Raw genomic sequence first — 72,089 nt, 5'->3', positions numbered from 1 at the left:
CTGGAGTTCCCAACCTTGAACATATTCACATCAGCAAGTGTGAAGAAATAGAAGAGATATTTGCAGATGAAGGAACAAGTTCCCTCACCCTCCCTAAATTAAAAGTTCTATTGTTACATGAGCTGCCAAGACTGAGGAAGGTGGGAATACTATCAGGAGGTCCCAACCTTGAAGGTATTAATATAAGCAAGTGTGAAGAAATGGAAGAGATATTCGGAGACGAAGGAACAAGTTCCCTCACTCTTCCTAAATTAATATCCATAATGTTACGTGAACTGCCAAGACTGAGGAAGGTGGGGATACTACTGTCAGGAGTTCTTAACATTCTGTGACAAATTGTGGAGAAATACAAGATGTGTTCGATGATGAAGGAAGACATTGCCTCACCCTCACCACTTCTCTTTCATACTCATGATGGTTGTGTTGTGTGTTGTTCAATCCATTGGGCTAGGATCTGCGATCAGGTGCATTTATCTTAACTTATTGTGTGTGTTGCTATTGTTACATTGCACATTGTTTCTATTTTCGTAATTCAATCTAGTTATCGATCTTATCTTCATTGATTGTGTCTATTACTTTATTGTTCTGAATTCTTGTTGGTTCTGTGGTGTTTTGGGAAATTTAGCTTGCTTAATTTAGCTGTCAAGCTGAATTGCACATAGTGGACACATGTTACACTATGAATCGCTTGAGCAGGAGAAATAATTTGTTATTGGAACAATTGGGCTCAAGAAGAAATAAGGGAATCGGGCTCACTAAGATTGTAGCTTGATTAAAATAAATTAGGCCCGATATTGTGTTTTGACAACTTTAGCCCAAAAGAGTATTAATTAATTTGGGCTCGGCTCTATCACTTTTATTTGATAGCCCCAAATGTCTTTAGAAATCATTCTTTTAAGTATTTTCTTTATGCATTATTCCTTGGAATAAGATTCCTTTTGCAATATTCACATTTAGTACTTTGAGATGTTGTTCTAAGTACCAAACATAAATTTCTAAACCTCTTGATCGATCAACCATATACTTGTTCTTCGATTCAAATGCAACACTCACAATGGTTGTGTAATCGAGATTTTTTTTTTAAATATGAAAAGGACCTGGGCTCTTAGGCGAATAACGGTTCCATTACTTGATGAAAGAACTAAAGGAAAAGAAAATAAATCGGCTAGGCATTCCAAGTCCTTGCGAGAACAATTAAAAAGATAGAAAAAGTCGAGGTCTTACAATCGTACGCCTTTTCCATATTTAGAATGTGGTCTAATTTTGGTGGACGGCCAAAATGACAAAACTTGTCTATTTTTTTTGTGGACGGAGAAATAATATTTATACTATTTGTTATTTTAACGTGTTGGTAAGAAATGTGCAAAATAGAGTTAGAAAATTCCAAAAAATGGTCGAAATTGAAATCCACCAATTGCATTCTTCGACTTACGAGATCCAAAGGGAATGTCGCTACACCCAAACAAGTCTATCAAGTTAGTGCATTCTTGACCTTCTCACCTTCCTCTCTCATCTCTTTGACAACAAGACTCTATTAATGGTGCTTTATTATCTGTAGCTTACTTGATAAGCTAGTGTATATTATCTGTAGCTTACTTGATAAGCTAGTGTATATTATCTGTAATAGTTAAATAGGATTTGCAATATTTATAAAATAGGAGGAAAATTAATTATATATACAGTCATCTCCTTATTTCCCTTCAGATAGGATATAATAGTCATTTTATCCAACTGCACCTTTTAGTAGTATAGATTTGATATGCTTGGATTTTGCATGGTTTTAATGGGTAATCTTACATGATTTTGATCATATTTAGTCTATCATTGGGCACGATTATGAATACTTCTTTATTATATTGGTATTTGACCATTTTCGTGAAGAATATGTAGAAAAAGGGTCCAAAAACAGGTCTAAAAGGTGAAAATGAGAAGTCCAAGTTGAAAATGGGCAAAAAGCCGTATAGAGTCGTCGACTCGCCTGACATATCCAAAAAAAGTCAGCGAATGGGCAAAAAGCCGTACAGAGTCAGCGACTAGCCTTACATAGCAAAACCCCGAAAAAAGTCGGCGAGCCTCCGACTTCACAAAGGTAACCAACCCAAATAATCGTCGGGATTGACGACGAAATCCACATACACAACCAACGACTCGCCGCATATGTTGATGGCTAGATTATGCCAAGGTTAGATATGTTCCAAGTGTGAATGTTGACATATATTAAAAGCTTAAATACTTAGGGCCTGTTCAGTTTATTAGATATGCCAAGAAATAAGCTCATTTATGAGGTTAATCCAATGTTCACTTTCATTCACTCAATTGTGTGTGGCCCTAGAGATGGCTTGGGCCCGCACTATTCAGTACAGAAACAGCGAAAAAAAAATCTTGGTGAAGAGCTGGTTTTTGAAATCTGTCTAGGCCCACCAATCTAGAAATGTAATGAAGATTACAATTTTGCCCCCGAATTTTTCAAATTCCCCCTCTTTTTCATTTGCTTCTGCATTTTTTAGGCGAGGTTAATTTGATCAGTTTGTAATCTGTATTTGTTAAATAAATTATTCAATTCACCAAATCTGGAGTTATTTCATGATAAGTGAACCCCATATAATATTCTTCATATGGTGGGCCATGATGCCTCATTTCTAGTGTTGGTACAAATCTGAATATCGGCTAAAAGGGAAACTGAACAGGCCCTATATTTTCAAAATTGGAGGCTAGACTATTTTCAAGAGAATTTCCGAAACTGATGACAGCCAGACTACTAGATATTTTTCAAGAAGATTCTACAAATGGGCAGCTAATATACAAAGGCATCAAATCTCATTAAAGGGAGTTTCACTACTCTCCCAACAACAAATAAGAAAAATTCGTCTCCAATCAGAAACTAATTTCAAGGCTAATTCAAGTAGCAAAAGGGGTACATGTCGATAATTTGAGGTATCTCTTCATCCTACACTTTGTTTATAATTTCGAAAATATCATAACAATAAAATTTCGCATGAGATTGATGATGGTGATAATCATGTTTTGATTACTGCTTTGGAATCTAAAATATCATAACAATAAAATTTCGCGAGAACCGAAAAACATTGCTTTTATGATATTGTGATTAGACATGTTTAGGAAAAAATTAAAATAGAACTTGCATTATGATTAGAAATAACTGCATCTTTTATGTCGAGTAATAAAGGTTATATATTTTATTTGTTCAATTTAAATACAAATATGTAACCTAGGGCTAATTTATACTACTATGTTATGATTCTATAAGAATTTATTATAGTGATTTGATAACTATCGGAAATTATATGAGAGTTATCATGAGTTTAAATAATTAATGAATTAATTTTAAGATCCGATCGTAGAATGGAATCTATATTTGATTTAATATACGGGGTGATTATATAGAAATGTATTGAATAGAAAAATAAATTAATTAATAAATTTGAAGAGATAATAAAATCGGAAAGAAAATAAATATAAAATGAATATATATATATATATATATATATATATATATATAGTAGTGATCTAGGGCAAGTGCTCATTAAGCACATAACTAGAGAACAAATCACAGCTACAGGATCAAGAAAATCAAGGGCTAGTATTAATACATGTGATTTTTGAATTTAAAGGAAAAATTAGTTCCATCTATCACAAATTTACTTCACAATAACAAGGCAGGGTATAATGGTCATTGCACAGAAAAAATTAGATTACCACCACTGTCAAAAAAATGGATAGCAGTAGCAGTAACACACTATGACGGAGATCTACACCGTCCCTTGCGACTCTCACCACGTCGGCACCACTGTCACCGCTACCGCTCCCACCGCCGCAACTCCTCTCTCGTGGTGGGGCTAGGCGTCCTGTGGTGGGTCCCCGCCCGCGCCGCCACGCTCCAGCTCTGCGTGCTGCCCAACTGCCTCATCTTCCAGCTGTACCACGCCCCCCGCCGTGCTCTGCCACTTCCTCGTCGACCCCGACGTGATCCTGGTGGGGCTGTGGAACCACAGCGACGCGGCGATGCTGATGCGCTCGAGGTGGGGGAGCTTGTGGATGTGCGAGAGCCGGCGCACGAGCTGAGGGGGTGCCGGCTGGGGGCGTCGATGGGGGAGCTGGCGGATGAGGTTTTGGGGATTTACGGGATGGGGAAGGATAATGCTGTGGGAAGGAGCGACTGGGAGGATGAGGATCTCACGTGGGAGCAGGTCGAGTATGCGTGCCATGATGTGTTTCTTTCTTATTTGATCACTATAATCATGGATTAAGTAACAAATGTTTGTTGCAAGGAGCACCTGATTACCAAAATCACCATCGATACCATACTTCCAGTAGCTACTTTAGGATTTATGAGATTGCAATTCAGTCAAATGAATCAAAAGACTTGTACAAATAATGCTAAAAGTTATGTGTTTTGTAAACAACAGTGAAGTAAAATAATGCTAATAGTGATGTGTTTTGTAAACAACAGTGAAGTAAAATAATGGTAAGAGTGATGTGTTTTGTAAACAACAGTGAAGTAAAATAATGCTAAGAGTGATGTGTTTTGTAAACAAGAGTGAAGTAAAATTAGAATAAAAGTGATGTGCTTTGTAAACAAGAGTGAAGTAAAATCACAATAAGAGTGATGTGTTTTGTAAACAAGAGTGAAGTAAAATCACAATAAGAGTGATGTGTTTTGTAAACAAGAGTGAAGTAAAATCAGAACAAGAGTGATGTGTTTTGTAAACAAGAGTGAAGTAAAATCAGAATAAGAGTGATGTGTTTTGTAAACAAGAGTGAAGTAAAATCAGAATAAGAGTGATGTGTTTTGTTAACAAGAGTGAAGTAAAATCATGCTAAGAGTGATGTGTTTTGTAAACAAGAGTGAAGTAAAATCATGCTAAGAGTGATGTGTTTTGTAAACAAGAGTGAAGTAAAATCATGCTAAGAGTGATGTGTTTTGTTAACATGAGTGAAGTAAAATCATGCTTATATACTGATGTGTTTTCTTAATATTTATCAATAGCCATAAGGTTATGGCTATCTATACATAATCCAATGAACCTTTGAAAGTGCACAGTGCTAATCATCTAAATTATCAAACAGATTGATCCGTTACTTAAAAATGATTTGGTTCAATATCATCAAATCCCCAAATTACATCATCGTCTGTAATCACAAACATATTATCTTCTTCAACTACATACGTAAATTCCCAATCGCAATGATTAAGTTGAATTGCTTGCATACGAATATTTTGAAACTGTAACACTCCATTTTTTCCCTTTCACAATCTATAATTTCCATGCTCAATATTTCTCTACTTCAATGGAATTAAGTAAGTTGTTCAGAGTTAGTAGTTCGCTATGCCATCATTGTTAACCTTCACAACCAAATTGTAACCAACAATAATGACTAACTATAATGATAACCAAACACATCCATATTACTACTTGCGATTGTATTTCTTCGACTGGAGATACCCCGATGAGACCGACGATGATCTCTGCCGCGGGCGTTTTCGGCGCCGCTGCTTCGCTGCTACTAGGATTCGGCCTGTCGTGGTGGTATTTCTCTGGATCGGGGAAGAGGCGAAAGGGAGGCTACGGAATCGGAGGGAGAGACGACGCCAGTGGGCATTTCCTGGCATGGATTTCCCTTGTCCCCACCTTCATCAGCTTCGACGGCTTCGTCTCCCACTTCATCTTCCGCCGCGAGCTCCAGAGCATGTTCTTTTCACCATCGGCCTCCTCATCTCCCAACTCGTAAACGAATTCATAAAGACCTCCGTCCAGCAGGCCCGCAGAATCTTCACCTAAACCCTAAACCTCATCAAGCAACAAGGCGGCGACTCCCTCGGCAAATTTGGAAGGAGATTTGGAATGAAATTTGAAAATCTGGAAGGAAATGAAACCGCTTATGTGATTTTAAATTTCATAATGTAATTACCAAATATACCCTTGGCCTATTTTGTATTATTAAAATAAATAATATTTGTTCCATTAAGATGTGTGGCTGAGATTTGTTCTCTAGTTATACACTTAAGATTAGTTATATCTTGATCAGTAACCTATATATATATATATATTGTTTAAAACAAAATAAATCATTTATAAAGGGATGGAAATAAGTCACTTATAATGTACTGTTAGTTACTTAAAATTTAATTAGTCAATATAAGTATAAGTCAATTTTGGTATACTATTGTGACTTTCACTCATGATCAATTTACATCTTTTGAATCAATCTATCTCATTTATACGATCATATTTACATCTTGTGATTCTCTATTTTTAGATCTTACAAATCTATTCAACCTCAACTCAGCCTTTACGTCTCTCAGGTAACAATTATCATACTAATTTACATCTCTGCTTTTATTTGTTTGTTTAGAATTTTACATCTTGCAAATATTACCGCAAGGCTTCGGAAAATGAAAAGTTTTAGTTTTGTGTAAATGTATTAGAGTCAACTCTAATATCTTGCTTGTAGATTGCTAGAGCGCTACCACTTTTACCTATAGCATGGCACTATGTTTACATATTCAACATAGATTGGATTTCTACAGTAAATAATACACCGTAAATCAAAACAAGAAAACGAAGAACTCTCGAAGAATTGTATTGATGATGATGTAAACGAACTATTGGATTCAAATTCACATTAATCGCTAACAACACTTGGAACTAACGAGCTGAAAGAAGCACTTTTATAACTGGAAAACTGATCTAACGCTAGTTAGATCGTACGACTCAGATTAAAACATCTAAACTAAAACGCCATCAGACGGCTCTTGAATCACTTCGCATCTTTGATTAACTGAATTTGTTGATTTACTCCCAATGATCTGATTCTGTGAGCAAACCAACAAATCTCCACCTTGCGTGCTTAATTGGCATCAAGCTCCGTCTTGCACAACCAATCACCCTCATACATTTCTCAAACTTTTCCCTCGGCAATGCCTTGTGAGCATGTTAGCTAGACTCTCAGCCGTCGTATCAACTTGAATGCTTTCACTGCCCCTTTTCCATCTCTTCTCTCACCAAAATGGAGCCCCGACGTCTATATGTTACTCCTCTCATGGTAAACTTGGTGTTTGGCAAGACAAATGGCACCGGTATTATCACAACCAATTGCACAAGGTGTTATTGCCTACTATCATGCTTCAAACCATATAAACTTTTTATCAGTAAGCAGACCCAGCTCTCATCTGCAGGTCTTATGGAACCACCAAGTTGATGCATGTCTATTGTTTCCTCCAATTCAGAAGTATGCCATACAACAAGTGGAAAAAAAACTCAGTGATGTCTACTCCTTGTTCTTGAGTAAAGCCACTAGTCTAGCTCTTTGAATCTGATTTTTCTTAAAAATCTATTTGCAGCTCACAACCCTTGATCCCTCCACCTTATCCACCTGAATCCAAGTTCCATTTTTCGGAAGTGAGTAGTCATATTCTTCAATTTTAGCTGTCTATCACTTTCTTTGCATTGCATCGCCTCTTTGTAATATGATGGTTATGAAAATTCCACCTGCTCAGTCACACATAATGCAAAATATAATAAATCAGCATCAACATATCTACCTGGTGGCTTAATGTCTCTCCTCCTGACTCTGTCTTGGGCTTATTGACTCAGATCATCACCGTGTGTTTCATTATTTACACTTTATGCACATCAGATTCATCATTTAATTTTTTGAGTTTCTAACATGCTCCACCTCAAGATCTGTTAAGAATCGAACACGAAAAATAAATCAACAACAGCGATGAATGTAAAGCATGCCAGAGAATTACGTGGTTCGATCAATGTGATCTACATCCACGGACAACAAAATGAAACCTTTATTCACCTTCCAAACAAGATCATACAACAACACTCGATCTAGCTCTCTATCTCTCTCTCACAATGAATGGAAGAGATAACCGCAAGATGCTAATCAAGAACAAAAATGAGCTAAATGAGGTATAGGTCCACTTAGTTGTCAACACCCCTTACACGTTCACTTCTTCATCAGATTTCCTAACTCCAAACAATATTTGAACTTGGCAGTTGGCAAAGCTTTAGTCAACATATCATCACATCTTCTCCACTTTGATTTCTCCCTTATCAACTTCATCTCTGATAAAATGCATTCGTATATCAATGTCCTTGCTTCTTTCATGAAACACTTGGTGCTTTGCAAGACATAAAGCACCACTGCTATCACAGTTTATTTCCACACTCCTCTGCATGATTCCAAAATCTGCTATAATCCCCTTTAGCCATTTGCTTTCCTTCACTGCCTCTATAAGTGAGATATATTCTGCCACGTAGTTGATAGGGCTACTACATATTGCAGACTTGATTTCCAAGAAACAGCAGAACCAAATAGTGTGAAAATCTATCCTGACTGGGATTTTCTTTTATCAATGTTGGTAGCGTAATCTGAATCACAATATCCTACTAGAGGATCAGTTCCTGCATCTTGAACTTTCCCATACATGATCCCAACATTTTAAGATTCCTTTGCATATCTCAACACTCACTTTACTGCCTACCAGTGACTCCTGCCCGGATCACTCATATACCTGCTTATGACGCTCATTGCTTGAGCTAGGTCTGGCCTAGTACACACCACGGTGTACATCAGGCTTCCCACTATGTTTGAGTATGGGATCTGATCCATCTCTTTCCTCTCATAGTCAGTTTTTGGACTTTGACTTGCTGAGAGTTTTAACTGCTGGCTCAGTGGTGTTGAAGTTCCTTTTGAGTTACTCATTTGATATTTTTTCAGCATTCTTCCAATGTAGTCACTCTATGAGCCATAGCTTCCTTTCCTTTCTATCCCTTATGATGTCAATACCCAAAATCCTCTTTGCATAGCCCAAATCTTTCATTTCAAACACTGAACTGAGCTGCCTCTTAATACACTGAATTTCTTCAATTTTGGGTCCAGCTATTAGCATGTCATCTACATACAGTACCAGCCATGCCACAACTACTTCATCCTTGTACTTGATGTACACACAACCATCAAACTTGGACTTTCTAAATACCAACTTGTGCATTTCTTCATCAAAGGTTAGATACCACTGTCTGCTGGATTGCTTAAAACCGTACAGACTCCTTTTGCGGAGACACACTTTGTCTTCATCACTTGGGGCAATAAATCCTTCAGGTTGAAGCATGTATATTGTTTCCTCTAATCCACCGGGTAGAAAAGTTGTCTTTACATCCATTTGATGTAATTCCCAGTCCATTTGAGCTGTTAGAGCCATAAGTATTTTGATAGAACTATGCTTTACCACGGGATAAAACACTTCATTAAAATCTACTCCTTCCTTCTGTGAGTATACCTTTGCAACTAACATTGCTTTGTATCTCAGCTTCTCAGTTCAGTAACCTCCTCCTTTTCTCTTGAATATCCATTTGCAACCTATAGGTTTCTACAAACTTGATCTCTTTACTAGAATCCAAGTCCCATTTTTTAGTAATGACTTTATCTCATCTATCATTGCTTTCTTCCATTTCTCTTTCTCGTTGCTCTTCATGGCTTATCCAGATTCTCTTGCTGTGCTGATGTGCGGGCACGGTTCTGCAGTGTCATTTTGATGTGGATTATTTATTATCATTAAAAAGAATGAATTAAATAAAATATTTATCATTTTCTATTTCTCCCTTAAGAAGAAACCGCCGAACTGCTAATTCTACCGTTCTTCCAATTCATCTATATTCGCGTGCTCTACAATCAATAGGGAAGACATACCCTATAACAATATGACTACACTATGTGCTTTCACGTGCATTTCTTCCCTCTTAAGAATCCCTTTATCGCCCAGATCCACTTTTTTTTTCCTCCATATGGCAGAGCCGCCGCCAATCCTTGTTGGATTAACATGGCACGCATCTTCAGGCCCCGCCAATTCTCTACTTTGAATCTGAATGCCATAGCTATCGTGAATTCGATTCCCTAACTTTAATTAGTTTCCCACAGACGGCGTCCATTGTAAATAATACACCAGAAAACAAGTAAACGAAGAACTCTCGTAGAATTGTATTGATGATGATGTAGACCAACTGTTGGAGGATCCGAATTCAAATTAATCACGAAGGACAGTAAAATTAAATCAACTAACAACACCGAATTTAAAACTAGCAAGCTGAAAGAGAAGACTGATCTAACAGCTAGTTAGATCCTACGGCTCAGATTAAAACATCTACACTAAAAAGCCATCGGACGGCTCCTGAAGATCCTCGCATCTTTGATCAACCGACTTGATCTGACTTTTCTTTCTTTCTCTAAGGCTATCCACAATGGCGCCTAGCGCACCGCCTAGCCGAGCGCCAGTGCTAGGCGGTCGCTAGGCGAACCATTGCAGCTTCCGAAAACCGCCGAGCGGTTTTTCGGAATTAAAAATCGCCTAGCACTAGGCGGTCGACGGGCGCTGGGCGATCCGCTCGGCGCCATTGCAGCGTCGGGATCGCCCAGCGGTTTTTTTGTTTTTTTTTTTAATTTTCGAGACACTATATATACGCGATTTGCACTTCATTTTCATTCGCACCACTTGTATTAATGTAATATCCGAAAAAAATAAATAAATAAGATTTTACTCTTTTAATTAAGGTTTGAATTTTGTGAATATCTTGTTTAAGATATGGTTTGGTAGTCTTAATTGATTTATATTATTTATGTATGTGAATATTTAGATTTTTATGGTTAATTGAAAAACAAAATAAAATCCTAATTAACAAATTATATCTCTCTCTCTCCCTCTCTCTCTCGGTTTCTCTCCCTCTCCCCACTACTTTCTCAACCTCTCCCCACTCCCACATAACCGATGCACTCCCTTTCTTTCCAATCTCTCCCTCACATCGGTTCCTCTCTTTCTCTCTCGCGATCGTTCTCAACATCACGGTAAGGTCTCCCTCTTTCTCCCCCTCGGTTCTCACCTTTTTCCTTTCACTCCCTCTCATCGATTTCTTGGTTCATCAAGGTGTTACTCTCTCTCGTTGTGAATCGGAGTCGGAAGAGGAAGTAAAGCGTTTGAACTACGTTTGAACTATCCGGGAAAGGTAACCCAAGACCCTAACTCATGATAATTTCGAAAACACATGCATTTAGGACGTTTTGAATGTTTTAGATGCTGAATAGGCTTTGTGATTATGTGTTTGTGTGGGGTATGTCTTCGGTGGTGACTGACAGTGGGTTCCGACCCCTTTTTGACTGAGCAAACGATCTCCGTTTGGTACGAAATTTTAACTGTGTAAACTTGGATGTGTCTTCTGTGTGGTGTGTAAATTTCAGCTTCATTGGACGTCGGATGATTTTATAATGATTTTTGTAAGTAAACTGTGCAGTTCTGCGAGATGTACGTTTCTGGGTGATGTGTTTTTGTGCAATGGGTGTGAATCTGGGTGTTTTGATATTATGATGTATGTGGGTGTGTTTGGCCAAGGGATGGCTCGGAGGAATCAGTGTTTGGTTCGAGTGTTTTGTGTGTGTTGGCCGAGAGTTTTAGGGTTTGGCCTAGGGTGGTGTTGTGGAGAGTTGTGGAGGGTTGATCTCTTGTTTTCGGGTGTGTTTTGGGATGTAGAATGTGTGTTGTGAATGTCGTATAAGGTTTGAGAATCGTTGGTTGGGGGAAAACTGGTGTGCACTTGATCGGGCCAGCGGCCGAGACGCCGAGCCAGATGCCGAGCCAGATGCCGAGACAGGTGCCGAGCCAGTGCCGAGAGAGGTGCCGAGACGGGCGCCGAGCCAGATGCCGAGCCAGATGCCGAGACAGGTGCCGAGCCAGTGCCGAGAGAGGTGCCGAGACGGGCGCCGAGCCAGATGCCGAGCCAGATGCCGAGACAGGTGCCGAGCCAGTGCCGAGAGAGGTGCCGAGAGAGGTGCCGAGACGGGTGCCGAGCCAGGGCCGAGCCAGAAGCCGAGACATGTGCCGAGCCAGGCGGCCGAGACGGTCGGCCGAGGTGCCGAGCCAGGCGGCCGAGACGGCCGAGCCAGGCGGCCGAGACGGTCGGCCGAGGTGCCGAGCCAGGCGGCCGAGACGGTCGGCCGAGGGTGCCGAGCCAGGCGGCCGAGACGGTCGGCCGAGGTGCCGAGCCAGGCGGCCGAGACGGTCGGCCGAGGTGCCGAGCCAGGCGGCCGAGACGGTCGGCCGAGGTGCCGAGCCAGGCCGAGACACCGAGCCTTTTCCGAACCTTTTCCGAGCCAAGTGAGCCGTTTGCACAAGGAGGGTATACCGGGAGTACGAGTGTTTCGGTTGTGTGTCGTGTGCGCGTCGTGGGTGCGTGGTATGCGTGTCGGGTGCGTGCGTGGTGTGTTTCGGACGTGTGTTTTTGTGTGATTGACTTATAAGATGTTGTTAAGTGTGTGTATGTGTAACGTGCTAGATATTGAAGTCATCCACGTAGAAAACATGCATTGTTGACTAAGTCTCGTCTTCCCTGAGTCTAATCATGATATTTATTTATCTTTCAAAAGGGTGATCTTTTACGAGGAAATTGTGGTTGAAGAAGGGAACTATTTAAAAGCTAAGCAATTGAGGTGGGCTTTTCTACCCTACTATTTTGTGGGTTATCTTTAATACGGACGCTGTTCCGGAAATGTTTATGGAGATGAACTGTTTGTCTTGCCAACTGTTTTGTTTTGAAACCTATCTGAAGTGGTTTACCACATATGTTTAATCGAATTCGGGTCTGTTGGGCTGCGAACCCTCAGGCTAGTGTACACGAGATCGGGAGCCATCTGAGAGCAAGTTGGCCGGTCTAGTTGACCTGGGGTGTGGCCACGCCCCTTGTCACCCGTTGGATCAGATAGTGTATGATGGTGGGAATAAGGGTGGCAATATCTGAAAATGACTGCGCAATCGAATTTATGAAATATGTTTTAGTGTACTTGGGTTATTTTCTTACACTTAAAACCCCAAGGTTACACTGATATGGCATGACAAACTATGACTTTGGCGTGTGTCCACTGAGTGCAATAAGTACTCAGCCCTGCATGTTGTTTTCTTAATGTGCAGGTTGAGCGACGATGGGGATGACGGATGTTGAGCAATTAAAGTCAAAATCGTGTTTTTACTTTGCCTTTTGGATGGTGTCGTGTCGTCATACCCGGCATTATCTATCTCTTGGTCTGTTCCGCTACTTTGTAATCCGATACAATGTTTTCATTTAAACTCTGTTTACTTTAACTTTAGAAATGTCGCTACAGTACATTGTTTTGAAGTGAACTTCCTCTAATTAAACGTTTCCGGGTCAAGTATTCTTGTTCTCCCCTTTCTTCCCCGCTTCTTTATTCCTCCCCTAGTCGCGGTCCACCGTACTTCCTATCCTTAGGAAATGCGGGCGTGACAGAGTGGTATCAGAGCCTAGGTTTTCTTTATGCTCTGGATCCAGGAGTCTTTTTCTGTTTTGAGTAAGTTTTCAAAAGTGTCATTGGCTCAACATCCGACTCATCGCACTCAACCTGAAATGAGGTAATGAAAATTTTGAATTTTTGGAAAGTTTAAGTAAATTTTGATGCATGTGGAAGGGTACAAAGTGATGTGAAAAGTTGGAAATTATGAGAGTTATGAACTGTTTTTGTGTGTTGAATTTATATGAAAGCATGTGGCTGATGTGTGATGCTATGATGACGTGAATGTTGATGTGAGCTGTTACGTGTGAATGTGTTGGCCTTTTGCATGATTGAACTTAGACGTGAGAGGTTTCACTAGTGCTTCTTGGACCTATAGTAGATAAGGACTTATGGCCTTTGAACACCAGCGGGCTTGAACAGCGATACGTCTGCATACACATATCTCTCTCTTCTTCGGTTATGCACCCTGTTTTTTTTTTATATACGAGGCGATTGTTTCTGTTTTTCTATAGATGGCGCGTATGTTCCGAACCCCGCGACGGAGTGATCGTGATAGACTTAGGGCACAGAGGGTGCTCAGGGAGTATAGAGTGTACCGGAAGAAGGATCACATACCGTTGATTGAGTTCGTAGCGCACTTCGATACCCTCTGGAGGGCAGCTCAGGAGTTCGGAGTGACAGAGCTTGACGGCATTGAGAAGCTAATAGAATTGCTCCCTGACAGCTGGAAGGAGTGGGCTGAAAGAACGGCGAGGAGGTACACGTGGCATGAGCCCGTTACCGATGACATGGTGGGCGACATGGCTGGCTTTCGGAAGGCCGTGTATTGTGCACTGGTAGAATCTTGAGAGGAGCAGCCCCCACAGGATGTGCAAGAGAGGATCGTGTATCAGGACAAGTACGTGAGTATGTACGAGGATGAGCAAGGGTTTGAAGATGACTATGAGGAGGAACCCGAGGAGGCTCCGCAAGGGAACTCCGAGGAGGACGATGACGAAGACCCGGAGGAAGGGCCTATGGATGAGGATGATCGAGTCGTAGTCTAGAAATAGAATAGTTGATGTCTTGTTAGTTTTGTTTTTAGTACGATCTGCTCTTGGGAAACAACGTTTGACCTCCTTTCTTTTAATGAGAATTTGATTTTGATATATATCCTATGTGTTGCATCTTACTACTTGAAGATTATGAGAAAATTTTGAGAAAGTGGTAATTTTGAATGAGAATTGTAGTAACACTTTTTGGATTTTGAATCAGAATGCCGCCAAGACGTGAACGCCGTCCACAACAATGACCCAACGCTGAGGCACCACCTCCACCACCACCTCCACCACCACCTCCACCCCCGCCTCAGCAAGAAAGATTCATAGTTACATTCTCCAGGCAGAATCCCCCTAAATTCGATGGACAGGGAGATCCCTCAAAAGCCGAAGAGTGGATACGCGGCCTCGAGCGTATTTTCAGGGTCATGGAGTGCACAGATAGGGAGCGCATTGCTTGCGCCACCTTTCAACTATCAGGTGCTGCCGATTACTGGTGGGAGACTCGGCAAAGAACTATGAATCCTGCACGCTTGGAAGCGTTAACATGGGAGGAATTTAAAATGGAGATTGATAACAAGTATGTCCCAAAGACGTACAGACGGGCCAAGGTGGTAGAATTCCACACGCTGAGCCAAGGCCGAATGACTGTAACTGAGTACGACCGAGCCCTCGCGCAGATGGCACGATATGCGCCCGAGTTGATGGACACCGACGAGAAATGGGCGGTGAAGTTCCAGGCCGGGCTCAAGGATGAGATAAAGGCCGCATTGGCTTGTCGAGGAGAACTCTCCTACTCGGAGATCTTGACTTGTGCACTGGACGTGGAAGATGCACTCCCTAAACCAAAAGTGGTGGCGACAACAAACGCGACACCCCTACAAGCTCAGTCAGGTCATCAAGAGAAGAGGAGGTGGGATGGTGATCACACTCAGTATGGTGGCAAGAGGCCACAACACATGAAGAACCCACCCTACAATGGCGGGAGACAGAATACCTATCACCCGAGGGCAAGCTTTCCGCCGAGGAACCCTCAATGTGGAAGATGCTTCAAGTACCACACCGGAGAGTGTCGAGACCCTAGATGCTTCAGCTGTGGTGGAAGTGGCCATTACTTCCGAAGTTGCCCAAATAAGAACATGGGAACGGGGACGAGACAGAACCAGTTAGGCTTCCGTCCACCATCCCAGGCACTACCTGCACCTCAACCGCAACAACGCCGCCAAGGACTGCCGTCGCAAGCAAGAGCCTACGCCTTGAAGGGGAAACAGCCGGCAAACGGGAAAGAAACCTTTGGGCAAGGAAACTTGGCAGGTATGGGCACACTTCTCAACACGCCTATAGTTGTCTTGTTTGATACGGGTGCATCGCATTCCTTTATATCAACTTCTTGTGTGGATACATTAGGATTACCTACTGTTAAGACCGAACCCACTATGAGTGTGACCTCACCTGTAGGCGGGACTATAGATATATCCCGATCTTGTGCGTGTGTGAACTTTGGAATAGGTGAACTCAGTTTGTTGGCTCATAATTTACAAGTAATGACGATGGGTAGCGTAGACATAATCTTGGGTATGGATTGGTTAGCAGAGAACCACGTTACCCTTCATTGTAGAGAAAGGGAAATTTCGTTTGAAACCCCAGGAAAAGAGCCGACGAGGTTTTACGGAATCTCAATGAACCGACGCAAGTCCATTGTCTCCGCGCTGCAAGCCACTACAATGATGAGGAAGGGATGTCCAGCGTACCTTGTTTATTTGAATGGGGAGGAGAAGAAAGACAGGAAGATAGAAGATGTGGCGATAGTGAGTGAATATCCTGATGTCTTCCCCGATGCATTGCCGGGACCCCCACCCGACAGGCAAGTAGAATTCACGATCGATCTGGAGCCCGGATCGGCACCAATATCCAAGGCACCTTATAGGATGGCGCCAAAAGAGTTGGAGGAGCTTAAGGTGCAACTACAAGAGCTACTGGAATTGGGATTCATTAGACCTAGCGTGTCGCCATGGGGAGCACCAGTGTTGTTTGTGAAGAAGAAGGATGGAACGATGAGGATGTGCATCGACTATCGAGAGCTAAACAAACTGACGCTGAAGAACAAGTATCCACTACCAAGGATAGACGACTTGTTTGACCAACTTCGAGGGGCAGGAGTCTTCTCTAAGATGGATTTGAGGTCTGGGTACCATCAGCTGAGAGTTCGGCGAGAAGATGTACCCAAGACGGCTTTTCGAACAAGATATGGTCACTATGAGTTCGTTGTGATGCCTTTTGGACTGACGAACGCCCCGGCAGTGTTCATGGACCTTATGAACCGCGTGTTCCATCCATTTTTGGATCGGTTTGTCCTAGTTTTCATCGACGATGTGCTCATTTACTCAAAGAACGTGGAGGAGCACAAAGAGCACTTGAGAACCGTCCTAGCAACTCTAAGGGACGAGAAACTATATGCCAAGTTCAGTAAATGCGAGTTTTGGCTCAAGGAAGTGAACTTTCTTGGACATATAGTAACCTCAGATGGAATTCGTGTAGATCCGGCCAAGGTGGAAGCGGTGCAGGAATGGAAGTCGCCTTCTACACAAAATGAAATTCGAAGCTTCTTAGGACTGGCGGGCTATTATCGAAGATTCATTGAGGGATTCTCGAAGATAGCCAGGCCAATGACACAACAACTGAAAAAGGGAGTCAAGATGATTTGGACACCAGAATGTGAGGCGAGCTTTCAGTTGTTGAAGGAGAAATTGACCACCGCACCAATTCTAGCTGTACCGGAGTCAGGGACTGACTATGCGGTGTATACGGATGCGTCGAAGGTGGGACTTGGATGTGTGCTTATGTAGAAGGGGAAAGTGATTGCATATGCATCGAGACAATTGAAGTCCCATGAGCTGAATTATCCGACACATGACTTAGAACTGGCAGCCGTGGTACATGCATTGAAGATCTGGAGACATCATCTCTATGGAGTCCGTTGTGAGATATACACGGACCATAAGAGTCTAAAGTACTTCTTTGAGCAAAAGGAGTTGAACATGCGCCAGCGTAGGTGGCTCGAGTTGGTGAAGGACTACGATTGTGGTATAAATTACCATCCGGGAAAAGCAAACGTAGTGGCCGATGCTCTTAGTAGGAAGTCTCAATCTCAGCTGGCCACTTTTCTTACTATCGAGGAGAGTTTGATCCAGGAGTTCAGTAAGATGCGGTTGGAAGTAGTGAGAATGCCCGAGACTGTGGAAGGAATAGTAGCCACGTTGGTGATGGAACCCGATCTAAGAGCCAGGATTGTGGAAGCTCAACGGCGAGATACGTTACTAGAAAAGATTCGCTCAGAAGTGAGGACGGGTGAACTCGGAAATTTTCGTGAGGCAGCGGATAAGGGTCTCACATACAAGGGAAGGTTGTGTGTGCCTAAGGATGAAGGCCTGAGAATGGAAATCATGAGAGAAGCACATGAAACCCCATACGCTGCTCACCCAAGAAGTACCAAGATGTATCAAGACATGAAGAGGCAATTTTGGTGGAACGGTATGAAAAAGCATGTTGCAGCTTTTGTGGAGAGATGCCTAGCATGTCAACAAGTAAAGGCGCTACACCAACGGCCCTATGGGAGATTGCATCCCCTCGAGATTCCGGAATGGAAGTGGGAACATATTGCAATGGACTTTGTGACAGGACTGCCAAAATCCCAGCGAGGAAACACTGTGATTTGGGTGATTATAGATCGCCTCACCAAATCTGCTCATTTTGTACCGGTTCGTGCTACCTATGGATCCAACCAGTTGGCTAAGATATATGTGCGGGAGGTTATACGTCTGCATGGAGTACCAGCGACAATTACATCCGATCGCGATGCCAAATTTACTTCTAGGTTTTGGACGAGCCTGCAGCGCGAGTTGGGGACTAAATTGAATTTTAGTACTGCCTTCCACCCACAAACCGATGGGCAGTCAGAGAGAACGATTCAAGCCTTAGAGGATATGCTGCGAGCCGTGGTGCTAGATCGAGGTTGGGGTTGGGAAGAAGTGTTGCCTTTGGTTGAGTTCGCTTACAATAATAGTTACCAGGCGACGATCAAGATGGCTCCATATGAGGCATTGTATGGAAAGAAGTGTAGATCGCCACTTTATTGGGATGAAGTGGGTGAGAGAAGAATTCTCGGACCAGACTCTGTAGAAGAGATGATAGAGATTGTCCGACAAATCCGTGGGAGGATCAAGGAGGCACAGGATCGACAGAAATCATATGCGGATGTTCGAAGGACCGATTTACAATTCGAGGTCGGAGAAAAGGTCTTTCTGAAAGTTTCCCCTTCTAAGGGAATAACTCGTTTTGGTGTGAAAGGAAAGCTGAGACCCCGATTTATCGGTCCGTACGAGATTTTGGATAGAGTCGGCGCGGTAGCATACAGATTGGCCCTACCACCAAACTTTGGAAATGTGCACAACGTCTTCCATGTGTCACAATTGAGGAAGTACGTGTTTGACCCCACACACATAGTTCACCAAGAAGAGATGATGGTCCTAAATCCCGATCTAAGTTATGAGGAGAAGCCCGAGGCCATTTTGGATCGAAGGGTGCAAGAATTGAGGCATAAGTCAATCGTTTCGGTGAAAGTACGATGGATGAATCATGGAGTCGAGGAAGCAACGTGGGAATTAGAGGATAAGATGAAAGATAAGTACCCAGGTTTGTTTGAGTGATCTAGGAAAATTTCGGGACGAAATTTCCTTTAAGGTGGGAGGAATGTAATATCCGAAAAAAATAAATAAATAAGATTTTACTCTTTTAATTAAGGTTTGAATTTTGTGAATATCTTGTTTAAGATATGGTTTGGTAGTCTTAATTGATTTATATTATTTATGTATGTGAATATTTAGATTTTTATGGTTAATTGAAAAACAAAATAAAATCCTAATTAACAAATTATATCTCTCTCTCTCTCCCTCTCTCTCTCGGTTTCTCTCCCTCTCCCCACTACTTTCTCAACCTCTCCCCACTCCCACATAACCGATGCACTCCCTTTCTTTCCAATCTCTCCCTCACATCAGTTCCTCTCTTTCTCTCTCGCGATCGTTCTCAACATCACGGTAAGGTCTCCCTCTTTCTCCCCCTCGGTTCTCACCTTTTTCCTTTCACTCCCTCTCATCGATTTCTTGGTTCATCAAGGTGTTACTCTCTCTCGTTGTGAATCGGAGTCGGAAGAGGAAGTAAAGCGTTTGAACTACGTTTGAACTATCCGGGAAAGGTAACCCAAGACCCTAACTCATGATAATTTCGAAAACACATGCATTTAGGACGTTTTGAATGTTTTAGATGCTGAATAGGCTTTGTGATTATGTGTTTGTGTGGGGTATGTCTTCGGTGGTGACTGACAGTGGGTTCTGACCCCTTTTTGACTGAGCAAACGATCTCCGTTTGGTACGAAATTTTAACTGTGTAAACTTGGGTGTGTCTTCTGTGTGGTGTGTAAATTTCAGCTTCATTGGACGTCGGATGATTTTATAATGATTTTTGTAAGTAAACTGCGCAGTTCTGCGAGATGTACGTTTCTGGGTGATGTGTTTTTGTGCAATGGGTGTGAATCTGGGTGTTTTGATATTATGATGTATGTGGGTGTGTTTGGCCAAGGGATGGCTCGGAGGAATCAGTGTTTGGTTCGAGTGTTTTGTGTGTGTTGGCCGAGAGTTTTAGGGTTTGGCCTAGGGTGGTGTTGTGGAGAGTTGTGGAGGGTTGATCTCTTGTTTTCGGGTGTGTTTTGGGATGTAGAATGTGTGTTGTGAATGTCGTATAAGGTTTGAGAATCGTTGGTTGGGGGAAAACTGGTGTGCACTTGATCGGGCCAGCGGCCGAGACGCCGAGCCAGATGCCGAGCCAGATGCCGAGACAGGTGCCGAGCCAGTGCCGAGAGAGGTGCCGAGACGGGCGCCGAGCCAGATGCCGAGCCAGATGCCGAGACAGGTGCCGAGCCAGTGCCGAGACAGGTGCCGAGACGGGCGCCGAGCCAGATGCCGAGCCAGATGCCGAGACAGGTGCCGAGCCAGTGCCGAGAGAGGTGCCGAGACGGGTGCCGAGCCAGGGCCGAGCCAGACGCCGAGACATGTGCCGAGCCAGGCGGCCGAGACGGTCGGCCGAGGTGCCGAGCCAGGCGGCCGAGACGGTCGGCCGAGGTGCCGAGCCAGGCGGCCGAGACGGTCGGCCGAGGTGCCGAGCCAGGCGGCCGAGACGGTCGGCCGAGGTGCCGAGCCAGGCCGAGACACCGAGCCTTTTCCGAACCTTTTCCGAGCCAAGTGAGCCGTTTGCACAAGGAGGGTATACCGGGAGTACGAGTGTTTCGGTTGTGTGTCGTGTGCGCGTCGTGGGTGCGTGGTATGCGTGTCGGGTGCGTGCGTGGTGTGTTTCGGACGTGTGTTTTTGTGTGATTGACTTATAAGATGTTGTTAAGTGTGTGTATGTGTAACGTGCTAGATATTGAAGTCATCCACGTAGAAAACATGCATTGTTGACTAAGTCTCGTCTTCCCTGAGTCTAATCATGATATTTATTTATCTTTCAAAAGGGTGATCTTTTACGAGGAAATTGTGGTTGAAGAAGGGAACTATTTAAAAGCTAAGCAATTGAGGTGGGCTTTTCTACCCTACTATTTTGTGGGTTATCTTTAATACGGACGCTGTTCCGGAAATGTTTATGGAGATGAACTGTTTGTCTTGCCAACTGTTTTGTTTTGAAACCTATCTGAAGTGGTTTACCACATATGTTTAATCGAATTCGGGTCTGTTGGGCTGCGAACCCTCAGGCTAGTGTACACGAGATCGGGAGCCATCTGAGAGCAAGTTGGCTGGTCTAGTTGACCTGGGGTGTGGCCACGCCCCTTGTCACCCGTTGGATCAGATAGTGTATGATGGTGGGAATAAGGGTGGCAATATCTGAAAATGACTGCGCAATCGAATTTATGAAATATGTTTTAGTGTACTTGGGTTATTTTCTTACACTTAAAACCCCAAGGTTACACTGATATGGCATGACAAACTATGACTTTGGCGTGTGTCCACTGAGTGCAATAAGTACTCAGCCCTGCATGTTGTTTTCTTAATGTGCAGGTTGAGCGACGATGGGGATGACGGATGTTGAGCAATTAAAGTCAAAATCGTGTTTTTACTTTGCCTTTTGGATGGTGTCGTGTCGTCATACCCGGCATTATCTATCTCTTGGTCTGTTCCGCTACTTTGTAATCCGATACAATGTTTTCATTTAAACTCTGTTTACTTTAACTTTAGAAATGTCGCTACAGTACATTGTTTTGAAGTGAACTTCCTCTAATTAAACGTTTCCGGGTCAAGTATTCTTGTTCTCCCCTTTCTTCCCCGCTTCTTTATTCCTCCCCTAGTCGCGGTCCACCGTACTTCCTATCCTTAGGAAATGCGGGCGTGACAATTAACGAGTACTCTCTCTATCTTAATTTTTATACAAGATCAACACCGAGAAATGAGTAACGCGGGTGATGGTAGTGGAGGTAGTGGGGGGGACGCTGAGGAGTACGAACGTTGAATGGCCGAAGCGTTTGAGGCATATACCAACCGCGGGATAGACCAATGGATGCAAAGAGTCTTGCAGCCGGCGGTACCTCGACCTCGGCCAGTTGTCCATCGTCGACAAGCGATTGATCGTGATCACGTAGCTGCACATCAGCGCCTATACGCCGCGGTTCAACGCCAACATTTTCAGGCGACGTTTTAGGATGAGCAGAGCCATGTTTATGCGTATTGTTAACGCCTTGGAGCAACGATATCTGTATTTCCGCTTCAGGCACGATGCTGCTGGCAAACCTAGCCACACACCAATTCAAAAGTGCACTGCGGCAATCCGGCAGTTGGCTTACGGAGGCGCGGCAGACATGTGGGACGAGTACCTCCACATCGGTGAGACGACTTCCCTGGAATGTTTGAAGTATTTCTGTCAAGCCGTGATTGAAGTATTCGGTGATCAGTATCTCCGAAAGCCTACCCGCGAAGATTGCCGGGATCTGCTGAGGATGCATGGGGAGCAGCATGGGTTCCCGGGAATGTTAGGCAGTATAGATTGTATGCATTGGGAGTGGAGGAACTGTCCTGCTGCCTGGAAGGGGTTCTACACGACCGGCTACAAGGGAAAGAATCCCACGATGATCCTCGAGGCTGTAGCTGATTACCGGCTGTGGATTTGGCATGCGTATTTTGGGATAGCCGGTTCGAACAACGACCTAAACGTCCTCAACTCGTCGCCCCTATTCAACGAGCAGTGCCAGGGCATCGGTCCGGCCATCAGTTTTGTCGCCAACGGCAACCGGCATGATATGGACTACTACTTGGCGGATGGGATATACCCTAGGTGGCCCGTCTTTGTGAAGACGATCCGATGCCCAGGAGATGAGAAGAAGGCCTACTTTGCGGCACGACAGGAGTCCGCGCGCAAGGACGTGGAGCGCGCATTTGGTGTGCTCCAGGCTCGATGGGCGGCGGTTAGGGGTCCAACGTGTTTGTGGCACGTCGACTGCATTGCTGATACAATGTACGCCTGTATTATCATGCACAACATGATTGTCGAAGATGAAGGTGTACAACTGACGGATTGGGCCAACGACGATAATGAAGCCGGTCCAAGCCACGGCGTGACCGTCCCCAACGCACGGAGTGGGGTACCTCACGATGAAGCCGGCCTCCTCCAAGCACATGCCGACATGCGCCAAACGGAAGCTCATATTCGACTCCAAAAGGATTTAATTGAAGAGTTATGAGCGCGGAGGACTGTTCGGAGTTAGTTTTTTTTATTTATGTAATTTTGTAAAATGTACTTTTTTTTAATGTAATTTTTATTATTAATGTACTTTTTTAAAATTTTAGTACTTTTTAAATTTATTGTACTTTTTTAATTTATTGTACTTTTTTTAAAATTAAAATAGTATTATTAATGTTTCCCGTATATGTCTCGTAAATTAAATTCCGTATATTGTGTTATTAGTGATGTGGCTATTGATGTGGCTGGGCTATTTATGATATGGCTAGGCTATGGCTGGGCTATTTCTCATGTGGCAGGAGGATTTTTAGTATTGATGATGTGGCAGGAGGAGTTTGTGGCTGGGCTATGGCTGGGCTATTGCTGGGCTATCACCACTGTGGATCCCTAATCGAAGACTTCATTTGTTGATTTACTCCCAATAATCCAATTCAGATAGCAAACCAACAAATCTCCACCTTGAGAGCTTGTTACGGTGCAACCCTCAGCTAGGCTAAAGGAGACGGAAACAGAGCACTTGGTGGACAAGACGGAGTTTGATACGACAGGAGGTGGCGATAAGGAGCCGGAGAGATCCATCGCCAAGCATCGGTCGAGGCGCCAGAGACGTCCGCCGGACCACTTCGGCGATTTCACGTCACGTTGAAGTGGAGAGGATTATTTTTGCTTTATTTATAATTTACAATTATTTCTTTTCCTTTTTTAGAACAATTATTTAATTTGGATTTATTTTGAGTCGATCGATCTATAAGCTCCTTTCTCGGTTCTAGAGAGGTTCATCGGTTTAGATTCTGAGTGAAGTGGGTGCTTGTGTGTTTCTTCTCAGATCAAGGGTTTAGTCCAACTTCTTTGTTGGATTCTTGTGTGATTGGAGGTTCTGTGAGGATTCTTGTGTTGCGAATAGGGCTGGCAATTTTTGACACGACACGATAACACGACACGAACCGATACGAAAATAATGGGTTTGGGTCAGAGCTTATTGGGTTCGTGTCCTTATCGGGTCGACCCGTTAAGGACACGAAAATTTCGTGTCGTGTTCGTGTCGGGTTCGTGTTATCCGTTAAAAATACGTGTCCGTGTCGTGTTCGTGTCGTGTTCGTGTTATCCGTTAACAAATAATATTTTAATATTATTAATTCTTATTATTTTCATTTTTAATAGATTTAACCGTTATCAGGTCGTGTTGTTATCGAGTCGTTATCGTGTCATCTCGTGTACGTGTTGTTATCATGTCGTGTTGACCCGAATTGGTTCGTGTCGTGTTCGTGTCGTGTTCGTGTCTGAGGGTTTCGTGTCGTGTTCGTGTTCGTGTTTGAGGTTTACATAACGGGTCGTGTTCGTGTTTGTTGTTATCGTGTTCGTGTCGTTTTCGTGTCGACACGATAACGACCCAACACGCACGATTTGCCATCCCTAGTTGCGAAGCAGTGTTCTGAGAGATTGGTGTTAGATCCTTGTGAACTGTGGTGGTCTCTGTGTTGTAGCAGTTGGAGTATCCCTAAGGTTAGGGTTTGGTTACTTCGCGGTGCTCCCTTGAGACTTGTTGGTGAAGATTGAGGAGGTCCTTGGCCCTGTGAAGTCGTGTGTGTGCGACCTGACCCATTTCCTAAATCTTCGGACCTTTTGTTATTATTTCAGATTAGATCCGAAAGGATCCCTTTCTTGTGTTACTGACTTGTGTATTCTAGTGTGCAGGGTTCCCCAATCAGTAGAGGCTTGGATTCCAGATCCGGTTAAGGATCTGAAGGTAGCTAGGGTTTCTGATTAGGGTTCATACACTGTAATAGATACTTAGTCAGTTTACTTGTAATCTTGTAATAGATTGTTGTGTACTTGGCTTGTATCCTCTGAGATTAGCCATCTCAGAACTCAATCTATAAAAAATGTCTCGGTAATTAGTGAACCCGAGTGATCTGATCCCTACAGTGGTATCAGAGCCACGGGGGGATCACTTGGGCACGCCGGGTCTCGAAAAATTAAGGAGGTGGGCTCTTCAGAGTAAAGCTCGGCCTCCGGTATAGGCCCTGAGGTATAGTCGGATCCTCCTTAACGAAGGGTTTCCGTTCTGGTATATTGGCTTAATCCCTTAATCTTTTACAGCTTTCTAGTTCTAGGGGTGGGCAGTTGTTGCTGGTAGTTGCCACTGGCCGTGGTTTTAGGCTTCTGTCCTCTTACTTGTTTAGCATGTTTCTTGGTGCATTTTACAGCTTTCCTTGCTTCCGTTGCCGCTTTCTGTGTGCTTCTTTAATCTTAAAGTGTGTTTCTCAGAGCTTGACTCTGTGTTCTTGAGTGAATTACCTATCCACCCTGTGCCTTAACCGCCTTGAGTGACCCCCTGCGCCCCCATACATTGGGTGATTGTGAACTGGGAAATCCTCTTGCCGGGGTACACGTGACAGATAGGGAGGAACTCATTCTGGGCTTGATTATTGAGTCTGGGATCACTTTGAGGTGTGTCCTGTGCGTGTGTGCTTGCTGTAAGTGTGTTTCTGTGATTTTCTGCATGAAAAATCCCTGTAAATCTGTTCTAAATGGTCCCCTTGACTGTTGTGTGTTTAAGACCACTCTCTGTGATAGCAGGGTTGCTTGCTGTGCTCTCTGGGTTGTTGGTACTTTTGTGTGTGTTAAAATCTTTCTCAAAATGTCCCAACCAGTTGGCATTGTCCCCTTTAATGGGAAAAATGATTTTGTGATTTGGAAACAGAAAATGAAGTGTGTTTTGATTCAGCAAAAAGTTTTCAAATAGGGTAAAGTCCCTTAGACTGAATCTAAAGAAAAGGTTGCTGAAATGAATGAATTAGCTAGGTCTACTATAATACTCAACCTTTCTGATTCTGTGATTACAAAGGTTGGTACCATTGAGTCTGCCTCTGAACTTTGGGAGAAACTGGATACTCTGTATACTGAGACTTCTATGTCCTCAAGAATGTAATTGTTGGAAAAGCTTTTCAAGTTTAAATTGGATCTTTCAAAGAATATTGACGACAATATTGATGTTTTTCAAAAGCTTGTTCAAGATATTAAAAGGTCTAGTGACAAAACCATTGATGAGTATACCAGTATTGCTCTAATGAATGCTATCCCTGCTTCCTATAATGATGTTAAAGCTGCTATAAAGTATGGCAGGGATATTGCCCCTCTTGATTTGATCATTAGTTCTTTAAAATCTAAGGAAATTGAGCTTAAAGAAAATCAGGCTTTTAAATCTACTCACTCAAAGGCTTTAAATGTTAGGGGCAGATCTAAAACAAGAGGGGGTAATGAGGACAGTAGCTCTAATGGCAATGGTAAAAAGAAGGGCAAGAGTAGGTCCAGGTCTAGAAGCAAGAATCCTAAGGCTAATAGAAAATGTTTTAACTGTGGTGAGGTTGGTCACTATAAAAGGGAGTGCCCTAACCCAAAGAGGCAGAAAAACAAGAACAATAATAATAATAACCAACTGGATTCAATTGCTAACCTGGCTAAGAATAGTGATTCTGAAGGTGTGTGCTTCATGACTCATGATATTCTTTGTGTGCTTCATGACTCATGATATTCTTTATGTTAACTCTACTCTTGGTTGTTCGTTTTCCATGAATGACTGGCTAATTGATTCAGGGTGCACCTATCATATCTCTCCTTTCAAAAATGTGTTTTCTGATTTCAAACCTGTGGAAAATACTTTTTTGTCTATGGCTAATGACAAAAAGTGTCAGATCCTTGGCATTGGGACTGTGTGTTTGAAATTCAGTAATGGCTATGTGCTTAATTTGAAGAATGTGAGATATGTGCCTGATTTGTGTTACAACCTACTTTCTTGTACCTGTTTAGAGCAAGATGGGCTTGAGGGTAAGTGGGGGCAGGGTGTTATGAAAATCTGTAAATGTGCTATGTGCTTGTTTAAGCTGAGAAAAAGTGTAATCTCTATGTGTGTTCTGCTCAGTCTTTGGCCTGTGTGAATAATCTTGCTAATGTGGTCAGGGTTGACAAAACCATGTTGTGGCATAATAGACTTGGTCATATGAGTGAAAAGGGTCTAAATATTTTGAAGAAAAATGAGTTGTTGTCTGAAAATGATTTTCAAAATAGTCTTCCCTTTTGTGACACTTGTGTTTTGGGCAAACAACATCGAGTTACCTTCCCTACACCTGTGACTGAGAATATCAGTCAGAATGTTATTGAGTACCTTCACATGGATGTGTGGGGTCCAGCCTCTGTTTCTACTCATTCAGGGTCCGTGTATTTTCTGTCTATAATTGATGATTTTTCCAGAAAAGTTTGGTGTTTTTTGATGAAAATAAGTCTGAAGTCTTTGAAAAGTTTTTGACATGGAAAAATCTTGTTGAAAATCAAACTGAAAAAACAATTAAAGTGATTAGAATAGATAATGGTCTTGAGTTTTGTAATTCTCAAATGGATTCTTTGTGTTCTAAGTTTGGAATTAAAAGAAACAAGATTATTCCTTATACCCTCAGCAAAATGGAGTTGCTGAAAGGATGAACAGAACCCTTTTGGAAAAAGTTAGGTGTCTTTTGTCTAAAAGTGGTCTTTCTAAAAAAATTTGGGGTGAAGCCCTTCTGACTTCAGCATACGTGGTGAATAGGTCACCCTCAGTCCCTTTAAAGGGTAAATGTCCTGAGTCTATATTCACTGGGAGAAAAATTTCTTTATCCTATTTAAAAGTGTTTAGTTGTATTGCTTTTATTCACACCAAAACTGATAAGCTAGATCCCAGATCCAAGAAAGGGGTGTTTCTTGGATACCAGTAGGTGTTAAGGGTTATAGGATTTGGAATAGAAGTGAACCAGGATTTAGGGTCATAATAAGTAGGGATGTGGTCTTTAATGAGGATGAGTTCCCATGCCTTAGAACTGACCCTGATACCTCTCCAACAAGTGCTGACAATGAGCCTCTTACTGAGGTGGAGTCCACTGACACTCTCACTGAGGTGGAGCCATCTAATGATGCTCCAAGTGAGGTGGAGCCATTCTGGAATACAAATCCTATAGCCCCTGACCCTGAACCAGAACCTGAACCTGAGCCTGAGCCTGAGCCTGAGCCTGAACCTGAACCTGAACCTCAGCCTGAGCCCCAAAATGTGACTATTCATGATGAGCAAGTTGTTGAGCCTCAACATGTTCCTAACCCTGGTCCAGATTTAAAGGATTACCTCCTGTCTAGAGATAAAGGCAGAAGGCAGCCTAATCCTCCTGTTAGGTACTTAGGTCTTGTGAATTTGATTACTCTTGCTTTTAATGTGCATGAATCTGATGGGGAAGAACCTCAGTCTTATAAGCAGGCTCTGAAATCTAAGTTCTGGGATCTGTGGCATAAAGCCATGGAAGATGAAATACTATCTCTTAAAGTTAATTGTACCTGGTTACTTGTTCCTCTACCTGCTGGTGCTTCTGTTGTTGATTGCAGATGGTTGTTCAAATTGAAAAATGAGGTAGATGGTCTAAGGTACAAGGTCATACTTGTGGCCAAATGGTTTACTCAACAAGAGGGGGTAGATTATACTGAAATATTTGCTCCTGTTGTGAAATTTACTACTGTTAGACTTATGCTTGCTCTATGTGCTCACTTTGATTGGGAGTTGAAACAAATGGATGTCAAAACTGCTTTTTTGCATGGTGATTCCTAAGTATCCCAATCATGAGGGTTTTGTGGATCCTAAGTACCCCAATCATGTTTGCTTGCTGAAAAAAGCTTTGTATGGTTTAAAGCAGTCCCCTAGACAATGAAATATCAAGTTTAATTCTTGTATGCAAAAACTTGGGTTTGTTAGGAGTACCTTTGATGCTTGCCTATATGTGAAAAATCTTGATAAGGTTCCTGTGTTCTTGTTGTTATATGTTGATGATATGCTGATTATGGGACCCTGCCTTAAGTTTATTAAGCATGTACAAGCTGCTTTGTGTGATAATTTTGAAATGAAGGATCTTGGTGATGCTTAGAAAATTTTGGGAATTAATATCTTTAGGAACATAAATGATTATGTCCTTGTGCTTCACCAAGAACCCTATGTGCATAAGATCTTGCAAAAGTTTAATATGTCTTCTGCTAAAATTGCGACTGTGCCTTTAGCTGCTCATTTTCTGTTAAGTAAGGATTTGTGTCCAAAGTCTAATGTTGATATTGATGCCATAAAAAAGGTGTCTTATGCCAATGCTATAGGTTCTGTTATGTACTTATTGGTTAGTACTCGGCCTGATATTGCTTATGCTGTGTCTTGCTTGAGTAGATACATGTCTAATCCTGGATCTGTGCATTGGGAGGCTCTGAAATGGCTTCTTAGATATCTGAAACTTACTGCAAAGTATGGTCTGTGTTTTACTGTCACGCCCCCTTTCTAAGGATAGAAAGAACGGTTGATCGCGACTGGGGTGAGATTAAAGAAGCGGGGAAGAAAGAGGAATACAAAGGGATAATTGGACTTTGCTCGAAATAATGGAAATAACTTGAATATAATCAGAGTATCATCTCGAAAAGTACATAAACTCAATCAATAATATGTGGTCTCAATAGAAAACTGTTTTAGCGGAAGCGTTCAAGAGAGAATGACATCATGTATGGAGACACGATGCATCCAATCACCATTCTATCAAAGAACATACTCCGTCATTGCTCAACACCGCCCATCGTCATCACTCCTCAACCTGCACATTTTTAAAACACATGCAGGGCTGAGTACTTGATGTACTCAGTGATCACAAGCCAAAATATTTTCACAAAACATTGTCAAGCCATTACTAAGTGAGCTCGGGGTTTTATCTAAAAAAAGGCCCGAGTACACTAAAATCATTTTATTTCATAAAACAGGATCAATCGACTGATCTTTAAGTTTTTCCATAAAGTACCATCTCATTTAATCAAAATCATAAACCTTTGACTGATCCTTGAGTTCTTTGAAAAACTGTCATATCTTTTATTTCTGGTGCCGTGAAGGTGGCCACCTCCCACGGTCACAATAACCGGCCAACCCGCTCGATGACTCACGGTCCCTGGTGTACACTAGTCAAAGTAGGGACGCTACTCACACTGAGACCCGAATTCGATTAACCATGCGTGGCAACAACCACTTCGGATAGGTCCCATAGACCACATCAGAACTATACATGAACTGGGAATGTGGCCACATTCCGAGTCCACTAGACCGGCCAACTCGAAGGATGGCTCCCGATCCACATGTTGTGTACACTAGCCTGGGTGGACACACTCTCCACACCCAGACCCGAATTCGATTATAAAATAATTGGTCTAGTAGGGACGCTCCCCTTGCTAGACAAACAGATAGACATTTTCAAAATAAAATATGGCATGACAAAAATATTTATATCCTCATTTCCTTTCAAAACCAGTTTGAAACATAATGCATGTTTATCGGTCGGCACCGAGCATCGAATAACATCATATCAACCAAGTCGAACATTGTATAACATCATATCGGCAAGGCCGAGCGATTCACAATCCACTCAAGAAGCTATACATAGCAACACATGACAATCACTTCCACTTTAAGCACATATATCACATCATCATGGATTAAAAATCACACCAATTTCAATATAAGAGACTTGGGACTTAATTCGTATTTAAACCGAAAGCCCACAGTGAAACTTTAGTTCGAAAGCCCACAGTAAAACTTTAGTTCGAAAACCCACGAAATACTTAGTTAGAAAGCCCACACAATAATGTAGGATAGAAATGCCCACCTCATTCGTTTAAAAGATATCGCACTTGAGTATTCCTCGTTCTGAATTTAGAGTCTCACGGAACAATTCCCTTTAGATAAATAAAATAGTAACACATCAATTAGCGCGAGAAAACTACTAATTAGAATGCATGCACCCTAATTAAAGTCTTTTATCTCATTTCTCAATTTTTCCGCATATTTTCGATTATTAGGCGGCCGCCCAAGGCGTCGCGTGTGACGCCGGTCGGCCCCTCACGCTTAAAATTCCTCCGTTGGCTCTTTGTATTTCCTCTACAATTAATTTATTTATCGGCCCAACGATTTATATTAATTAGTGGCCCAACACATATATTTTTACTTAGCCCCCTTTATTTCTTCATTCAAAAATAGTGAGGCTCAAAAGAGTAGCCCAACTATACTCCCATCCTCCACAATCGGTCAAACACCTTACTCCCCCTCCTCACTTTTTTCCAAATTGAGAAATCCCCAAATTGAGAAATCCCTTCACCCATCGTCTTCTCCGAATCTCACCCACGCCACCGCCGTTCTCCCTCTCACTACCTTCCGTTCGAGAACGTCGTCGCACCACCACCAGTCGACTGCACAGCGCCGCTGCTGTCACTGTTCCGAGCAGCCAACGCCGTCGTACGCCGTGGAATCACCGTGGCTGAACAGCAGCGCCGCGACTGGCGCGTCGCCGTCGCTACCGTGCAGCAACGTCTCGTCGTCGCCGTCGCCGCTGCTGCCATTCCGCCATCGCCGCTGCTGCCATTCCGCCATCGCCGCTGACCAGTTCGAGGAGCAGTCCATCGATCCTCTCCAATCTCCGTCAACGGCTGTTCGGCAGAGACCCTATTCACCCCGAACGGCCCCGGAACCAACCCAAACAGCCTCAAAACAACCCCGAACAGCCCCGAAAGATAAGTTCCTTATACAATTTATGTTCTATCGTTTTCAATTTTCAATTCGCAGCAAGGGGTTTCAATTTGTGATGTTCGATTCATTGTTGATTGATGTTGATTGAAATACTTGTGTGGGAGATTGGTGTATGATGCTAAAATGCTAAATGTTCATGATGTTGATTTGGGTAGAAATTATGGCAAAATTCCACGAATGGACGTCATGGCAAATTGTATCCGCCATTTGGACCCTGAAAAAACAAGATTCCAGCCATAGTATAGACACGAGAAGCTCTCGCGTGTTTTAATTAAACACGCATCAAGCTATCGCGTGTATACATAACACGCATCAGGAAATCGCGTGTTACGTTACGCGACACGCTCTCGTGTGTTACGTTGGACACAAATTCGAGCCCAGACGGCAGAGACCTCACTTTCCACTCGCGAATTCACTTCCGGCTCGCTCATTCTCTCGCACTCAGCGACGGCTAACGTCTCTAGCCGGCGAAAATCGAAGTGAATCCGATATTTTGATGCTCTAATTCCTATTTGAAGTGGTGTTAGGTAATTTTTGACTATTAGTTTCAATTATCATTGCTATATGTTAGTTAGGTATAGATTTAGGGTTAATGGCATTGAACTTGGTATTGAATTTTCGGTTTTAATTTTGTTCAATATTTATTTAAGTATGTTGAATTTATAGTATATGATGTTATGTCGTACTTATTTTGCAGGTTTAATGGTGTTTGTGAGTTTATATTGGGATGGGAAAATTATTCAGCTCCCAGGTTTGGGTGTTGCTAATGATCCCCCTCGTGCAAAATCATTTATTATATTGGATTAAAAGATATCTTATTATCAACTTGTTTCAATGATATGTGAAAAAATTGGAATTGAGTTGGATGCACATACGATTGATTTAACATGGAGGCATCCTGTGGTTTTTAGTGGAGTGGTGAATTATATAGCTACACCAGTGGATGCTAATTTGTTGGAGTATATGTTTGCTGAAAATCCAAGTCAAATTGAACTTTTTATTGAATATACTCTTGTTACCACTGCGTTGCAATTTGAACCACCTATCACTCATCATGATGTTGGAACGTCTAGGAGGGATTGTTATCCTAGTTTTGATGTCGGGACATCTAGAAGGGATGATGAATATCATAGCTTTGAATTCAACACATCTGGGAGGGAGGTTGAGAAACCACTAGATGTACCAAATGTGACATGTGATGGTTATGATGGTTCAGATGGTTCAGATAATTGTGATGGTTCAGATGGTTCTGATAATTGTGATGGTGCAGATAATGTTGATGGTGCAGATGGCTCTGATTGTGATGGTTCCGATGGTTCTCAACCAAGTGATCTTGATTATAGTGCAGAATCATGTGAAGATTCTACAGACGATGAGACACTTGATATGATGGTTGAGAATTATGTACCACCATTTGTTCGTGGGGAGCAACCTGTTCCCAACTATGTGCCTGAAGGGTTACCATTTTTTCGATCATTACCATGTGAAGGCAGCCGAGGTTACTTTTCAGAAGACCATGGATTGGTTGAAGAAGATATGTGGTATTGGGATGAGGATAATCCGAGACACATAGATGTGGGAACAAAATTTGATAGCAAATTGCAGTTGAAAACTGCTATCACATTATGGCATGTGGGAACAGGTCGGATGTATGAGGTTATGGATAGTCATTCAAGAAGATGGCATGCAGTTTGTAGGGACCCATTTGGTCCGAAAAGAAGAGGCAGGGACCTTGGGCAACGCTACCCATGTAATTGGGAGGTTAAAGCAACGTTTAAGAAACGTGATGGTAGCTGGTCTATCAACTCATGGGTTGATCGTCATTGCTGTATGGGAGATCACGATCCAAGTGAACATGTTAATCTTACATCATCCATGACTGCTCTCTGTATTCGAAGCCAAATTGAAAACGATGCTGGATTCAAGCCTTCTGCAGTACGTACATATATCCAAGATAAATTTCACGTGAAAATCAGCTACAAGAAAGCATGGTACTCTCGCAGAAAAGCTATTGAGCTTGTATATGGTGGGTGGGAGGGATCCTTCAGACAACTCCCCAGCTACCTGACTGAGTTGCAAACTCAAAATCCGGGGACAATCGTTGAGTGGTTGCATGACCCTGTACTGAGTCAAGGTAATACAAAGGCGTTCCGCTACGTATTTTGGGCATTTGGGCCAGCAATAGAGGCGTTCCAAGTAGCAAAGCCGGTCTTATCAGTTGATGGGACTCACCTGCGTGGAAGATTGAAAGGTAAATTACTTGTTGCAGTAGGTTACGATGCAAATAAGAACTGTTTGTCAGTTGCTTTTGCTATTGTTGATGAAGAAACAAACAAGAGTTGGAGTTGGTTTTTGAATCTTGTGAGAGTGCATATTATAAAGAATGACCAGGAAGTGTGCATAATAAGTGACAAACATCAAGGCATTATAAATGCCATGAAGGCTGATGTGTGGAAAGAGACCCCAGTTGGTTATCATCGATTCTGTTTAATTCACGTTAGATCGAATGTGTTACAAAGACACAAAGGCCCCGGAGTGAAGAAATGGGTATGGATAATGGGTGAAGTAATTGAGGAGCGGAGATATTGGACTGCAAGGCGTGAATTAGAAAAAGTGAGTCCAGAAGCTCTGAGGTACCTCGAAACTACCATAGATAGATCGCAGTGGACTATGGCACACGATGAATTTCGTCGATGGGGTGAGACATCTACTAACATGGCCGAGTGTTATAATAATGTGTTGTTAGCTGCGAGGGAACTCCCAATTAGAGCTATCATTGATAGCCCAACAAACCATGTACGTCACAGATCTCCAACTGTTGTTCATATCGAGGCAGGAGTCTGGTAATTGACGGTCCACGTAGGGCATCCAAATAAACTACAATAACAAGTTTACATTAAAATTACCCAAATATATATTAAACATTAAACATTATTCATTTTACCTGGCTATTTTGGAGTAATGACAACTGTTCACGATAATGTCAAACAGAATGTTTAGGGGCTCTGTTTATCATATATGAGCCAGTCCACCTACAATAACAAAAGTTGTCAATTAAATATGTTGTCATTAAATACACAAAAGAGATGAAACAACAAACTTACATTAATGCACATGGAGTGTTGTTTGTATGTATACGTGCCGCTACAAAATCCGGTCTCAAAGTGGGCATTCTCTCCCACGCCCAAAGTTGTAGGAGCACTGTCGGACCTCCAATGTCTGTCCGTTTGCCCATAGACGCCTCACAGAGATTATGGTATAATGTACCAAGCGCAACACTCGCCCAACTAATCATAGAGGCAGCCTCTACGTCTCGAAGTTGGGTCAACCACATGAGAGGTATCTTACACCCTGAGCCGTCGGGTAAGATCAACCCTCCCAATAGCACAAGCACAATCATACGTGCCCGTTTAATGTAGGCTTCGTCTTCGAGACCATCTCCTAACGGTTCAATCGTCATCCTATGTATTAGCGCGGATGCCAAGATACCTTTTTCCTTCATCTCGCTTTGAAGGGGATAGAAGCCTAAGAGCTCTTCACATAAACCCCTCCACCCAGTTTCACAAAACCCATTTCCTGTAAAGGGTACTCCATCTACACGTAAAGCCCATAATACTTGAACGTCTTGTAATGTAATGGTAGTTTCCCCTACGGGAAGATGGAATGTATGTGTCTCTGGCCTCCAACGCTCAACCAAAGCTGTGATCAACGCATGATCTACATCCAGAGCCTTACCACAGAAAAGAACTCCACCTAAACCAAATCTACAAACATAATCAATCACGCGTCTGTGATGATTATCGATTTCCCAGAAATGTCCCTCAAAGCGCCGAATATTGAACGAGGTTGTTTCTTGGCCTGCCCACGCCTTGCGTGATATATGACTGTGCTGATAATGCAAAACAGAAGGATCTTCTGGTCCATATCGCGACATCCTAATATAATCAAAATTTAACATGTTTAATTATAAACCAAATTTTATAAAAAAAAAATCACTTAATAAATTCAACCAAATTAACACCAAATGCAACAAAATAACACCAAATTCAACAAAACATCAACCAAATTGAATAATTCAACATCAAATACAACCAAATTCAAGATAAAATCAACCAAATTGAATAATTCAACACCAAATTCAACTAAATTCAACAAATTAACATCAAATTCAACAAATTAACACCATATTCAACCATATTCAATAATTCAACAAAATATCAATCACATTCACCAAAATAACACCAAATTCAACAAAATATCAACCAAATTGAATAATTCAACATCAAATACAACCAAATTCAAGATAAAATCAACCAAATTGAATAATTCAACACCAAATTCACGTGCCAATGCTTTCTACCCCATGAACCCTAACTATTATACCCACCTAAATTATACCAATAAAAACGAAAATAAGGGTTGAAATTTACCTAACAACACTTCAAATTGGATTGGGAGAGCTAACTATCGGATTAGGCTTCGAATTTCGCTGGTTGGGCAGAATTTTCGCCGGTTTTCGTCTCCTCTTCGCGTAATGCGTATGTTCTGCCGTCTGGAGTGAATTTGTGAAGCAAGGGAGACACGCGAGAGCGTGTCGCGTGTTTACTTTAAACACGCGAGAGGAAGACGCGTCTCTCTTTTAATACACGCGAGAGGAATATGCGTGTTTTACTTTAAACACGCATTACGGTGATGCGTCTATACTTTTAAACCACGCGAGAGCTTCAAGCGTGTTTAATTAAAACACGCGAGAGCTTCTCGCGTCTATACCATGGCTGGAATCTTGTTTTTTCAGGGTCCAAATGGCGGATACATTTTGCCATAACGTCTCTTCTTGGAATTTTGCCTAGAAATTATACCTCGCGATGTAAACTTGGTTGTGGAGTTTGTAAGGTCGAAAGGAATGAACTCCTTGGTTTGGCAGATTGTTTCTGTCAAGAGACATTCGTGTATGTTGTAACATTGGAAAGGATTGTGGAGATTGAAACATGAATCTTGAAATGAATTACCTACTTTAGAGTTGAATTGAGGATTAGGCAGCCCCTGGAATCCCTCTATTTCGTAACTTGCAGTGATAGGAAAAAGAATGGGAACCAACAGTTCTTCTACTCCCTTTTCTCTCCCGGCTCTCTCTCTGATTTTACTTGGAATTTGCAGATGTGAAGTGAGGATGGGAAGTGACTACCCTGATATTTGTGGGTGTAGGATCGTGTGAGTTAATTGAGATTAATTCTCAATTAATTGGTGATTTAAGGGTAATTAGTGGCTGCACTTAAATTCTATGATTAATCCTCATGATTAGGATTTATTTGGTGGTTTAATTGGTAATTAGTGGCTGAGTTAATTGTGATAAATCCTCATGATTAGGATTTATTTCGGTGTTTAATTCCTTGCAGATAACGGCTACGGAGTGGGATGGATGCTAAAAATATCTGATGTATTTTTGCTAAAGATGAGTTACACTTAGGAGAGCAGATTGGTGAATCTCCCGTGAAGAATGAAAAAGATTGGGCTCAAAGATCTCCCACTTGGACTCATTTTAGTTGAGAGCCCCACTTGTATATTTTATTTATTTGATTTAGTTCCTAGGCCCCAAGCCTCTTTTGTAATATAAATGGGACTATTATTTGTTGAAGAAGTCCAAGTATATCACTTCACATTTTGCTTTCCTTTCTATTAATTAAGGTTCACGGAAAACTTTAATTAATTTTGTCGTCCCGTTCTCAACCAAGATTAATATCACCCAACGCAACCAATTAATATTTAGTGTTGTTCTAAATATTAATTCTTCAAAATCGATCCTCGATTTTAACCATGCGAGAAATTAACTATTATTTAATTTTGTTTCCTTCATAAATTCCATCTTAATATCGCATTAAATAGAAAAAAAATTATATCTGAAAATCGCGGATGTTACATCCTACCAATCTTAACAAAAATTTTGTCCCGAAATTTGCTTACGTCGTTCGAACAATTCCCCAGTTCTCCTTCATCTTCTCATTCAAACTCCCACGCAATTTCCTTGTATTCTACTTCATTTCGTATTCTCGTTGTTTTATCGCTCAGGAAAGCGATAGTGAAACTTATAGTTCGAGCGCTTTCAGACTAGCATACTTCTAAGGAAGTCTATGTTCGCGGACAAAGCTTATAGTCTCATACCCCAACATCTATCAATCAAAACTCATCGCCATTCACAACTCATGAAGGAACATGCGCATAATCACATAACACCGTGACATCTCCACGATGATTCTCGGTTCTAGAGAGGTCCATCGGTTTAGATTCTGAGTGAAGTGGGTGCTTGTGTGTTCCTTCTCAGATCTAGGGTTTAGTTCAACTTCTTTGTTGGATTCTTGTGTGATTGGAGGTTCTGTGAGGATTCTTGTGTTAGATCCTTGTGAACTGAGGTGATCTCTGTGTTGTAGCAGTTGGAGTATCCCTAGGGTTAAGGTTTGGTTACTGCGCGGTGCTCCCTTGAGACTTGTTGGTGAAGATTGATGAGGTCCTTGGCCCCTGTGAAGTCGTGTGTGTGCGACCTGACCCATTTCCTAAATGACCTTTTGTTGTTATTTCAGATTAGATCCAAAAGGATCTCTTTCTTGTGTTACTGACTTGTGTATTCTAGTGTGCAGGGTTCCCCAATCAGTAGAGGCTTGGATTCCAGATCCGGTTAAGGATCTGAAGGTAGCTAGGGTTTCTGATTAGGGTTCATACACTGTAATAGATACTTAGTTTACTTGTAATCTTGTAATAGATTGTTGTGTACTTGGCTTGTATCCTCTGAGATTAGCCATCTCATAACTCAATCTATAAAAGAGGTCCCGGTAATTAGTGAACCCGAATGATCTGATCCCTATACTTATCAATCCCCAAATGCATTAAATGCAGATTGACATGTTTTTGGGAAAAAAAATATTATTTTAGTAAATGACACAAATGATAGTCACATTTTCTATCGTCAAAATTTCCATTCATAAATTCGGATATATTTATTTTAATATTCATAAATTTGGATATATTTAAAGTTTATTAATTTGAATTTATAAGCATGTGTACTGAAAACTTACTTTGCTGCAATGAAAACTTACTTTGCATTTGCTGTTACTCATTAATAAATTTTATACTCTCAAATTTAATATGTTTGCATGTATCGATCAATACAAATTTAGATTTTCCATGATGCATGCAATTCATATCATATTTATTTTCCCAAAAGTTACTCAATGATGTGATTGCATTAGTAATCATGAATTTGTTTCATAAGTACTTCAGAATAAAATATAATACTAAAATATAAGCATGCACTATTTGTCAATTTACCATAAATCATTCAGTACATAAAAATATAATCATATAGTCCCCATTCTCAGAATAATATGTATTTTTTTCTTTTTAATACATCCCACAAAAATACTCCTTTTTGAAATGTTTTCCTTTTTGGTTTGTCCCATTAAAAATCAAACGTTTCTAAAAATGAAAACAATACTCTCTCTATTTTTTCTTCTCTCTTACTTTACTCTCTCCTCATTAACTCACAAAACAACACTACATAAAATCATATGCCGAAAAGCAAATGTTGCATATTTAATGGGACGAAGGGAGTATAACCTTTCTAATTTTGGAAACTTTTTTCTCACTATTATGATGAGACTCATTTTTCACTAACCATACTTTAATTACTTTTTCTCTCTACCTTTCTTTTACTTTACCAATTTTGCATTAAAACTCTATCAAATCCAAAGTGCATATTCTTTTTGGACGGAGAGAATAGTACATATAAAACTATAAAAAATATAAATATAATCTTGCACTACACATCAATTGCATTTACCATAAATTATGCACTACATAAAGTAATCATGGACTACAAAAAAAATATAGTACATATAAATATATTTTTAAGCTGAAAATAATATTATTCATTTGTTTTCCTACTCAGTTTTAGGAATATTTTTGAGTAAATTGTATAAATCTTTTAGCATGTATTATAGAAATTTAATTTAAGATGCATGACATGATAGGTTGTTATTGAATAACATACATACAAAATGTGATGGTGTGTTATTGATGTGATTAATAAGATGTTACTCCATAAACCAATTGTCAATAAATAAATCAATGTAACAAATGAAACAATCTCATTGGTTGATAAATACTTTTTTAAAATTCCATTTATCTTTTATCTATTATATTAAACAATGATAAAAATTATACCAAAATTCATAATTTTTCATTCTCTATAAATAGAGACTGCATTTGCTATATTTTTTTATTAAAAAAAATATCATCTTTTCTCCTCATATAATCCTTCTTCTTTGGTTGTAGTCTTATTTGTTGTTCACTATGAATGATGACGAAAGTAATATATTCTCCGATTCTCAAAATTACTGTTACTAATTTTCATCTTATGTTTTGAGGACCAATAATGTATTTTTAATTTCGCATTTCAATTATTGTAATTTATGTTGTTTATTATTTATTTTATAATTTTTAGTTTATTATTTATTGTACTTTTTTTTAACAATTTTTATTATGCAATAATAAATATTTCATGTAATAATATTATTATAAAAACTAATAATAATAAATATATAATGGTGTGGTTGGATAGTCACTAATAAATTATAAAAAAAAAGGTATAGTTGAGTTGGATGAATATTGAGTATATCTTAAAATATTATAATCATTCTTTAGGATTCTCTTATACATATATGATGCAAAAAGAAAATTTTCCGTTGTACAAAATAAAAGCTTGATTGATTGAATGATTTACAATTAATCAAAGATAATAAAAAAGTCGAAAAGTTACATTAATTATATAGCTTCTTTAAGAAGTTCTGCACAAATGTAGATTTTTTAACATGTGTGAAAAACTCTCTGCTTCTCCTTATCGCACTCACAATTCAAAATAAAAACACGTAGAGCGCACAACCTGATCAAGCTAAACGATAAACTGTTCAAGCTGAATGACTACTACCGATCGCTGGGTGTGAACGAGAGACGAAGAGAGTGTTCAAGACCTTAACCCACAGCACTATTAAACTAGCACGGGGAAGTAAGGGTCGAATCCCTTAGATGGATGCGGTTGGGGTTGAGAATGACACATTTGGAAAGGGTCGGCTGTGGCCACGCTTTAATTTTGGGGTTAAAAGATGAAGGAATAAAGGTACGCGGGACCACTGACACAGCCGCGCGTACGACTCTAAAAAGCTGACAACAACGAAAAGGTGACGGAGACGGCGGTTCTAACTAACTCTCTTTTACTTCTATTCTAAACTACTAAACGGAAAATAAAAACACGAATCTAAAACAGAGCACAAGCATAACATACGAAACAGAGCAGACTAAACGTAAATCCATAAGAATTGCAAGTAAACGAAAACATATCTAAGCGGACTAGACTAAATCCATGCAAGTTGATGAACAAAATATAGATCTACCTACGGGAAAGCAGTAAAAGAGCAGATACAAAGCGGAGTAAGACGATCAACATAGAAAACAATAGATCCAACAAAGCTTGAACTAAAAACTCCATTACATTAAAAGATCTTATGTGAAAAGCAATGAAAACAGAATTCTAGCACAAATCAACGATTACGAGAGGGAAATAAGAGTAGCACTAGAAGGAAAACATGATTAATTCCAAACTACGAAAGCGATGAAGAAAAACAACAAAATGTAAATTGTTTAAACCCTCGGGAACTACACAAGAGCTGAGCTAGGATGACTTCTACGTGGATCCAGCCTCGTCTTCCTGGATGAGGAAGAAGAGGTGAGAACTTGATGGTGGACCGGCGACTCCTCGGCAGCTGGCTACTTCTACTCCATAACTAGACTAAATTTGAGTGATTAAGCGATGATGAGTCTATGCTTTCTTGCCATATTTATAGATCGCATGTTGGGCCCAAATTCTAGGGCAAGCCCATCTTGTTCTTTGACAATTCTGCCCTTCTAGGATAGCCTTTGCTCTTTCTCTCTCCTGTGACTTAGCACTTCAGATGCATGACTTCACTGGATCAGTTCAGCGGCTCAGCGGATCAACTTGGCTCTTTTCCATGCTATTTTCGCTCCTTTTCTAAGTTGATCCGGTTGATCTTTGCACTTTCTGGTTCTTCGTTTTCTATCTTCTGCATACTCAAATTTGCCATTCTTTTTGCACATTGTTAGCCATGTTAGTGTAATAAACCCAATAAAACCATGCATGTATCGAGCCCGATCAAACTGCTCACACTTAAACCGTGCTTGTCCTCAAGCATAGAAGATCAACAAGAAAGGGTAAGATGCATGCATGGTTCCCTGACCGACTACTAAAAACAACACACAGACATACACTCAGAAATAAATAATAAAAACACAGAAAATGACATCTACATGTTTGAAACTGGCTCAACTTTGGGCAACATTTCCCACAAGCTCAAGGTCACTCCAAATACTTTTGCAGTCTCAAATTCCTCCCTCCCCTTTTTGTTTAGTCTGATCAGCCTATCAGTTTGTCAAGATGGCCCATATTCTAGCCAACTGTTGGATTCGCTCGGTCACTCATTTCTCATCGGAGATGTTAGGACCATTCTCTCATCATTTTGCCATACCACTGATGCTTTGAGTTCCACAGGCAAAGACTAGTTCCTTAAGGTCTTTTATTAAGGTTGTGGTGGGGCTGGGGGGTTATAGTGTATATAGGCAGGGTCCTAGGGGTCCTAAGTTCATAAAGCTTGAAAACGATTAAGGACATGTGAGCTCAGGAACAAAGGTGGAACAACCTCCCTTTTACACTTTTATTCTTCCCAGAATCTAGCAACACTCATTGGCCATTTTGGCCTTATTTCTTTCTACTTCTACTGCAGGGTCAGGTTACAGCAAATTCCTGCACAAAATATAAAACTTTTTTTTTTGGGGCCAGGTTACAATTTCTCCTGCCCTTCAATTACTATTTCTCTTTTCTTTCTATTCTATCAGCTTGTCGTGGCTCTTCTTTCTATTCCCCCTACCCCCATCTGTTTAGCTGCTCCATTCTATCCCCTTACTCACATGGTATGAAGGCTCATGGTTCTGAAAGAAGGATGGAGTTGATTATAGGCTCAAATTGGATTCACTAGAGGGTGCCCTTACAATGAGGCGGGTTCTTCTGATTCGAAAGGAAAGAGGCCCAACTGGTTATTTCCTAATGTCTTTAGTCCTCACTAGCCTATGTCACTTCCCTCTCACATCAAGTGGTAGCCACTCATTTTCTTTTTGTGTTTAGTAGAAAGTTTTCTACTCTGGCTTATAACTCACCTTTAGAAGGCTTCACAGTTGGCTAAAATCTAGGCCTTCCATCGTTCTTATTTTGTTTAGGCTGACTTCAACTTATTTTTAAGAAAGAGGGGTCTCACAATTCAACATGCATTTCTTCTTTGTTCACTCTTGCTGAGGGTTTTATGCCTTCTATGTTTGCCAGCTCATTCATGGTTTCCTAAGACGATTTGGACAAGCACATAAGGATTGATTCGACATGCTTCGCTTATATGACTCTCTACTTACCAACTAACCTATCAACTGATCAAGTTATGATTCGACATGCTTCGTTTAGTTAACTCAGATGATTAGGCAGGAAAGGTAAACATAGACGAGTCAAGTCATGCTTTTTTCCAAATACTCCACACTACTCCCCCCTCTCACTTTATCGTAGCTTGCCCTCAAGCTAGCCAGATAAAGTGGAAAAGAGGAGTTAGTGTTGCACAACAAAACCTAAGATAAAAACAAGCAAGGACATAAAAACTTCTCCCACTTAGACCGAGCATCGGACTAAGTGGGAGAATGCAACAACCTAACACATGAAAACTACACAAACTTCTCACACTTAGACTGGAGACCAGGCTAAGTGTGAGGAAAATTGAAAAGAAACAAACTAAAAACAAAATGTAAATTACTTGGTCATTGGGGTGGGTTATGTCCATGGCCGATCTCTCCTAGAGTCAGCTGATCTCGGGTGGGCATCATCTCTTCCCGTTGGTCGCCTTCTGCCTGAACCTTGAACAGCATGTTGAGGAGCCCTCTGCCTCTGCGGAATGAACGTCGGCCATTAAGGACACCATTTCTCGCACTGCGAAGACTGCTGTTCTGACATCCTCATGATATGTCCTTTGTATCTTGGTCTGGGATGCCAGCAGTTGTGTCTGAGCCTCAGACTACAGAGCTACTCTGTCGGTGTTCAAGGCTATCCTCTCCATCAGCCCCTCCATCCTAGCTTTCCAATCATCCTGATGTCCCACCAGCTCAAGGCTAGCATGTCCTGGGGACAATTCAGGTGCGGCAGATGTCGAAGGCATAGCGGCATCAACTTGTGTGTGCAGAGTGGATGGAGTGGCTTCAGTCCTCTCTCTTGTGTCTTTCTCCGTCTCCACGAGCACTACCTCCACCTGCCAGCTGTGATTCGAGCCTCGTCACCTCATAGAATTGTAGGACGCCACCTTTCTTTTTTAGGACCTCTACATTTGAGAGGAATTGCGACCCAAATAGTTCAGGGTTGGGGCAGTAGGTCATTTTGTGTATCTTCCCTGTTATGACCGCTATTACACAATTCGAGAAAATGGCTCCTAAGATGTGACAGCCGTTCAGATTTCGGGAGGCTCTGCTGGAGATCAACTGACAGGTGCTGGCGAGCCAATATCCTAGATGCACCTTCCTCTTCTTCATTATACACTACATGAAGTATAACTCGGCCTTAGTCAGAGAGGCGAAGGTGTTGGCCTAACATAACAGATTCACGCCCAGGAAGACTTGAGCTAGGCGGAGGACAGGGTTCTCGACGCAGTCGGCCATGGACTTTGTCGGCTTGTAAGCTTTTGTGCCCCTAGGAACCATTTCTGCCCAGGCAGCTTGCTCATCATATTCCTTAATGTCCTTAGGGGCTAATGTCCCTCTCGGACCATTCAATCTCCTGGTCCGCAGTATACAGGCCAAGCCTGACTGACCACTCTCTGATACTCATCCTTAACTCCCTTGTGAATAACCTGAAGCGGATGGACTCAGCTCCCACATCAGTGGCGTATATGAAGTGGAAAGACGTAAAGAACTCTTGGGCTAACTCTATGGGCATTGTCGCTGCACATGGATCTAGAAGCCAGTCAAAACCAATTCCTGTTATATACTCCAAAAACTCTGCTTCTGCTCCTAGTTCCTTCAAGGTCTCTTCCTTTAACCGTCTTCCCGACCTCACCTTCTTGCCTCGCTCTACCCTGGCCTTGCACTCCTCTGTCAACTTGGGGTCGTCGAAGGTGATCATTTGTCCGAGCAGGTCTTCAGTCAGGTCAACCTGCAGCTTCTCAAATTGTATTCTAGCCATTCCTGGCCTATGCTCGGACGTTCCCATCGCCCCATCATTCCTCTGCTTTGACCGGCGCTCTCTTCTAAGCGCCTCGTCTTCTTCATCATCATCTTCCTCAGCTCTATGTCGTCCTTCATGGATCACTAGAGTTGATGAAGCATTTTGCGGCTTCTTCTTCCAACAACGGCTTTTCCTTTCCTTTTCCTTTCCCCGTTCTCTATCTCAGGGTCCTCTATCTCAGCAGGTGGGGTAGGCTGCCCAGAACTTGGTAACTCTTCTATCAGCGTGAAGGTAACTTCCTCCTCTATCTCGTCTGGCTCATCATCTAGAATCTCCTGCGACGTAGCGGTCCCACAGCACTCCTCTCTTGCCCTTCGTTACCCCCCTCTGTTTTTTTTTCAGAGGCTTCTCTCTGCTGCTCCTCAGTGGATTTCTTTCTCGAGGCCTCTGCTCTGGCCGGCCTCCTCTGGTAGATATGTACCGTGGCTGCCCTAGCCCTGGTAGCTTCGTCCCTAGGGATTGTTCGCTTAATTCCCCCATTCTTCAATTGCTGCAGTCGGCACCTTTCTTTCCCCCGCCGTTCTATCAGTGGCTTCGTTTACCCTCTCAGTAGGGTTTTCAACTACCATCTCCATTGATTTCTCAGTGACCTCGGTATCTCCCGCCGCCAAATTCGCCACAACCTCTTCAGGTGTGAGCAACGGTTGCTCGGCTTCTTCCCTCGCAGCCTTTGGTACCGCCTCTCACTCAGCAGTGGGTCCTCCTGAACCCCCTTCTAGCCCTTTGTCCGCTGCTGCATCGACTGTCGGCGGTGGGGTAGGTACTAATCCCATTTTTTTCATCAGCAGGTCAGCGTCGATGTTGGGGTCCATTGACTAGATTAACATTTTGAATGAGTCCACCGTGAATGTGACTGTTGTTTGACCGCTGTTTCTGGAGGTTCCGGGTGCGGATGAGCTTCCCGAGGCGTTCTGAGACTTTCCTTCCATTGCCCCGGTTGCTTGCGGCGGATTTCGGAGATTAGGGTTTGCTTTCGCCGGAATCTGCAGAGGGAGAAATGCAATGAGAAAAGTTTGGGGATAGTTGGGGAAGTGGACTACGGAGGTTTCAAAATTACTATTCTATTATCGGACAGCCTACCCCCAAATCCAACACTTAGGGTATCCACAGTGGTGATAGCCCAGCAATAGCTCAGCCATAGCCCAGCCACAAACTCCTCCTGCCACATCATCAATACTAAAAATCCTCCTGCCACATCAGAAATAGCCCAGCCATAGCCTAGCCATATCATAAATAGCCCAGCCACATCAATAGGCACATCACTAATAACACAATATACGGAATTTAATTTACGAGACATATACGGGAAACATTAATAATACTATTTTAATTTTAAAAAAAGTACAATAAATTTAAAAAAGTACTAAAATTTTAAAAAAGTACATTAATAATAAAAATTACATTAAAAAAAGTACATTTTACAAAATTACATAAATAAAAAAAACTAACTCCGAGCAGTCCTCCGCGCTCATAACTCTTCAATTAAATCCTTTTGGAGTCGAATATGAGCTTCCGTTTGGCGCATGTCGGCATGTGCTTGGAGGAGGCCGGCTTCATCGTGAGGTACCCCACTCCGTGCGTTGGGGACGGCCACGCCGTGGCTTAGACCGGCTTCATTATCGTCGTTGGGCCAATCCGTCAGTTGTACACCTTCATCTTCGACAATCATGTTGTGCATGATAATACAGGCGTACATTATATCAGCAATGCAGTCGACGTGCCACAAACGCGTTGGACCCCTAACCGCCGCCCATCGAGCCTGGAGCACACCAAATGCGCGCTCCACGTCCTTGCGCGCGGACTCCTGCCGTGCCGCAAAGTAGGCCTTCTTCTCATCTCCTGGGCATCGGATCGACTTCACAAAGACGGGCCACCTAAGGTATATCCCATCCGCCAAGTAGTAGCCCATATCATGCCGGTTGCCCATGCTGCTCCCCATGTATCCTCAGCAGATCCCGGCAATCTTCGCGGGTAGGCTTTCGGAGATACTGATCACCGAATACTTCAATCACGGCTTGACAGAAATACTTCAAACATTCCAGGGAAGTCGTCTCACCGATGTGGAGGTACTCGTCCCACATGTCTGCCGCGCCTCCGTAAGCCAACTGCCGGATTGCCGCAGTGCACTTTTGAATTGGTGTGTGGCCGGGTTTGCCAGCAGCATCGTGCCTGAAGCGGAAATACAGATATCGCTGCTCCAAGGCGTTAACAATACGCATAAACATGGCTCTGCTCATCCTAAAACGTCGCCTGAAAATGTTGGCGTTGAACCGCGGCTCCTCTGCGAAGTAGTCTTCTTATAGGCGCTGATGTGCAGCTACGTGATCACGATCAATCGCTTGTCGGCGATGGACAACTGGCCGAGGTCGAGGTACCGCCGGCTGCAAGGCTCTTTGCATCCATTGGTCTATCCCGCGGTTGGTATATGCCTCAAACGCTTCGGCCATTCGACGTTCGTACTCCTCAGCGTCCCCCCCACTACCTCCACTACCATCACCCGCGTTACTCATTTCTCGGTGTTGATCTTGTATAGAAATTAAGATAGAGAGAGTACTCGTTAATACAAGTGGTGCGAATGAAAATGAAGTGCAAATCGCGTATATATAGTGTCTCGAAAATTTAAAAAAAAAACAAAAAAACCGCTGGGCGATCCCGACGCTGCAATGGCGCCGAGCGGATCGCCCAGCGCCCGTCGACCGCCTAGTGCTAGGCGATTTTTAATTCTGAAAAACCGCTCGGCGGTTTTCGGAAGCTACAATGGTTCGCCTAGCGCCGGCGCTCGGCTAGGCGGTGCGCTAGGCGCCATTGTGGATAGCCTTAGCGAAAAAAAAAAGAAAAGTTTATCTAAAAGAACTTGGGAAGTCAGACTAGATGGTTCGAGACAGATATGAGTCTCCATTTCTGAGCACAGCTCGATTCGCCCAATCAAAGTCCCGAAAATATTTTTTTGGTTTTGGAAATTATATTTTGTTTGGGTTTTCATTTTGAAAAAGCTTTAACAAATATGTACAAATCTTGTAACTGTCCCAGAGATTCACTTGATCCACTCACGACATCATTAAACTGATCAAGTGGATCACCAGAACAATTACAAGCTGACCAGCTCAGGCGAGAACATCAGATGTGCGCAGTGGAATTTCTTCCACTGTGCGCACTTCTGCGTTGTCCCTAAAGGGTTTGACTCTGCGACCATTCACTATAAAAGTGGGAGAGTTAGTGATAAGGCTCGTTTCATGCATTGGTTTTGGGTGATTTTTTACGCTAACCGGGTTGATAATGTGCGAAAAAGTGGTGAATTAAAGTGTGCAGGAGCTAAAAAGTGTTGAAGTGGCAGAATGCATGAACAACTTGATCAACTCGAAAAAGGAGCAAAAAAATGGTCAATTCTGAAGACAAACGGGGATGTTTATAAAGTATTGAAATATAGTTTTGATCGGCTGAATAGGAATCATCAAAGTCAGAGTAATGAGTTCAATACGTTACAACATTGTTTCCTGCATTGCGCGTTGTATCCTGAAGATGAAGAAATAACGAGAGACCGTTTGGTTATAGAGTTCATTTCAGGAGGGTTGTTGGATGAAAGAAAGACAAGAAGAGCACAAGTTCAGCAAGGACATTCCATATTGGATAAATTAGTGAATGTGTGCTTATTGAAAAGGTGTGTTGTTCAAGGTGTGTTTGGTCCTATAGAAGGCGTGAAGATGCATGATCTTGTAAGAGTTATGACATTAAAGATATGTGAGGGGAAATATATGGTAAGAGCAGGTGATTGGTCTTTGAAGGAAATTCCCAAAGAAGCAGAATGGGCAAAGGATCTGGAGAAGGTGTCCTTTATGAAAAGTGGCATAACGAGAATTGAAGATGGAATGTCTCCCGATTGTCCTAAGCTCTCAACATTGCTTTTACGGGATAATGTTTATTTGGTGTTTATTCCAGATTCGTTCTTTTCTAAAATGCAAGGACTATGCACTCTTGATTTGTGCTGCACTGACATAACAATGCTGCCAAACCCAATCTGTTCCGTGAAGAGCCTCAAGGCATTGCTCCTTGAGTGGTGTGAATATCTAGAAAATGTGCCATACTTGGGAGAGATAAAAGAACTCAGGGAGTTAAACCTCTCGAATACAACCATCAAGGAAGTCCCTCAAGGAGTTGGGGAATTATTCAATCTCAAATTCCTCGCAATGAATGCGCGTAAGTTGAAGATGCTTCCAAGAAGATTGTTTCATAAACTTGGGAATCTTCAGCACTTGGAATTACCATTGCATATAGAAGTAGAAGTTGAAGAAATTAAGAGTCTGAAACTGCTAGAGGAGTTTATTGAAAGAGTGGAAAATATGAAAGATTTGAAGTCTTTGATTACAAGTTGGGGAAGTCGGGTGCGTGACACTTGCTACACAATAAGAGTGGGATCATATGGCGGCTATATATTCAATAAAAGAGAAGGAATATGTCATAATAAAGAGTTGTTCTTGTTGGAATACAACCTTAAAGATGAGAGAGTATTAGCAGAGGGAATTGTGCAGCAATGTGAGGGTCTTGGCATATGCTTTGTGGATGGATTGAAGAGATTGAGAATTGAAAGATGTGAAGGAATAGAGTACATTTTGAGGAGTGAGGCAGGATTATCATCTCAAATCTCTGCTCTTGAAGAAATTAAACTGTATGAGTTGGATGATATGAAGGGGTTGATCGAAAAGGAGGAAATAGGAGCATCAGCTGTACTTCCACAACCTGTGTTTTCCTCTCTGACACAGCTAGTAATTAATAAATGTAACAGGATAAAGATACCACTATCAGGAGTTCCCAACCTCAAAGCTATTCTTATCAGCCACTGTTGGAATATAGAAGAGATATTCGAAACAAGTTCCCTCACCCTCCCTAAATTAAAATATCTAATGTTACATGAGCTGCCAAGTCTGAGGAAGGTGGGGATACTACTATATGGAGTTCCCAACCTTGAACTTATTAATATAAGAGAGTGTAAAGAAGTAGAAGAGATATTCGAAGATGAAGGAACAAGTTCCCTCACCCTCCCTAAATTGAAAAGGTTGAAGTTGAAAGATCTTCCAAAACTGAAGAGCCTATGCAAGGGAACAACCATCATTTGCAACTCCATTGAAGCTATCTTCATAAAAGAGTGCCCAAGATTGATGAATAAACCTCCTGTGGTTGTGGATTTCGGCTGTGCCTCGACGATGTCAGATAAGGGTGAACCCAGAATTGTGGAAATCATTGAAGTCGGATGATCCCAACCTCTCTCTGTTTTCCAAATCTGATGATTTTTTATGTAAAAATACACTGTTTCTGGCGCAAATGTTTCTGGATTCATGTTTTGTAATAACAGTATACATTCCCTTTGCTTATGCGTCAGCACAACCACATCCATCCTTCCACAAGTTCAGAAATTGATGATAGACAATAATGGTAGGGATTTTTGAAAAAAAAGTAAACAATTCGGATGTCCTGAAAGGCGTGAAACACTTTCAGATCAAATCAATTTGGCGGTTCTACCAATATTTGATCGGATACAATTCAGGTTTCGAAGATATTCGTATGTTGATTCTGTATACAACTTTGAACCCAGAAATTGATCGTAAGAAGAGGCTGAAAACAAAGAGTCGCGTCTCTTTATTTCACAACTGTTTTTAACAGTTTTTGGCGGGAATAAAAAAATTGCAAAATAGTCCTTCAACTTTCGGAAATTACGTTTCTGGATGAATTTTCAGTATAACAACTTTAATGGAAATAAAAAATTTCCAAGCTGACCAGGTCAGCTCGACCCCAGCCAGGGGCTCTGCCCCTTGGACCCCGCCAGGGGCTGCCGCCCCGTGGACCCTGCTACTCGGGGGCGCTGCCCCCGAACCCCGTCTAATCATAACGAATTCAAATAAGTGTACACTCCGCACTTCCAACTTATTTGATGTCTCATTATGATCACGTTGATCAATTAAGTTAATCCAATTACACTAAAATATCCAACAAATAATGACTCTTATGCTCTCATAACAGAGAAATATACAACTATTACTATCATCAAACAAAGCTTTTAACATACTCAAGTTGAGGGGTGACCATTCATGCAAAATATTTCCAATTGTTCATATTAGTACAAAAGTTTGATGTTTGCATAAAAGCTACAAAAAGTTTTCTTTGTGTTTCAATTTATTAAGACGCCTTTAATTTAATTTTTACCTACGATATTGTACGAAATGAAACAACTGTGATATGTGGATGCATATTGCATAACTTGAAAGTTGAGGGACTTGATAGCAAAATAGAAAAGAGCAAAAGGGGAGAAAAGAAGAGTTAGCTCCCAACGGCAATTTCTGTTTTGGAGGTTACAACTGGAGCGGTTCCGAGCAGTTTCGAGCTCGATTCAGCTGAGCTATCGGTGAGTTCTCACAACCCACATATATATGGGGTTAATTGAGATAGAGATTGATTGATCAAGAAAAAGAGAGTAATTTTCTGTGTGAGGAAGTCAATGTTATAGAGTGAGCTCTCGAGTTTGAGCGTTTTGATTTCTCGAGTGATTCTCAGTGTGATTCTTGAGTGATTGTAATCAGATACTTCGATTGTGATTGTGATTGTGATTTTAAATTAGTTGAAAGCTTCTCCGTGGAAGTAACGACCGAACTACGTAATTGTGTGTGTTCTTCCATTTTGTTTGATTCTCTGTTATTAGTTGTTGTTTTTGGCCGGATTCCTCCGCCGAATTCTAACAACAGCCATGGAATTTTTCGTAACCATAATAATAATGAAAATTTTTGTACTGACTTAAACAATGTTGATGCATTGTTTTACCATATGTAAGCAAAAAGATGACATTGTCTCGATAAAATTGACAAAATGTATTAAAATGAAATGCGAATGGAACCTTTTGCATTCCTTCGTCTCATTATAAACCATTATAAGTGATTGATTTTCCTTTTATTTTTTGTAGTGTAAAATCTCGTACCCAAAAGAAATAAATCAATTGTAATGAGACGGAAGGATTATTATTCATGCAAAATTTTTGCAACAATGCTGAAACATTTTGTGATGAATAGAGTAATTTCGCAAAATTGAACGAATTCGTGCTTTCTCTATAATTAGAAGAGCCACTCTCATTTCTTGGAGTCCTATCCAGAGAGCACGAAGGCCTTGGAGTTGGAGACATCTTTATTAGATCGAATACAACACAAAAGTACCAGGAAACTACCGTGGATGAATTGCGTCATCAATATTAATAGTAGTACTATTTCATAAAAGTTGAAGCATTCGAAGCTAAGTAGGAGTTTTCATGTGAATTAATGATGAAAATGCAAATCGGATTCAGGGTATCAAAAGCAAGTAAGCTTCATATTACCTGCAGATCATCTCCAACCATTTAGTTTAAGTATATGTCACACCAAAAGATAATTTTACTCCAACCATTTACACTATATTTAAGTTTTACCCCATTTTTACTATTTGTCTCACAAAATTTTTGCAATAAACCCCATATTTTATTTGGCATTATTTCATTGAAAAACCCAAAAATGGGTTTGAGTTTGACGTAAATGGTTAGAGATGGCCTTATATATTCAAAGTTACTAGTATTTCAAGGCATTCCTCTTCCAGTCTGTGGTCTTGAACATTTTGTGGAGACACACCATAACAAAAGCATAGCAAAGATCCTGCACAGACACACACCACTTCCACATTCAAAGGCGGTCCGGTCCGCGGTCCGGAAACATCTCCATGGACCAGCTTCCACCCCATTTCTTCATGAGCTTCGTCTTTGCTTTCCAGTTGATCATAGCTTGCAATGCCCTTGCGCAGAATGATCGTTGCCACTGTGCCACAAAGGAAGAGCATGATCAACAAGGAGTTGGCAATTGAGAACCAGAGGATTTGTCCATCATTTTCTGTAGGACGATTCATATAGAAGAAATGAAACCATTCCTAAAAAGCATAAGGATATAAGTGACTTCATTCAGCAAAAACCACTAAAAGAAACAGTTAATGACAAAGCAGCCATTTTTATTTTAGCTGATCACACATGTACCAGATCATTGCATCTTCAAAATCTCATTCTTTTCTTGTTAAAATCAACTCTGGTTTAGCCTTGAAGATGTTTCTGATAGTAAGCGTTGATATAAATAGCAAAATGAAGATCTGGAACCTTCAAGGAAAACTCTTTTCATTATAAGAGTAACAGCGACAATTAAGTACTATTACTTCATGTCAAATTTGATCTTTTTTTAGTATTAATGGATTTTTTGTTTCATAATTAAACTTTCAATTAAATGATATAAAATACAATTGAGCTAATATTACAGATTTATCAAAAAAAAATTTTAAAAAGTAGAAACTACTAACTTCCTCCCTCGTTAAGATTCTCATTTCACTTTTACTCTAGTAAGTAGGCATCGCATTCCACCAACCAATTTCATTCATTATAAAAGTTAATATACACAAATGAGACTCAATTAACTTATTCAACAAACTTTTCTTTACATTTCTTAAAATCAGTAACGAAACTAATTAAGACTCTTATAAAGAGACAGAGGGAGTATGAGCTAACAGATTCATCAAAATTGTTATAAGAGCATTAGCAATGGTTGGCCGATGGAGAGGCCCTCCCGATCGGCCCCCATCGGCCAACCATAGTGGAAAAAGGGCCTATGATAGGCCATTCCTTCTCTCTCCATATGGGCCGATATATCGGCCTTGGCCGATGAGTAAGGCCCTTTGATCTGCTCTCCATTGTGGAGGAAGGGCCGATCATAGGCCTTTTGCACGTATTTTTTTTAAAATTTAATTTAATTCCTCTATATACACATCCACTCCCCATCATTTTCATTCATCCCTCCACTTCCCTTCATCCATCTTCTCATTCTACATTTTCTCTCTCTACAAAATGAATTCCGACAAGTTGTATAAGTTCTACAAGTTGCATAAGTTGTACAAGCGGTATCGAGATGAATCGGATGATCGTGTCAAAGCAGACATCTGGAAAGCTATCAACAAGATAAAGAAACAATTGGGTCAGCATTCCGAAGACGACGACGCTTGAGTCTTATCTGTGTACTTCATCGTGTTTTTTTCTAGGTTTTTATTTGTGTTTTTGTTGGTTTGTTATTTTCTGTTTTTTTTTAAATGTAGGTTTTTTTAAATTTGCATCTCGCTGTATTCTATTTTCCAATTTTGTAATACAACGAAGATTTGCGTATTAATACTTTTTTGCATTTAAATTTATTTAATTTGATAACATATTAAAAATACAAGTGCTACAAATTTAAAACAAAATAAATGATGATGTGGAAATGAAATGGAAATGGGAGGGCCCTACCATTATGAGAAGATAGGCCCTCCAAAAATTGATGATGTGGAAATAATAAAAAAAGAAGGGCATTATGGGAGGGCCCTTCCATTGCTAGTGCTCTAAGAACTAGCACTCTTTCGGTTTCAACTAAGTTAAGTCGTATTCTTTTTTAGAGTTGAATTATTTTCTGTTTAGCAAACGATAAAACATTTACTTTGATCTCTTTAATACTTTATACTTTTTCCTATTTCATTTTATATTTATTTAATTTATTTAACACAGTCCCTTATAATAAAAAAAAAGCCATGTAGTAGTAGATAAAAACAAGCTGTCCATGATCCATGATATGATAATATACAAATTCCCAATCGAATCGAGCGTCAAATTATAAATGAATCGACAATGTCTAAGCAAAATCTCAGCTTTCTAATGTCTGAGTCTAATGGGAAGAAGAAGAAGAATAAAAAGAAGTTTGAAAGAGAAAAAGACGATACTCATCGAAGGAGGTAAAAGGCGATATCTATTGGACAATCGGAAAACTGCAAGACAGAGTCCGAGATCTGTTTTGATCTGCAAATCTATTCAATCTCAGCTCAGCTTTTCACATCTCTCAGGTAACAATAGTTTACATCTCTGCTTTTATTTGAATTTTACAAAATCTTGTGAATATTACTGCGGGAAATGAAAACTTTAATTTCTAGTACATGTAAAATGAAGGAAATTTTGAACAATCATATGTATTAGACTCCACTCTAACATCTTGCTTGTACATTGCTAGCGCTTAGCATCATGTTCACATATTCAACATATATTGCATTTATACATTGTTCGTTACTCGCAAATTCATTTTCACACTCGATAGATGATCGCTAGAAAACTGAGATTGTGGCTATTCTTCTCATCAAATATTTATTGTTTTTGGTTTATTTTTTCTCTGGGAATAGCAAAGTGGTGAAGATGTTAAGCCGGATTTTAGAGTCGATTTTTACGAAGCTGGGGGAATCATTTTTGTCCAAGGTAGTGGAACAAACGGCGGATAATGCACAACATAATGTGAAAAGTATAAAGGACTTTGAGCTCATTCTAAAAGCTCAGCAGAAGAAGTTGAAGTCATTGTGTGCTAAGGCATCTGATGTTGAGGAGGAAATCAAGAACTCGGAGCTTTCTGGTCGAAAGAAAAGGGGGAAATAGAAGCATCAGCTGCACTTGCACGACCTGTGTTTTCCTCTCTGACAAAGTTAAGAATTGACAAGTGTAAGAGCATCTCCAATGGCGGACGTCCGGTCGGACTTCCGCGACGGGCGACCGGGACGTCCTCCATTGTAACACATACAGTCGGATACGGACGTCCCGTATGGACGTCGGATGTCCTCGGATATCCGCGCGACGGGCGGGTGGACGTCCGCCATTGTGGCGTGGGTCGGACGTCCGCCGCGGACGTCCGAGTTATAATTTTTTTTATATAAAAACTCTATATATACGGCTCGTTGAACTTCATTTCATTCGCACCACTTGTGTTAATGAACTACAATACCCCGTGACCAGCGTGCTGCACATATTCGGTTGTATCAGGACTACTTCGCTCCGCAGCCTCATTTTGGGGATGCCTTATTCCGGCGACGTTTTAGGATGCATCGTCCGCTGTTTATGCATATCGTGGGTGCTTTAGAGAGAAGATACCTGTATTTTAGGATCAGGGAGGATGCAGTTGGCAAACACGGACTCACGCACTTACAGAAGTGCACTGTCGCAATCAGACAACTGGCGTACGGAGGCGCGGCCGACATGTTCGACGAGTACCTCCACATTGGCGAGTCGACAGCCGTCGAGTGTCTGCAGAATTTTTGCGCGGGCATGAGAGCGATATTCGGGGAGCGGTATCTTCGGAGTCCGAGCCCTGAAGACTGCCAGAGGCTGATAGATATGCATGGGTCGGTGCACGGGTTCCCTGGGATGTTGGGCAGCATAGATTGTATGCATTGGGAGTGGAAGAACTGCCCCTCCGCCTGGAAGGGGATGTACACTACCGGCTTCAAAGCCAAGCATCTCACGATGATCCTTGAAGTTGTAGCTGACTACCGGCGGTGGATATGGCATGCTTATTTTGGAGTCGCCGGGTCGAACAACGACATCAACGTTCTCCAGTCGTCGCCCCTGTTCAACGATCAGTGCAATGGAGTTGGTCCCGCCATCAGTTTCGTCGCCAACGACAACCAGTACAATATGGGATACTATTTGGCGGATGGGATATACCCAAACTGGCCCGTCTTTGTGAAGACAATCAAGCATCCGCTCGGACAAAAGAAGAGATACTTTGCGAGCCGTCAGGAAGCAGCACGCAAGGATGTGGAGCGGGCATTTGGTGTGCTCCAGAGTCGATGGGCGGTAGTGAAGGGTCCTGCACGGCAGTGGTATATTCCCAACATCGGCGATGTCATGTACGCATGTATCATAATGCACAACATGATTGTCGAAAATGAAGCTGCGGAACTGACTCAGTGGACCAATGAAGATGATACGGGTGCAGGTCCAAGTCACGGCGTGGCCACCGCGAATGTGAATATGGGGGTACCTCATGGAGAGGTCGAGCGGATGCGTGCATTTGCCGACATGCGGCAAACAGATGCACATGTTCGACTTCAACATGATAATAGGTTTGGACGCGGAGGGGTTGACGTTGATGTGGTTATTTTTTTTTCGAATCATGTATGTTTTTTTTAATGAAGTTGTTAATTTTTCCCGTTCGTATTCGTGTTGAAATTTTATTTCCGTAAACGTAAATTGCTTTATTTGTGAATTTGTGATTTTTTTTTAATTGCGGGAAGTCCTAATGGGAAGGGCGATGGGAATGGTGGATTGTTCAGGGGAAGTCCTAGTGACGTGTCAGTGGGATGGGAAGTCCTAGTGACGTGGCAGGAGGTGTTTTTGGGAAGTACTAGTGGATGTCCGAGTGGGACATCCGTGCATTGGAGATGCTCTAACAAGATGACGATACCACTATCAGGAGTTCCCAACTTCGAAGATATTGACATGAGAGAGTGTGAAGAAATAGAAGAGATATTCGAAGATGAAGGAACAAGTTCCCTCACCCTCCCTAAATTAAATTACTTATGGTTACGTAAGCTGCCAAGACTGAGGAAGGTGGGGATACTACTATCAGGAGTTCCCAACATTTAAGTTATTTCTGTGAGAAAGTGTGGAGAAATAGAAGAGATATTCGAAGATGAAGGAACAGATACCCTCACCCTACCTAAATTTAAAAAGTTGAAGTTGAAAGAGCTTCCAAGACTGAAGAGCCTATGCAAGGGAACAACCATCATTTGCAACTCCATTCAACTTATGACCATAACAAAGTGCCCAAGATTGATGAACAAATTTCCTGTGTTTGGGGATATGCGTGTGCCTCGACTCTGTAAGATAATATTGAACCAAGAATTATGGGATTCATTGAAGTTGGACGATCCCAACCTCTCTCGTTTCTTCTGTACTTTCCAAGGCTGATCAGGTTCTTATGTAAGTTTTTGGCGCAAATGTTTTCTAGATTCATGTTTTGTAATTACATGATACATGACGCATAAGCAAAAAAGAAATATACTACTACTACTTTTCATTTGCAATATGCAAAATGTTTTATAGTTGTTTCGTGTTGATACGAAAAGTTTGAAGTTTGCATAAAAAATAGTAGTACTGCAAAAGTTTCATTTTAACACATTTGTGGGTTTGTTTAGATGATATTAACATTTTGCCTACGTGATGTGCAAAATATGAAACAACGCCCATCCACCTCCAGCGCCAACCAGTGAGCCTCCCTCATTCTGCTCGTGATGAGTGGCACCGAACACCCCGCAAAGAAGATGACGTGATGTGAATCAAAATCAACAGTAATAGCAATGCAACGTGAGCCCAGGCTTTCAACATAGTTGCGACATTATACATTTTCGAGCATGCATTGCAATGATTGATGGATGAAAAAAGGGTAAATTTTTTCCAAAGAGTTTGAAAACAATTTTCCATATCTTTTGTATGTTTTTTTATTTAATTATCTTGCTTGATTAGCAAGATATGTTTAGTATTTAGAATTTTATAAATAATAGAATTCTATAGTATTTTCATAATTGAGAAATAAAGTATAAACTTATTCTCATTCCCGTTCTGGCGGAAATTGCCTCTAGCACCTCAACTAGGGTTTATCTTGTTCTTCTATTTGTTCGTTCAATCCGTGTTTGATACAGATACAGCGCTCCCGACATCCATGGAGGCGCCAGTGCTGACGGAAGAACCAGCGGACGACAGCAGCGAGGAAGAAAGAAGTGTGACAGAGGAACCAAGACGCTCCGCGAGGCAAGCAGGGAAACCGACATGGTTCAAGGATTATGTTTCAAGTTAATTATCGTTATTTTAGTATTTTATTATTTTTGATATTGTTGCTTTAGTTAATTTTGGAACTTTTTGAGTCGAGCGTAATATAAACTCTGTTTCGGTTTTCTTGTTGGTTCTTTCCCGGAATGATCGAATCGAACCAAACCTAGAGTCCTTAGAATTATAAATAGGGATTTTGTGCATTGAAACATCAAGATATCAATACAACAGAATTTTCCTAACTTCCCGTATTTTATTTTCTGCAATATTCTCTCGTCCAAACCCTAGTTGGATGAAACCCTAGGCTGCTTGACGGGAAGTTCCCGCAAACGAACCTAACCCTATCCGGCGAACCTCTCGCCAACTCCGGTACGATTAACTTTGTACCATCTGATGCTTTCACTTGTTCTCTTCCTTCCATGGTATATCGGCGATCATGGCAGTAAGCAACTCTGGCGCCGCTAGGTCTGAAGGTAACGGCTCAATCCTACCACAGCCGCCATCGGGTACGACGATCGAATCACCGGTTGACGCTCTGTCATCTCAATTGGTGCAACTCACCGCTATGATTAGTGAGTTGACGGCTAGAATGGATGGCCATGATTTTCGTCCCAGCAACGAGTTATTCGTGGGACGGCCGCCGCCGCCGCCTTTCTCCGGGACTTATTCGGTGCCTTCTACGGGAACCTTACCACTGTTTACATACACGCCTACTATCTCGGTCGGCGCCCCTTCCATGGGCCCCACACGACCACCATTCTTTTCAGGGGTACCCCAAACCCTAGGCATGCCTCAACCGAGCTCCTTGCCATTCCATGTGTTTTCAGACGCGGGGAGTCTGATTACAACAGTTACCAGGCCCTTACAATCGTCGTCTCAACCGTGGCAGTTCAATCAACCAGATCAGAGGTCGTTGAACAGATTGCCGCTGTCGCGCCCTCAAATGGTGAGCGCGTCCTCCTGTTGGGGCACACCGTAACCTTTCGCTCCGGAGAAGCGGGACCTACTGAACAGAGGCAGCATAAGATACAGATGGAAACCCCGCGATTTGACGGAACGGAGGTTAATAATTGGATTCGGGGAGTCGTAGCACTACTTCGATCATGTGGGCACTCCAGAGGCGCAACGATTACACTATGTGATCATGCTTTTTGAACCGGGTGTCGCGGATTGGATCTGGAATTACTGCTCCAGCCACGAGTTTGTCACGTGGTATGAATTTCTCGATGATGTGCGACGTCGTTTTGACCCCAATGCTATGTCAGTCATGTGGGTCTCCTCAAGAAACTGCAGCAGACAGGTACGGTTTCTAAATATCAGTTAGCTTTTGAGAAATTACAGACAAAAGCTGTAGGTGTTCCTGACCATATTTTGCTTGACTTGTATGTTGTCGGTCTGAAACAACCGATCCAAGACGAAGTCCTCCTACATCACCCCGCCTCTCTAGCCGCGGCCTTTACATTGGCTGTCCAGATCGCAGCGTGTCGGCCCGACTTATCCCAGTAACCAGCCTCTTTCTCTCGTCAGCAATGGCATCCGCGGGACAACCGCCCGTCTGCCCTACCGACGACACCGGTCAGCCAGGCATTGCCGGCTCAGGTTGGGAAGCCCACCTACCCCACACCACGTCCACAGGACATTGCTACCACTCCAGTTGTTCGGCTCTCTGCGGCGGATAAGGCTGAGCGTCGGAGGCTAGGCCTCTGCTTCTACTGCCCCGAAAAATGGGTGACTGGACATGTTTGCAAGCATCAATTCCTAGCCTACATGGGTGTGCCCGAGGACGAGGATGACCCGATTGTTCTCACGGAAGAACCCTGAGGAGGTAATTACCGCCGACCTATCTCACTTGTTGGCAATGGAGGGCCGACGACAGTCTAAATCCCTCACTCTTTCGGGTGTAATCGAGTCTGAACCCATGTCGGTCTTGGTGGACACCGAGTGCAGTCTAAATTCCCCTCACGGCTGTCAAACCATTCCGAGTCTACGTCGGAAAAGGCGAGTCTCTGTTATGCTCGCACATGTGTAAGGCTACCAATCTGATAATGCAAGGTACGCCGTTCGCTATTGATTTGCACGTCCTGCCCATTCACGGTCCCGATGTTATATTGGGCATGGAGTGGCTGGAATCTCTCGGTCGGGTGACTACGGATTTTGTTACTAAATCTATGGAGTTTGTTCGTGGCAATGAGTTGATCATTCTTTCGGGAGCAACACCAGCACTTACTCAGCTCTCGTTGACTTCTTTCGCTTCCCTCGTGACGCACGGCTCTTTATTTGAGCTGTACGAACTGATCCCGACTCCAGAGGCAGCGGAGCTGGAGCCTCCATCACTGCAAATTACCTTCCCAGCAAATCTGCCTGTGGCTGTCACGGCCGTCCTCACCAACCATTCGACAGTTTTCCAGCTTCCCAGCGGGTTGCCTCCGGTCCGCCAATTTGACTATCGGATTCACTTTCCGCCTAACTCCAAACCGGTGAACGTTCGACCTTACATATATCCTTATTTTCATAAAAATGAGATCGAAAAATAGGTTAAGGATATGTTGGACCAGGGTGTCATTCAACGCAGTCAAAGCCCTCTCTTCCTCGGTTCTTTTGGTTCGAAAGAAGGATGGTACTTTTCAATTTTGCATCGATTATCGCGCCTTGAATAAGGACACCGTTCCGGATCACTTTCCCATCCCGACGGCAGACGAGCTTTATGATTAATTGGGTGCAGCTCGTTTCTTCACCAAATTGAAGCTCCGTTCAGGGTATCACCAAATTCGGATGCATGAGTCGGACACATACAAGACCGTGTTCCGCACGCATGATGGTCATTTTGAGTTTTTGGTTATGCCTTTGGGCTTGACCAACGCCCCGTCAACCTTTCAGCCCGCCACGAATTGCATATTTCGGCCTCTCTTGTGGAAGTCGGTTATTGTATTCTTGGAATCCCACAGTACTCACATTGACAACATATAGGTGTACAGCCCGACTAAGGAATCCCACGGTACTCACGTTGACCAAGTTTTATCTATCGTGGAAGCCCATCGCTTCTTTGTTAAGCTGTCCAAGTGCACTTTCTGCAGCACCGCAGTGGATTATTTGGGACACCTTATTACTGAGGGCCAGCTCAAAGCCGACCCCACCAAAATCAAGGCGATGCTCGCCTGGCCCACCCCGACAACAGTTAAGCAACTTAGAGGATTTTTGGGGCTGACCGGGTACTACAGTCACTTTATCGCACATTATGCGGTCATTGCTGCGCCACTCACGGATCTCCTAAAGAAGGATTCTTTTTCATGGACGCCATCAACAACGGAGAGCTTCGACGCGCTGAAACGCGCGATGACCACCGCCCCGATCCTTCACCTGCCGGATTTTTCCAAGACCTTTTATTTGGAGACAGATGCTTCTAATTTCGGCATTGGAGCTGTTCTCGTGCAAAATGGGCATCCTTTGGCTTTCTTCAGCAAAAAATTGGGGCCCCGCCGCAGAAGCGCCTCGACTTATCACAAGGAATTATATGCTATAGTTGAGGCCGTGCAGAAATGGCGTCAGTATCTCTTGGGTAGGGAATTTGTGATATGGAGTGATCAGAAGAGCCCTGGGGAACTCCTGTAGCAGGTCATATAGACGCCGGAACAACACCTCTATGTGCGTAAATTAATGGGATACAAGTTCTTGATCGAGTACAAGTCTGGTGCGGCCAATAAAGTGGTTGACGCGCTTTCGTGCAGAGATGAGGAGGTGGACGCGGATGCTGCACTCTTGACTGCAATTGCCCACCCTATGCCAGATATAGTGCGGCTGCTCCGGGAGGAAACGGCTGTCGCCGCGCCTTACGGAGTCAGATTGAAGCAAGCACGGAAGATCCCAAGTTCTCCATGGTGGACGGTCTGATTTACTAGGGACGCCGAATTGTGGTGAGTAAGGATTCCCCTCTGCGTGAGGTATTGTTATATGAGCATCATAGCACGCCGCAGGCAGGGCATCCGGGGTTCGACGGGACGCTCCGTCGCCTAAATGCTTTCTTTTATTGGCCTAATATGCGCCAGGACGTGAAAGCCTTTGTTGCTTCTTGTGTCACTTATCAAACTACGAAATATTCTACGCAGAAGCCTGCTAGATTACTACAACCTTTTCCGATTCCGTCGCAGGTATGGGAAGATGTATCAATGGATTTTATCGTGGGATTGCCACTGTCTAAGGGGTATACGACCATTATGGTGGTGGTGGATCGTTTGTCGAAGTATGCTCATTTCGCCCCGCTCCCAGCCCGTTTTGATGCCTTGCGAGTTGCCCGTTTATTCATTGAAGCGGTGGTCAAACATCATGGGTTCCCCAAGACTTTGGTATCCGATCGCGATCCAATTTTTTTGGGAGATATTTGGCAAGACATGTTGCGTCTTAGTGGAACAAAGCTACACTTCTCGACGGCGTATCATCCACAATCTGACGGTCAAACGGAGGTGCGTAACCGCGGTTTGGAGCAGTATTTACACGCCTTTGCTGCTGATCGCCCGACGAAATGGGCAAATTTCCTTCCGTGGGCTGAACTGGCTTTTAACTATTTCCACAATGAGAGCATCGACACCTCTCATTTCCAGGCTCTTTATGGCCGTGACCCCCTGCCTCTCGTCACAGTGCAGCCTTAGGTGGGTAGAATTCACCACGAGCCAGTGGTCGCAGAACTGAATGCGCAGCGGTCGGAGCTGCTGGTGGAGCTGAGAAAGAACTTGGAACGTGCTCAGCAGCGTATGCGTGCTAGCGCGAACAAACATAGACGAGATGTCCAATTTCAGGTTGGTGACAAGGTCCTTAAATTGCAGCAGTACAGACAACACTTGGTGGTAAAACCTTTATCGGCAAAGCTAGCACGCCGTTATTATGAGTCGTTCCCGATCACGTAGAAAATTGGACAAGTAGCTTATCGCCTTCAACTTCCGCAGGGCTCTCGGATTCACAATGTCTTTCATGTAAGTTTACTCCGACCCTATATTGAAGGTGGTTTGTCGGAGGCAATAGTCGATCTACCATCAGAGTTTGTGGGGGGACGCTCAGTGGTTTGTCCTTCAAAAATATTGGACCGCCGTGTTGCGCTGCGGGATGGGCAGGTCGTTGAGCAGGTATTGGTTCAGTGGTCCGACGAGGAGGAATATGCGGCGACATGGGAGCCACTTGCGGTGATTACCCGCCATTTTCTGTCGCTCCTTGAGGACAAGGAGGTTCTTAACCGGGAGGGGGCTGATACAGATACATCGCTTCCGACATCCATGGAGGCGCCGGTGCTGACAGAAGAACCAGCGGACGACAGCAGCGAGGAAAAAAGAAGTGTGACAGAGGAACCAAGACGCTCCGTGAGGCAAGCAGGGAAACCAGCATGGTTCAAGGATTTTGTTTCACGTTAATTATCGTTATTTTAGTATTTTATTATTTTTGATATTGTTGCTTTAGTTAATTTTGGAACTTTTTGAGTCGAGCGTAATATAAGCTCCGTTTCGGGTTTTCTTGTTGGTTCTTTTTTCCAGAATGATCTAGTCGAATCAAACCTAAGGTCCTTAGAATTATAAATAAGGATTATGTGCATTGAAACATCAAGATATCAATACAATAGAATTTTCCTAACTTTCCGTATTTTATTTTCTGCAATATTCTCTCGTCCAAACCCTAGTTGGACGAAACCTTAGGATGCTCGATGGGAATTTCCCGCGAACGAACCTAACCCTATCCGGTGAACCTCTCGCCAACTCTGGTACGATTAACTTCGTACGAGTGGTGCAATCTATCACAATCACATTACCAAAAATGGCTGTATAAGACCATCCACTATGGGTCTCGCCGGCGTCTCGCGTCTCGTCCCGGCGAGACGGGACGCCGGCGCAACGCGTTGCAGCCTCCATCTCGTCCCGCGTCTCGTCCCGGCGAGCCACGAGACGGGCTGTCTCGCCGCGCGCCGAGGCGACGTGGAGCAACCCGGCGTCATGCGTGACGCCCACTTGCCGGCCCGCGAGTGGGCGTCGTCACGTGCTGACGCAATAAATATTTTTTTAAAAAAAATTCAAATTTAAATAAAAAAAAAATTTGTAACTGTAATAATACCGTTTTTTTGTTTTTTTTTAATAATTTTTTTGATTTTTTATTAATTTTTTTACTCTATAAATACTCCTAAACTCATCCTCATTTCACACACAACTACACATCTATTCTTCCTATCATCTAAATTTTCTCTCAACCACAATGGCGGACACTTCCCACTTCTCGTACGCCCAATTCACGGCCTGGTGGAACGGAATTGTTGCTATGGCAGCACAACTTGACCTTCCGACACCCCCTAAACCTCGACCGCCTCCAGAGGATGATTCGCCGGCGGAGTAGTTTTTTTTATTTTGTGTGTTTTTTTATTTTGTGTCTTTTTTATTTTGTGTGTTTATTTAGTTTGTGTGTTTTTTAATAAAGTGTGTTTGTTTAAATTGAATTGGGTAGAAAAAAAAATTCTAAATGAAATTGAATGAATAGTAATTAAGGGACGGTATAGAGACGGTTAAGAGACGGAGCGTTGCAGGTTCCGTCCCTTAGTTAAGGGATGGAGGAAAAAAGGACAGTGAGACCCTCAAATAGTGCTCAAATAGTAGTTAAGAGACGGTTTAAGGGACGGTATAGAGACAGCGTAGTGGATGGCCTAATAACTTTACTTTTGGAAAGGCAATCACATTACCAAAAATGGCTGTATAATAACTTTACTTTTGGAAAGGCAATCACATTACCAAAATGGCTGTATAATAACTTTACTTTTGGAAAAGCAAATGTGTCCAACTCAACATCTACTTTACTGAATCTCTCGTCCTTTTTGTACTGTCTTATTTACTGCTTGTGATTCTCTCTTTGTAGATCTGTTCAACCTCAGCTCAGCCTTTCACATCCATCAGGTAACAACTCTCATAAGTACTAATTTGCATCTCTGCTTTAATTTGGTTGTTTACAATTTTACAAGATTTTGCAAATATAATACACAAGGCTTCAGGAAACGAAAGTTTTAATTTTTCTTACATGTAAAATGAAGGAAATTCTGAATAATCATCTTACTTGTAGATTGCATAGAAATATAGTATCATGAGGACTTATTCAACATATATTGGATTTCTACTTTGTTCATTAATTACAAATTCATTTTTGGAATGGATATATGATCGCTAGAAAAGTGATATTGTAGCTATTTTTCTCATCAAATAATTGTTTTTTTGGTATGTGTTTTATCTGGGAAGAGCAAAGTGGTTAAAATGTTAAGCCAGATTTTCGAGCCAATTTTGACAAAGGTGTGGGAGTCAATTTTGTCAAAGTTGGTGGAACAAACGGCGGATAATGCACACAACAATCTCAAAAGTATAAAGGAGTTTGAGCTCAATCTAAAAACTCTGCAGAAAAAGTTGAAGTCATTGGGTGCTAAGGCATCTGATGTTGAGGAGGAAATCAAGAAATCAGAGCTTTCTGGTCGAAAGAAAAGGAAGCGCGAAGTTGAAGATTGGTTGGAAGAAGTCAGGTCCATTGAGAAGCAAGTTATTGAGTTGGGGACTCAAGTGGAATCTGAAGGATTTATTGTGAGACTGATGGATGGAGGGTTACCAGATAAACTAAATGGTGAGGTTGACACGCTTGTTGAGCAAAGTCGGAATTTCGGTGAACTTGTCCTTGATGTTTGTGGAAGTAGGGTAGATAAGTTGTTGACAAATGGGATGGTTGGTAAAGCTTTTAATGAAAATTTGGAAATGATTTTGAAACTTTTGGAGAGTGGGCAATTGTCGAGCATTGGTGTTTATGGTATGGGTGGTGTGGGCAAAACAACACTGGCAAAGCACATTCACAATCAACTCCTCCAACATTCTCAGGGACATGTAATTTGGGTTACAGTCTCTCAAGAATTTAGAGTTACAACTTTACAAGATAAAATAGCACGTTTTATAGGTGTGGACCTTGTCGGTGAGGATAATGAAGACATAAAAGGGCGGCAAGACTCCATACAACTTTGTCTCAGATGAAGAATTCAGTGCTGATATTAGATGATGTCTGGGAAAATATTGATCTTTTAAAGGTTGGATGTCCCATTTCTGTCGAGTGTTTTAGGCTGATTATAACTACTCGCTCCTTAGAAGTGTGTCGTCAAATTTGTTGCCAAAAAGTGTTTCAAGTGAAAACTCTACATCATCATGAGGCATGGGAATTGTTCAATGAAACGCTAAGAAATGAGATGGAACTTGATTCTTCGGCAGAAGAAATTGCCAGATCTGTGGCAAAATTGTGTGGTGGTCTGCCCCTAGGAATTGTTACAGTGGCTGGAAGCATGGTGGGCGAGAGAGCCATTCGTATGTGGAGAAATGCTTATGCAGGACTAAAAGAACGTGTCTCTGGAAAAGATGGCATGGGAGATGGTGAAGTTTATAACGCATTGAAATATAGTTTTGATCGGTTGAATGGAAATCAATATAATCAGACTAATGAGTTCAATACGTTACAACATTGTTTCCTGCATTGCACATTATATGCTGAAGATTATGAATTATGGAGAGAGCATTTGGTTAGAGAGTTCATTTCAGAAGGGTTGGTGGATGAAAGAAAGACAAGGAGAGCGCAAATTGAGCAAGGACATTCCATATTGAATAAATTAGTGAATGTGTGCCTACTGGAAAATTGTGTTGGTCCTGCTTCTACGGTATGCGTGAAGACGCATGATCTTGTAAGAAGTATGGCATTTAAGATATGTGAGGGGAAATATATGGTAAGAGCAGGTGATTTTACTTTGAATGAAATTTCCAAAGAATCAGAATGGGCAAAGGATCTGGAGAAGGTGTCCTTTATGAACAGCGGCATAATGAGAATTGAAGAAGGAATGTGTTGGAAGGAAAAGCTTGTGGAAGATCAAGATACCGATTTCCTACAATCAAAATAAATAGGAGATTAGCAAATTGATTCTTACCATGTATATGAAATTAGGGTTAGGGCAATAGAACTTACCTTATGTGTATTACTCTTGGGAGCCTATATAAAGGCGTGTATACTTGCATAATTGTGAATAAGATCGACTGGAATCAATTCCCAAAACCTGTGTCTTAACCTATTTTATCATGGCTTCAGAGCAGGAATCGAATTAGGGCTCAGAGTTTAGTTTCATCATTGCCCACCACATACCAGTCTCGGCCAAATCAGAAAAACCAGAGAGCAAACCAAATTCAAATCAGTATCCTATAATCCCAGAATGTCAGACGACAAGAAACCAACAGAATCAGAAACAGAGTCATCAAGCAGTAAAATACGAGCGAGTAAGAACGTAACTATGGCGTTCAAACTCAATGGAGGAAATTACCCTCTATGGTCGCGGCTAATGAAGGTTGCGATTGGGAGCAGGGGAGGCTACTCCCATATAACCGGAAAACCATCGCCTCCATTGCCAGGAAGCAAGGAGTATGACGACTGGGAGGAAACGGATCTAATCGTTTTCTCCTGGATTGTGGATAATATCGAAACCGATATTATTGCCGACTTCGCCCACCATCAATCGGCTAAGCCAATTTGGGACAGCCTAGCCACCACATACGAGAGCGAGGCTGATCTCTACCTCGTATACGACCTGGAAGACAAAGCAAATACAATCAAACAGGGGAATATGGATCTGGAGACGTATTACCGCAAAATCCACGGGATGTGGATCAATATTGACCGGTGCCAAAAACAACCGGTCGACTGCTGTGAGAAAGGAGTCAACCAGTTCAGAGCCTACACCAACACCAAGAGGCTGCTGCGATTTCTCGCAGGACTAAACAACGAACACGAGGGAGTCCGGCGAGACATCCTCAAAGAAGTGTCGCCCCCTCCACTAGAAACCGCCTATGGGTGGGTTAAAAAGGAGGCGGCCCGACGACGCCTAGGGCCACCGGAATCCCCAAACTCTGTCACCCACAGCCATGGAGGAGGGGACAGACAAGGAATTGGACATGGATTGGCGGCACAAGGACACCGACAAGGTCACCGAAACGTAGCTCCGCGTCAATCCACCACCGCACACCGCCCGGGGAGCAAACCGGTGGACAAATCGCGACTGTGGTGTTCCCACTGCGGGATGCAGAAACACACCCGCGACACGTGCTTTCAGTTGCACGGCTATCCCGAATGGTGGGAAGAGCGGCAGACGGCAAAGGCCAAGATGGCGGTGGGAGTTCCCGCCGGAGACGAAGCAATCAAAATGACGACCGGGAATCGAGACAATCTGACCGGTCGGGGGAAACAAAGAGAGGAACCAGAAGCTTCCAGCGGAGGCGGCGGTGGAGTGATTGGCGCCGGCAACTACGCCGGCAAGACATGGAACAGACAAGGGGGAGGCGGCGCAAGTGTTGGAGGTAACGGGTTAGGGATTGATAACCCTAACCCCTATTCTCACCATATACCCTCAAATCCCACTAAACTATTATTAACTCCCCCAGACTTTACTAAATTACAGAATGTACCCCACCTTTTGCATGCACGTCCCCAGACTATTGATTATTGTGAAAACCCCCCAGATTGTTTAAAAGTTATACAATTTGACCCTATCCCACAGAAAAACCAATTTGAGCCCTTAGACCATATTTCCGCTGCATTTACTGTAAAACGGGATAATTGGGATGAAAAAAGGGGGTGGATATTTGATTGTGGAGCAACCGACACCATGACCCCAAATAAAAGTGATTTCATTGATTTTAGTGATATTACTAAAACTTACATCCAGACTGCTAGCGGGGAATTGATTACTGTGGCTGGGGCGGGCACCATCGAGATATCCCCAACTTTAAGATTATCAATCTGTCTCTATGTTCCTACCTTGTCCCAAAGATTGATGTCCATAAGCCATGTAACAAAGGAATTGAACTGTACATTGCTGATGCATCCCGACTTCTGTATTTTGCAGGATATTCGGACGAGGAAGATACTTGGGCGTGGCACTGAGAGCCAAGGACTCTACTACGTGGATGAGATAGCTCAACAAGGCAGTGCGATGCTGGCACACGGGTCCACGAAAAGGGAGATTTGGCTCTGGCACCAACGACTGGGACACCCTTCCCCTGGTTATTTTAGTTTACTTTTTCCTAAACTTTCTATTCCCAAAGATTTTGCTTGTGAGACTTGTGTTTTGGCCAAGAGCCACAGACAATCATTTAAACCTACAAATACTTGTATGAATTCTGTTTTTTCCCTTGTTCATGCTGATGTGTGGGGTCCTGCACCTATTTTTGGGGGGAATGGTTTGAGATACTTTGTGATTTTCGTAGATGACTGCACTAGGATGACATGGATATATTTTTTAAAACACAAGTCTGAAGTAATTGATAAATTTATCATTTTCTTCAACCTTGTCCAAACCCAGTTCCAAACCACGATAAAAACTCTTCGATCTGATAATGGGAGGGAATTTGTGAACCATAAAATGACAGATTTCTTCACCGAAAAAGGCCTATGCACCAAACCTCTTGCCCGTACACACCAGAACAAAATGGGGTAGCCGAAAGAAAAAACAGAACCATCCTTGAAATAACCCGAGCCTTGATGTTTGAGTCCAAAGTCCCTACCCACTTCTGGCCCGAGGCAATAGCGACTTCCATCTACCTCATAAACCGACTCCCTACTAAAATCTTAAACAAAAAAACACCCCTTGACACCCTTTCCAAAATTTGCAAAATACCCACACACCTCAACCTCCAACCAAGAGTTTTTGGATGTACTGTTTATGTCCATATACCGAAACATGAAAGAACAAAACTGTCACCTTGTGCTACCAAGTGCGTATTTGTGGGCTACGGGATTAACCAAAAGGGATATCGTTGCTATGACCCAGCTACAAAACGAGTAGTCACCACAATGAATTGTAATTTCCTGGAAACCGAGTTCTATTACCACACCCAACTTAGTAGTCAGGGGGAGAGTGAGTCATGTAACACAGTAGACTACCTAAGTTGGTTTGTGCCCGAGTCAAATCACTCCAACAACGACTTAACAAAATCGGCTAGCACTGTCGCGGAGCAAATCTCGACCACGCCAGAGAACTCTCAACCGCGACCCGATATCTCGCCTCAACCGATATCCGAAACACCTGAGGTAATTTCTAACCCCCCTCAAGAAGATAGCACTACTGCTGATCATGTTACAGAAACTGTTGATGGAAGCACGACCCTTGACGAGGGTACAGGTCGATATATCCTCCCACCGCGAAGTACTCGTGGAATTCCACCAAAGAGGTTCTCCCCAGAAAAAACCGACAGGAAAAGCCAGTACGCTATGGCCAACTTTGTGAAAGGAAACTTGGCCAAAATGGCTAGGGCATTTGAAGCTGCACTTTACGAGGAAGAGGAAATTCCCTATACCGCCGAAGAAGCATGGAAAACGAAACACTGGAGGGATGCTATGTTTGTAGAGATGGATGCCTTGCTAAAGAACAAGACTTGGGAAGCCAGTCCACTACCCGAAGGGGCTACTACAGTGGGATGTAGATGGGTGTTTACGATAAAAAGAAGACCTGACGGAACCATTGACCGATATAAGGCAAGACTAGTAGCAAAAGGGTACACCCAGACTTATGGCGTTGATTATGCAGAGACCTTCTCGCCAGTTGCCAAAATCAATACAGTAAGGGTATTATTTTCAATAGCTGCTAACCGAGACTGGCCTCTACACCAGTTCGATGTGACAAATGCTTTTTTGCATGGAGAATTGACAAAACCAGTCTATATGGTTCCCCCACCTGGGTTCACTGGAGACTTCCAGAATGGGGACGTGTGCAAGCTCAAGAAGACATTATATGGCCTCAAACAATCTCCCAGAGCATGGTTCGGGAGGTTCACCGAAGTAATGAAGAAGTATGAGTACTGCCAAAGCAACTCAGATCACACCTTGTTCCTCAAAGAGAAGAATGGTAAGATTACCTGTCTCATTATTTATGTTGATGATATGATTATCACTGGTGATGATGAAGAAGAAATAGAGCAACTAAGGAAGAACCTGTCCAAGGAATTTGAGATGAAAGACCTCGGACACCTAAAGTATTTTCTGGGAATAGAAGTACTTCGATCAAAGCAAGGGATCTTCATCAACCAGAGGAAATATGTACTTGATATTTTGGCAGAGACCGGAATGATTGACTGCAAACCAGTGGACACTCCAATGGTCCAGAACCATGGATTACAGATTCGTGAAGGAGCCAAACTCGCCGACCGATGGAGATATCAACGATTGGTTGGGAAGCTCATCTACTTATCCCACACTAGGACAGATCTCGCGTATGTTGTTGGAGTAGTAAGTCAGTTCATGCATGCTCCA

At 42.3% G+C, this 72,089-nt stretch overlaps 4 protein-coding genes and 1 pseudogene across 5 annotated transcripts in view; 4 read left to right on the top strand and 1 right to left on the bottom strand.

Annotated features, from left to right (window-relative positions):
* Nucleotides 1–559, top strand: part of LOC121779550 (probable disease resistance protein At4g27220) — a 3,663-nt gene extending 3,104 nt beyond the window's left edge. For both annotated transcript variants that reach the window (XM_042176894.1, XM_042176895.1), the window contains exon 2: nt 1–559. This exon is cut by the window's left edge. The gene's annotated coding sequence lies outside the window, so the exon portion shown is untranslated.
* A 31,507-nt stretch (nt 560–32,066) lies between these two features.
* Nucleotides 32,067–34,596, top strand: LOC121778899. Its single transcript, XM_042176290.1, has 2 exons — nt 32,067–32,276; nt 32,447–34,596. The coding sequence occupies exon 2, from the start codon at nt 32,584–32,586 to the stop codon at nt 34,594–34,596; it is 2,013 nt and encodes a 670-aa protein (XP_042032224.1). The 5' UTR covers nt 32,067–32,276; nt 32,447–32,583.
* Nucleotides 34,597–34,761: 165 nt separating this feature from the next.
* LOC121778898 (serine/threonine-protein phosphatase 7 long form homolog) lies at nt 34,762–35,683 on the bottom strand. Its single transcript, XM_042176289.1, has 2 exons — nt 34,888–35,683; nt 34,762–34,781 (listed from the first exon to the last, which is right to left on the bottom strand). Exons 1-2 carry the CDS (start codon nt 35,681–35,683, stop codon nt 34,762–34,764), a joined length of 816 nt encoding a protein of 271 aa, XP_042032223.1.
* A 12,767-nt stretch (nt 35,684–48,450) lies between these two features.
* Nucleotides 48,451–50,364, top strand: LOC121778897 (probable disease resistance protein At1g12290). Its single transcript, XM_042176288.1, has one exon. It carries the CDS (start codon nt 48,451–48,453, stop codon nt 50,362–50,364), a length of 1,914 nt encoding a protein of 637 aa, XP_042032222.1.
* A 15,211-nt stretch (nt 50,365–65,575) lies between these two features.
* Nucleotides 65,576–69,959, top strand: LOC121779315 (annotated as a pseudogene).
* The last annotated feature ends 2,130 nt before the right edge of the window (nt 69,960–72,089 follow it).

The sequence above is a fragment of the Salvia splendens genome, chromosome 19 (genome assembly GCF_004379255.2).
Source record: "Salvia splendens isolate huo1 chromosome 19, SspV2, whole genome shotgun sequence".
Taxonomy (NCBI): Eukaryota; Viridiplantae; Streptophyta; class Magnoliopsida; order Lamiales; family Lamiaceae; genus Salvia; species Salvia splendens.
The sequence above is the reverse complement of the archived record's forward strand: the minus strand, read 5'-3'. Positions and strand labels throughout refer to the sequence as shown.

Coding starts and splice junctions, on each gene's coding strand:
- LOC121778899 (XM_042176290.1), top strand. CDS start 32,584: ATGATATGTGAAAAAATTGGAATTGAGTTGGATGCACATACGATTGAT.
- LOC121778898 (XM_042176289.1), bottom strand. CDS start 35,683: ATGTCGCGATATGGACCAGAAGATCCTTCTGTTTTGCATTATCAGCAC. Junction 34,782..34,887: donor ACCGGATTTTGTAGCGGCAC/GTATACATACAA, acceptor TTGTTATTGTAG/GTGGACTGGCTCATATATGA.
- LOC121778897 (XM_042176288.1), top strand. CDS start 48,451: ATGCATGAACAACTTGATCAACTCGAAAAAGGAGCAAAAAAATGGTCA.